Genomic DNA, 53,267 nt, shown 5'->3' on the forward strand with positions numbered 1-53,267 from the left:
TGGAGAGCTGTACATGATTTCTGCTTTCTGTGCATGTGGCGAGGCAGGACGGGCAGACTGACAGGTGCTTTCTGTCTGAAACCGCCCCAGTTTGGGTGGAGCAGGCTTGACATGGCTTCAGTTGGCAGATTCACTCTGTTTCAAAGCCAGTGGAAGCAAATTAAGCTGCCTGGAGTTTCTACAAATAGATATTAATCTCTGCCTCAATTATGATTAACTCCTTAATGCCATGCTGCCTTACCAAACAATTTGTTAATCAGCCATAAACATGGGTCTCTAACAGCTCACTGCCCCTCCTGCAAGCACGCAAGCAGTGACTCTTCTTCCCAAGTCCATGGCTTTTGTCACCACAGGGACTTGCCAGAAATGGTGCTGTCTCCTTGCCCCAGGACTAGCACAGAGCTCCAGTCAGAGGCAGTAGCTGAAGGAGACACCTGCTCCAGGAGAGATGATATATCCAGTAGAGATTGAGATCTCCATCACAGTTCTTCAAGTGCTTTTAGAATAAAGGCAGTACAGTTTTAGAATAAAGACAGTGTTTGCTCATGCTTCTTTCATGCCTTTGGGAGGTCTGAAGCTGATTCCCTGAGCAACAGATAATCAAAATAGAGTTATGACATGGTTAAGATTTTCAGTAACTGGACAGGAGCCAGAATGTGTCTATACAAGCTGAAATTGTATCATTAGACGTGATTAATGTTGTTCTTGCATTGGTTGGAAAGGAATTACTTAGGTAACTACTTTATCCTCAGTTTGGGCAGCACAACATGTTAAGTGATTTTCTTCTTTTATCTGTAATTTTGCAACCTTTCGGTTTGCTTATGCCGGCAGTTTACTCATAGTCTCTCTCTCTCTTCAGTCTTGGGCAGAAAGATGGATATAAAAAAGACATAGTTAATAAATGGTGCACTGTCAGAATGAAGCACACATGTCCAGATCAGCAAACTCCAGCTGCTCTCTGTTTCTGAAGATTTCTAAATACCATAAGTGCCTTGTTTTTTGGCATGCTCCAGCAGGTAGTGTTGTCACAATGCCCAGGGAGCCTGAGGTTCAGCTGTCTCCCACAAAATACATGGCCATAGCACTTTCTCTCGTGCTGAGTCTCATGACTTCACATCCCACTGGTCTGCAGAGGTGTGACGATTCTGCAGCAGTGATGAAGGTGCTTATGTGGCAGAGAAGGGAGAGAACCAGGAAGCTGAATTATCACCACCCTTGTCCAGGCACACAAATATATGCACATAATCATGTCATGTACCAGTCCTTAATTGTATAACCAGCACTTAGAGAAAAGACAGAATCTTAGACAGAATCCCTAAGACATGCAAGGCATGCTGATCTCTGAGACCAGGGCACATCCCTTCAATCTCTTGCTTTGCTGTTTTATTTGTGTTCATTCTTCCTCAGTGTCCCCACCTTGGGAGGGAGTGTAAATGCTACCTGGCAAGAGAGGTGCAGTGTTTAAAACCACCCCGCACCTTGTCCTAGCTTTACGTGCCCATGTAAAATGTTGTTCTCCCTCTCTTTTACAAGCTTCCTTTAGCTAGTGGAAAGCCCCAGTGAGGTGTTCCTGGAGCCTTCTCCAGGCTGAACAACCTGAGCTTTCTCAGCCTTTCCTCCAAGCAGAGGTGCTTCAGCATGCTGATCACCTTCATGGCCCTCCTCTAGACCTGCTCCAACAGATCTGTGTCAAACCACTCTATGATTCTATGATTTTTCCTTCTGTTATTTCACCTCAGCGGCACCAAACTGCATGAATCACGTTTGTTCCTCTGATAAATAGTGCAGACAGCACTCCTGTTAAGCATGACTCCCTTCCAGCACCTAGTGCAACCTGCTCATTTGTGGCACCAGTCTGACCACATCACTCTTTGTGTGTTTGTACAGGTCACTCTCCCTCACACACAAACACACAACACATTCTGCATCAGCAAGTTTGGAAAACTGAATCTTCCCTTCTCTAATCTGCTGAATAAAAGTGGATTGTAGAATGGCACTGTAACTTCCTTTACCTGCAAGAGCTTAATAGCTCTAAATGTGTTAACAGCGTCATTTTTATGTGACATGAAGGAGGGAAACAATGCTCTCACCTGTTACAAATGTGTGAATCTTGTAAACAATGTGGACACGTGCCCACCAAGTGGCACATGATGACAGGACTTGGCCAGTCCATTAAATGATTCACTGTCAACTGCTTGAAACCAGAACTGAGAAACTGAGCCTTGGTTTCAGCATGAGGGTCTAGCACTTTTGATCTACCCTGGAAAATGTGTCAGAGAATACAATAGATAAGGAGATTCTGTACCTCTGTCTGTCTAAACAATTGATTGATAATATCACAGCTCTGTGTTGGTCTGCTTCTGGCTCCAATCATCTGAGGTTTTGCTGTGTGTTTGAGTGTGGACAACATGAAACCAAATTTAGACATGTTACAACAGCTCTGTTTGCAGGTTTTAGGCCTCTGGCAACTTTCAACCTTCTTGATCACCATGGTCACGTTCAAAAAACACTCAGGTCATGGGACCTGCAACCTGGGCACTGGCAACAAAACCACCTGCTACCAAAGGAGGCAGAGAAGCCACTCTGTCTGTCACTACAACATTTCTGTCATCCTTTCCTCTATGGGAGAAGAAGTGATTTTGTTTACACAAAAAGAAGTAACTCCATTTTATAGAACAATGAAAGCTGATCTGTTTACCAAATTTACTCCTAAACGTCAAACTCACCATACCATTGAGTTTTCTACATTTCTTATTAAAAACTCAGTGTAAGCTGTTTCAGGCAAATGTCCATTGAAAAAGGCTAAAATTGTCTATAAGGGCAGGTGAATGGAATATTTAGAGCTTACAAGACAATTAAAATGCAGATGGCCCAAATATTATATAGGAATGGTCTAAAATAGTAGCAGTGGAGGCAGGCTTCTCAAAGGACCTGAAGGGAACTGGGAGCCCAGTTGTCTTAAAAATGAATAGGAATGGGGAAAATTTGCAAACCTCTGTTTAAAAATCCATGTTTTCTCTTTTATTTTCAAATATTTTTTTTTTCCTGTTGTCAGCTCATAAACTATGATCAGCTCCAAAATAAACAAATTAACAAGAGACATACAAATGTCTGTAAGACTGAATTTCAGCCTTATCCATGTGAAATGCTATGCCCTTATTTCAAATTATTGATCCAACATTGCTTCAGTTTAATGCCAAAAGGGACATAAGACAGTTCAATAATGAATGGCTACTGGAACCTTCTAGGAATTTTTCCAGATTTCCAGCTGAATTTTTAAATGTTGGGGCTGAGAATCTTAAAAGTCTCCCTAAGACCATTGGACCATCTGCACTAATGTTTACAGCCCCTCTTTCCAAAAAGCAGTGCACCTTTATAGCCACAAGGTCTAATTGGCCCTGTCCACCGGGGAAACAAGCTGAGAGCAGATGCTTATAGTTTGCCAGATAATCACTAGCAGGGATTACAGCCTCCTTACTAGAAAAACTACATCTCTAGAAATGAAATTAAAACAGGCCAGTGTAGCCACTAATAATAGAGAAAGCTAAGGTTGCTTTCCAAAAAACTGAGAAAAATATAAATTCAGCCAGCCACCTCATCAAAAACTAAGCTGTGATCCTCAACAGAATTTTACATGGGATGACCCACCAATCAATTTTAGAGTTGTTATAGCTTTACATAGCAAATTATTATTTTTCCTATACAATAACTAACCTCTTACTTGCAAAATGCTGTCTAAACTACTATTCTGGATGTTGTACTCAAACTAGAAATCAAACTGCCTCTTCCAGAGCAGTTTCAAAAGGGTAAGATCCGTGAGATTATTTTGAGATATTTTTAGGAGAGCCCTTGAAAGTCCTAGAACTTTTCTACCAGAAAGATAAAATTTCCTATTAATATTTAATAAATATTAATCTTTTGTACCTTCTGATTAGTCCCATACCCATGCACAGCTAGTTATTGTTTACCTGGATTTATTTAGGATAAATTTCAAAAAACTCCAGATCATGGTAAGCTGGAGCTGAACTTGTGAGTCTTTCTAGTGAAAGTCTTCCTGTCTTTTAACTATTTTGTGCCATAAAAGAAAAATCAACACAGAGTGGGATAGGTCTGTTGGTAGTCTGTTATAGCTGCAGAAGGCTGGCTTGTAGGCCTTTCTAATAACAAGTTTGCACCTAAGGTTGCTCGTACCTATACCAGGTGGTATCAGTGCCAGTAAGTGTTGGTAGCCTTTCTGAATGCTGCTGTTCATTCTTTCTCTTATGTGCTCTCCCCTACTAACTGTAATGTCTATGGCAGGGGGTCTCAGTGGGTTCTGGGGGATTTTTTTTTTTTTTTTTTTTTATGAATTAATGAATGAATGGGAAATTCCATCCATAAGATTGGTTAAGCTCATTGGAGTGGAAAGCATGGAACCAAAGTAAAGAGTTCCTGTGCTGTGTCCATGGCTGCAGGATTAATTTACAGTTACATTATGGAGCTCTGGCTGAAGAAAGCAGGGTCACATCATCTCTGGAGAAGGAGATTTTAATGAACCATTGAGCTGCTGTACATAAAATGTAGTCAGAGGGGATTTTGCAATTCACTTTCACTGGGAAGAGGCCTGCAAGAAGCTGCAGGGACCACAAATGCAGAATCACTTACATGCTAACCCACAGGAGTTAGCAGTGCTGTGCTTCCTGGCAGCCTGGTTGAAGTAGGCTTCCTCAGCTGCTGGGGAGCACTGTAGAGGTAGCTGTGCTAGAATCCAGCAATGTCACCAGCTCTCAGGGATACAAGCCTAAAAATTCAAGCAAGAAGTTTTCAGTTCTTTGCTTTATACCCCATTGATCTCAGCCTTTTCAGCTCTTAGAGAAAAAAATTATCCCAGTTTTACAGCTTATGACTTTAAACAGCAGAGGACAAGTGATTTGTTATAATTTTCCCAGTGAAGGCACTGAAACCAAATCTTTTCAGTTCTTCCTTTGTTTTACAGGCCTTCTGTGCCCAAGGTCTGCTGGAGGCTAATGACTGAGCCCCTTCCCTACAGAATAAATGGAGACTTATCCCTCCTTCCTGAGAATTCCTGATCCTCAGAGTGTCACCCCCAGCTTGTTCCAGGATAGGAAATCCCAATCCTCTGGGACAAGAGGTCTCAGCAAAGTGTTGGATCATGAGACCCAGATCGCTATGAGAACTCAGTCTCAAGCTGATCCCAACTCAGCAGTATGGAAAAAAAGCTGTGAAGTCTGAGCAGCATTTTCTTCCCACCTTAAGATGATACAGTATTTAGAACAAGCAAATAGGTTTTGCATAGTTTTGTTTCAGTTTATTTTCTCCTGTTAATTCTTCAAAAGAGTAAGCATTTAAGAAGTTGAAAGAGTGATATAAAGTCTCACTATAAAGGCTGAGTTTGGCAGTATTGACATTTCATTCATTAAAAAATAGCATTATTTGTTGTGTCATGCAAGAGGCAAGACTGTAGTGTTAAGTCTTACAGTCTTGAAGTCTGAGATCACTAACATTGATCCACGAATTAAGGGAAAATGAGTCAGACATATAGACTGCTTAACCTCTCTCAGGCAACCTGCATGTTTCCCAAATTGGTACTAAATTTCAAAGCTTCTAATTCTTGCAGAAGCCCTAAAATCCATTAAAGATACTGTTCTGCCAAAAGCTGTTGGCTGGATCCTGTTGGTCTCTCTATGTTCATCTCCACACACACACACACACACACACACACAAAATATAATTTCTGCACAGCACCTCTGGCTGTGAAGCCAGGGGATTTTTCCTGTGAGTAGACTGTAGTTTATTGCACAGGCTGGTCCCTGACCTTGACAATAACAACATTAGTGTTTTCTTGGATCTGTACAGGATTTATTAGGCTTCCTTGTTTAGTGCTTTCCCCAAGCCAAACCCTGCTAAGCCTGAACAACACCCTCATGATTCATCATCCCCCCATGCAGTAGCAATGTGTTGCTCAGTTACCAGAACAAACCAACATCTGCCACGCCGCAACTTCCAAGACAGCCCGAGTAATCACTGCTGTGCCATAAACTGGGAGGGGAGTGACAACACTTGCACTGCTAATGCCACAAGGATTGTTATTCTGGCATCCTTGGGCCACTGGACCACTGCTGCTGATCAAAGAGGGGTAGGCTTCAACCTCTCTAGCTTAAAGAGCTTGAACTTTTAACCAAGTCTGCAAAAACAAGTGATGCTGGTTTCTGCTAGAACATACACAACTCCCAAACAGTTCTCAGGCTGCTCCCTCCAGAAAAGTTGAAATATTGAAAATATTCTTGCTATTTTGAATATGCTCCTAATGAAATAATTTTCAGCTATCACAATTGCTCTCTCTAAAACATGGGAAAGGACATAAACGGCAGTATTGCTTCACCTGCTTCAATTGTTGTCTGATGTAAGTAAATTGGGATGAGAGGACAGAGAGGACTAAGAGGAAGGCAAGCAGCTTCTTCCTTTCTTTTCAAATCAGGGTGTTGGTTTTGTTGCCTTGGGTATTGCGTTTGAGGAGTGGCATCCTGAGGAACAACAGGCTGAGATTGTTTGCCAGCTTTAGAAATCAGTTAAATTGAAAAAACATCCACAGTTTCAGTGTACTTTTCAAATATGCATCCTTTTAACAACCCTGCAAAAGGTGGCTGTCCCTATTTTACATAGAAACACGTTTGGAGGAGGTAACAGTGGAAGATTCCAGCACTGTTCCTGCACTCACTGAGTTATTGGACATGCTTTTCTGTTCATCCTTCATATCCTTATGTAGGCAAAATTGAGGTTTCCACTCAAAATAGTAGCTAAGGTCAAGCCCCCATGGGTTCCCTTTCCTCCTAAACCCTCACCACAGCAAACTGCTGAAAGATGATGACTTTCCTGAAGCAAACTATAACACTGAAATCCCAGATTGCACATTTAGCTCACTAAAATCTTTCCCCACAGTACACCCACATGAATCACAAACTGCAGCAGTAACAAGATGCAACTGAAAAATAACATTAAGAGCAAATTTGGAATTTTGGCATTTCACATCAGGATTAGCTGCCATTTCATCCTCATCTTGAACTGCTCCCTCAATGTGACATTCTTCTTAGAAAAGACTCTCAGGATGGCCTCCTCATCAGCATCAGTCTCTTCTTCTGTAGCTCACTTACTGACCTGACCAATCACAGTCACTCTGCATTTTCTGGAGGAAAGTTAAAAAAAAAAAAAAATAACTCCCAATCCTTTTTATATTTTCTCTGTGGTTTCAAGGTTTTCTTCACTAAGACACCTAGGGTTATGAGTTTCTGGTCTCAGAGGACTTCAAGTGTAATGAGACAATAGCAGATAAAAATGTAGATTAATATTAACTAATTGAAACTGGAATGACTCTTGTCTAGAGCATGTGCCTTTGTCCTTTGGTCCCACATCTTTCTTGACTGATGGCTGAAAGATTTCCAATCAGAGCAGCTGATAATTACTCAGTCCACTTTTTAGTCTAGGGTAGCTTGAAAAAGCTTTAACATTAATAAAAAGGTGTAACATTAATAAGTCCTGAAGAGCTATGAGCAAGAACTTACGTGAGAAATGGCTCCTTGTTTGTGCTGCTATAAAAGCTGCTACTAAATTAGTAACATTTCAACATATATAATTTGCTAATTGTACAATTAATAGTCTTCCCTTTGCTTGTAATCCATCTTGTACTACACAGGGAGCAAAGGAAATGTCATGGATTCCACCCTGGACTGAAGAAGAAGCCAGTACTTCACAACACACTATCTTCAGCAGTAGCAGCCGCGTCGGTCAGAAATTGGTCATGTTGCAACACCTCCCACTCCAAAGAAAGAGGAAGACCTGGATTCAGCTTTGTCCCTGGATCCAGCTGTGTGTCCCCAACATCCTTGTCCCAAGACTTTTCCCCATGTAGACCTAAGGATGTGCCAGGTGCAAGCAGTGCAGATGGTGCTGAGCACGGCTTTGCTTTAAGGCAGTGTCTGAGCTACACAAAGAGGCTGCAGCCCCACTGACAGAGCTCGAGGTTTGGTCCTCACTCTTCAAATGGACAGGGCATTCACTGTCCCTCCAGGATGGACATTTCTTCTGCCTTTTCATTTCATTACATGTAACTGCAAGAATATTTATCTTTTCCACATTTACTCACTTTTTCCTCTACAGAAGCTTCTTAATGAAAACCAAGTCATGGTTATTCATCAGAATCAAAACTTCCATAAAACTGATCCCTAAAAATTCCATTTATTGACAGTAGTCAATGAAGAAATTTCTACTATTTATGTTTTAATGTTTTTATATGTCCATCTGTTATGAGATAAATCTAAAAAATCTATAGGAAAAGTTATTTAGAAACATAAACTAAGGATTTACTGAAGTGATTTTCATAAATCCTCTTTTTTATGAAATATTTCATCTCATTAAGCATTGCTTTTGTTGTTCCACAAGGATAAAAGGAATATTATAATTAAGTGCCTAAGTTTGCAAATGGAGTGTTACAGTCTTATTTTGTCCAGATCTGCTTTTTCCAGTGGAAAAGGTTTCTATATGATTTTTTTTCATTTTCTGTTTTAATGGCCATACAGGCTCTTATCAGCTGCAAAAGCAAACAAGAAAACTGCAATGCCTAGAAACAGAAGCAGGCTGGTAAAGGTTTAATACAAGCCCATAAATCTCTAATTATATAAATTATATTTGTTGATAAAAACACATTCTGTTAGTCACAGTTGATGGAATAAGGACTATTAAAGTTAAAAGGAAACTCTTTATTACACAGAGGTAGAGAGAAACATCCTTTTAACATCCTATAGGAAATACTAAATTATTATTATTATTACAATGGGCAAAGTTGTTGCTTTAAGTGGCACTCATGAGATTATGGTCTTTCCTTAATTTAAACCCACATGAAAAGAATGGGTGCTGCAGAGTTGTGAGCAAATGAGCATGCAAATGAGGAGGAGGAGGAGACAATGTCAGAGGAAGATCTGTGCATTGGGTAAGAGATGTTTCACAGCTGCAACCTACTGACCAAGTAACATAACCCACAAGGGGAGGAAGACCTGTTCAGATGTGATAAATCAGAGGGCTCTTAGCAGCTACATGCACCTTTCTTCCTCGTTAAAGCAGGTGCTGCCAGCCTCCATCACAAGTCTAACCACAAGTTTCTTCTGTGCTATTTGGCATTCAGAACAGTTTACTGGTCATTTAAAGCTACCAGGAAATTTCTATTGGCAAACTTTTGGAGATGAAAATGTAGCTCTTACACATTCTGAATCTGAATCAGAAGTTGTCAACACTTGAAAAAAAAATATATATAAACCTTCAGTTTATAAAAACTAGGTTTATAAAGGTTTATAAAAGTTTATAAAAACTAGGAGACTTCACAAAACTTAAGAAGTATATTAAAATATTATTAGTTGTAGAGTTTTGATGTTCTGTCTTTCAAAAGATCAAATTACTGAATAGCATTGGTTTCTAGGTGCAGTATCTGGGTCACCTAAGATGAGGTAAGGGTAAAGAGAGGAGTCCTACAGAGAAGACACTGTCTAACACCTAGGTATGATTAGGAAAACAAACTTGTAAAAGAATATCTCTTGCTGATACATCCAGCCTAGCACTTCACTCTAGACAGTCACAGCTGGCTAACAATAAGAATAGCATCCAGACTGAAGCATTGCAGTTTTTCCACTGCTTTGCTGCCTTGTCTGTTTCCCCTCACCTTTTGTTCCCACTACATTTCCATTCCACCCACTGTCCATTTTTCCTTTTGGCTTTAAATACACCGTCAGTAAGTCTAGAAGAGAAAATTAATTAGGTGACGTTGCTGAGTAGCTGCTGGTTGTGGCATAAAAGTAATTTCTCCAGGTTGCTGCCTACTACTGATCTACACAGAATAGTCCTTCCTGGCCTCCTCCCCCTGTTTGTAGGATGTTTGCAATCTCTCCTGGGAAGGGTACAACTTTAATTGGAAATTAGGGCAAGAGGGCGGAGGCTCCTAAAACATAATTATAAAGCACCCTGCTATGTCCCAGCACAGCCATGGGAAAGCAGCCTGTAAATTTAATTTCGGTGCCGTGATGGCTTCTCTGCCAACTGTCTCAATGCCCTCAAGCGATTGCAGAGGAGCTGCTCCCAGCACCAAGCACACTGTGCCTCCTGTCTCCTTGCCAAGGAGGTTTGGAGGAGCCCAGCCCTAGCCCGAGGGGCATTTTCTACCCAAGAACTGATACTGAATGTCTCATCACCAGCGTCTCAGCCCAGGGTTTTCTGCCGATTCAGCTCCTTAGGACAGCACAGTGTATTTCTTAATCTCTTGCGACAGTAGAAATACACTGGCTGCCCTAAAGCTGGAAGAGAGGCTTTCTGTTGCCCAGACTAACTGCTTCATGCTGAGCTTAATTTCATGTGAGTAGATGTTCTAGATGCCTACTATTTGCATCTATATAGTATTTTGTCAGTCCCAAAGCCTGATGGGAATTGTCCTTTGAGGGATATTAATTCATGTAATTTTTGTTTGCAAGAGGTAGATAATACTCCTACTTCCCATAGCCATGGGGGAAGAAGGAAGCACGATGATAAAACTCTGTGAGACTGACAACACAAGCACTTCATTTTTGAACATCCCTTGCATGTTAGTTCATTCATTTTTTTATTGCTAGGCCAGCCTACATTTTCATTATATTAATACAGATAAAATGAAGCACCCTTACATTAGAAAACTAAAACACCTGTAGATCTGTAGCAAGGCACAGGTCACATTTTCAGTGGCAGGAGCATAAGGCGGAGGCAATGTGTTATTTTACGTTTTTCTGCCTTCAAAATGTTTTTCACAGGCTGTCAAAAAGTCTTTGTGTTTGTGTTTGACTTGGCAGGGACTCTCAAAACCAGGAGAGTAAATGCGGAGGAGCCCTGGTACAAGCCCAGTCATCTGTAACTTGGCTTAGTCCTCTGTGATCTCTCATCTGATAACCTTCAAAGCCTCTGTTTGGATGGTGACTTGAAAGAATCTCTTTGGATTACATTAGCTTTACATTAGCTGTACTACTGTTTTTAATAGCAAAGCAGCTACTGTATTTACAATAGAACTGGGGCAGTTCTGGGGCAAATAGTTTACTCACTACAAATCAAATCAGATCTCAGCTTCTCAGATCTCTTTAAACCTTCAAATTTGTGATTTATTACTATTTTCATGCACTAGAAAATAAAAATTAAATGTCCAAAATGTCATGCCTACATGCTTTGGAAAAAAGTCCAAATTTTTCATTTCAAAATTTTATTATTCTAAAATTTGGGGAAAAATACAGCAGGAAAAGGAAGCTGAAATATGTATTTTGTTTTGGGATGATGTTCATGAAAATAAGCTAAATTTTAAAAAAATTCCCTGAAGAATCAATCATTCAAGGCAAACAATATCATACTTCTGAGGGTTTTTTATGCAGTAAGCTACAAACACAGCTCAGACTGAAGCTGCTTTGATGATACAAGGTTGATGAATATCAAGCCAAATTTCCAATATTAATCCAAGCTGGTACACCAGCTGTAGCAATGTTTACTACCTTAGTACAAAGCGTTCTTTTCCAAAACACACACTGTATATGATCTGTGTAATCTTCTGTGTAAACAAATATTATATATAGGAGGTGATAGTCCACTACGATGCCTGAAGCCACCTTTCCTCCTCAGAACTATTCTGGTTTGATTCTTTGTGTTAGTTACACTCCTGTTGCTGATTCCAGAGCAAGCTTTGAGTTGCTTCAGCAGGAGGAGGTGGAAATGTATGTGAAGAAGAATTCTTTCCACTTTCTTTTAACCTTTAAAGGTCTCATTCCTGCAAGCACCATGGCTCCTAAGTGCCCTCAGGAGCTTGGGAGGTGAAGGCAGAACATGTCATTTCAAGTTCAGCACTGCAAAAAAGAGGTTTAGCAAAGAGTTCTTGTGTCCTTACTTGTGTTTACTGTGAAGATGGAGAACCAAAAAAGTTTGTTTTAACCTTTTTTTTTTTTTTTTTTTTTTTTGCAATGCTCCATGCTCCCCCATGCTAGCTTTAATGCTCTTTAGGCATGCATTGTCACAAAAATGAGCAAGGCTCCCCTCCAGCCTGCTCACACAGCCAGGGTGAGGAGTGCTCCAAATCTGGCTGCTGCATGGCCAGCTGAGAATAGTTGTGCTCTAGGCTGGGCAAGAGAAAGGAGAGACTTAAAGGATGCCCAAGACACTTCTGGGGATGACAGTAATTACCCTTTGTGGCAGTCATGGGAAATGAGGCAGCAGCTGAGACAGGAGCACAGATTCGGAACGCAGTCTGCTGCTTGGGGAAGGATGGTTTTAAAGGAACGGAGCAGACAAAATGAAAGTTTTTGCGGTTGAAACAAGAAGTTGTGCTGGAGGAAGCTCAGCATTGTCACTCAGAGGTGACAGTGCTGCCCCTAGATATTGCCATAGGCAGTGCCAAAAGTTTAGGTGCTCTTGTTGTCTGGCTAGCGATACGTGTTGGATGGAAATCAGAGGCTGACCCTCAGACAGTTTTCCAGAGCAGCCCCCTATGACAGATGGATGGCAAAGCAGAGCTGGAATAAGACAATGAACAAGATGATAAGTAATTTTCTCTGCTAGCCAGAGACAGCACTTGGTGACTCAGGAGATCCTCACCTGTGCTGTGACTCAGGGCAAAGGGTAAAGTTTCACCTCTTTGTACTCATCATCCTGTTACTAACACAGAGTATTTCTTGGTGTCAAAGTATCAGGCCTAACAATAATGTACATAAATAGGTGTGTCTATTCCCTCCCTTTTTCTGTGTATTATACATGGGAGTATTTTAAGGAAGGTTGTAAATCTTGACACAGTAAATCCTTGTTTGCAAAATTCTTGGGCTAACCACTATGAGTCTCCAAATTTCTAACCTTCCTCTGCTCCCACACAAAAAACAATGAAAAAGATGGCAGTTTCAACTTGCTAGGAACTTGTTTGGGACTGTAGGATAAAGCAGAAGGAAACTTTCCACTTGGGTGGGCAACCATCCCATCCTGCCATGAAGACACCAGCCATGTCACACAAGGGCCAAATGAGTCCTTTGGGCTTCTGCTTTCAATGTCCTTTCCCTGGGTACTGTAGGAGGCAGACACAATGGGCAGCTCCTCCTTCTGCATACTGGTGCATTCCAAAACCAGTGCCCAGAAAATTTGTAGATGCTACTGAAAAACTGCAAGGCAACAGAAACTACACACTCACATGAAGGAGGGGCTGCAAAGATAATTTGGATGCTAATCACCCCAAGCCATTTTGCTGTCAGGACTGCAAGTAGATTTTGGGATACTGTTTTTGTACTGGACTGAGTTTTTCTCTTGAACCTCAGTTCTTGCTTCTCTCTTGTTTTGAGGGTTAATTCTAAAACAGCCCTAGAAAATCTCCGTTCTTCTAATTTTCCTAATGTCAGCAGGATTTTATTACTTCAAGTCTTTTTATTTAAGAAGAAAAGAAGGAGGGTTAAGGGATAAAAGCCTAGTTGCACTAATATTTTGTATAAGCTTCAGATATGAGACTGGCAAGCACGTGTGTGCTTGTCAAGACAGGGTGTGATAGAATCAGGACAGCTTATGAAAAAAGCAGTAAGGCTTTACAGAAGTGAAGTGAGAATTCCATATGGGAAAATATAAGAATGAAAAACTGGAAATAACAGCGCAGCCTCAACTGTGATTTACACAACTTTGGTCTATCCTCATTTGCACTGAGGTCAACTATGGACTAAATTGTGATACTATGTAATTATATATACTATATATATACATATATACACACACACATATATATATACATATATATATATATATATATAAATACATAAAACTATGTACTATTGTGATACTATGTTCATGTAAATACTTCATGAAATATTTTTCCTTCATTTTTCATGTTTGCATTTTACTTGTTTGATGTTCTCCTGAGGGCAAGGTTCTAGGGCACCAGTTACTTTGTAAGAAATGGGGACCTGGGCATGTAAGCCAGGTCTACAGCCAATAATGGAATCTTCTGGGTTTACACTATCTGTGGAAAAATCCTACAGACAACATCTGCCTCTCTGTTTGATCTGCATTTGAACAATCAAGGGCAATTTAAAGTGCTTTTTGATGGATTCTCTATGGATACCTAATATAATTTCCTTTCATTATGATAGTAGAGTAGGTTTTCACAAAACTGTTTTTACAAAAAAACAGATGGCTTGGGCAAACTAGGGCACAAGTAAAAGGATGTATTATAAAAGCTACCCAAGAGAGGACAGTTTGATCTAATCTCACCACATTCATCTTAAACAGGAAAACTGTGCAAGTTTGAAGTTTTGCAGGTTCCTGTAAATTTTCCTCACTCCCTGCAGTCACATGCAAAATCCTATGATACATCCACATTTTCACTTTGATAATGAAAAATGAAAAGCAAAATTGAAAAAAAATAATTAATTTGCGCATCACTTCACATGCAGGAAATCTGTGGAACTAACCACTGTGTGCAGATGAGCATATGAGCTCTAATATGTCAAGTCATTTAAGGAACCATCTATGAAAACAGCTCTGATGGCCCCATCGGAATAATCTGCAGCCTTAAGGTTATTCAGGTGCTTGTTTGCATTTTGGCACTTAGCGCTGAAGAATTTTGCAGATAAAACTGAGGCCCAGACATTCCTATGGAGCTGTACCAAAGCAACAATTCTTTTCTTGAAAACAAAATTTCTGGCAAAAGCAGTATTTTGACAGTGTAGAAAAAGATAAAGGAAGACCACACTGATTTAATCTCTCTTTCCCCATTATTATCAGTCTTTTAAATCTCAGGATGGAATTTCGAATAAGATTCAGAAGGAACTCTTTGTTCATTCAGATCACTATCCTAACAAGAGGGTTCGAATCCCACTTTCTGACAGAGTATGCAAATGGGCCAATCCCTTTTTCCCTTATCACAAGCTTGATTGTTTCATTCTTTTCCTAAACCTGCTTATCTTCAGAACACAGAGAAATCCACTGGATATAGAAATGTTCCAAGAGATTGAATTATAAGGAGTAATAACTGTCACACAGCTGAGATGTGCCAAAAGGAAAAATGAACCTTTTCATGTGACCATGTTGTGCATCTAGCAAATGTGATTTAATTATACCCAAATTCTGCTAATCTTACACACATTGACTTACCCTTTATTTTGGAAATGATATGTCAGCTGTAACTCTTGTTTCTTACCTCATACATACCAGCATCCTATTTCAGAAGTAAACAGAGCTGCTGAATGGAGGATGCATTAGAGATATTATTAATTCCGAAAACATCTAAAATAAAGGGTATGCACTTCAATAATGAAATGTCACATTGACAAAAACAAATTAATGTTTTGCAAGTGATGTCAACGTGGTCAAAACTTCAGTCTTCTCAGTAGTTTCTACAGCAAAATACGCACAACAAATACAATTGCAAACTAGATTGCATTTGAATTATTGATCAAGAAGGATGGATTTTAAGACCAAGTGGCAGGTGCCTGAGAAATGTAAAGTGAATATGGACATATTTGCAGAGAAAATTGAAAAGACTAAGATGTTCAAGCTCTGGCAGAAACACCAGAAATTAAATTGAACATATTAACTTACCAGCAGGAAGTTCTCATTATTTCTTTTGTTTCAGTTTGTACCTGTAGGGCTGACATTCCACTTGTTTTCAACACAATTTCTTCATTGCTTTTCAGCAGTGAAGTTGAATTAGATAAAACAAGTTTGTTGAAGGATGTTTCCCTAATTCTTAATTTGACAGGAATAGTACAAATGCCTTTGGCAGTCATCTTTATTTCTGTTGTTGTAGCAGACTTAATGTTCCCAAAAGCTTCAGACATCTGTTCTTCCTGCACTTTCTTTAGCATTGCCATTGGGCACAATGAAACTTTAAGTCCTTTATTGTGCTGCCCTTAGTGTTTCAGTGTCCTTTTCTCTTACAGACGAGACTTGGATCGAGAACCCTGGCTAAAGGAGATGTCTCCTCTTTCTCTAACTTCTCCTTCACTTGAAAACCCAAGCTTTCTGACTGTGACTTAGCTCAAATCAATCTAACAATTTGCTTAGTTAACACTGTAATTGATCTTAAATTAACTAATTTAACAATTTTGTTCAAAATCTAGCAGTTGATAGTTAATAATCTAATAAATTGAGGCACATCCTTGGCTCCTGGATTCAGCTTCCTTTTCTGTCAGAACCGATTGTATTTTGCACGCTGTTTTTGCCACGCACCCCTGCTGCAGAATTCACAGGAAACTGGCATCTGTAAAACGATTTTATCCTTCTTCACACTGTTTTTCTGCTGCAGAGTTCCAGATGTGTTTTTCTAGCAATCTGTGTTGAACTGGCCTGGCATGACTGGAAGCAAACTATCCCAAAGACAGGATTTTACTTGAGTACTAGTACCTGTGCTAATTCTGCTTTTTGGGTACCCAGCCACCCACCCACCTTGTTCTTTAAGGGAAAGCCTTTCCAGTGAGGGCCTGGGGCAGGGAGCCAGGCTACAGTGCCTGATGCTGTGCTGGGGTCAGCAAGTTGCTTCATTCATCCCCTGTCCCAGGAATAAAAGGTGGCAGTGGGAAACGGGAACTGGAGCTGTGTCCTGCAGTCACCTGCCCAGTCACTGCACAAACACCTTTAGGGGGGAGGAGGAGGAGGAGGAAAAGAGAAGAGAGGAGATGGTGAAATTGCCAAGATCAGCAAGGAAGAAGAGAGGAAGGGGGATGATCACTATTGATTTTCCTTGTGTTTTAATTATGCTCTGCTGTCTCATCAAGTTTGGAGTCACACTCCTAAACCTTGTTTTGTGCACCTTTCCCCACCTCCAGGTGTTTTGTCAGTGTCCAGCTAATGCAAAAGAAATTGTAAGTGCAAATGGTGGTTGCTTAAGTTCTCTTCAACTTCCTCAGGGGATTGCCACATCTGTTGGAGCAAAAGCACTGAGCAGGACCATGCTGGTTTCCCATTCGGTGAACACAAGTGCATTACTGTCTGTGCCAAAATGAGCTGTAGCACATAATGGCACAGAATCATGTGTGTAGGCACTCAGCACCAAAAGCCCATAAGCAAACAGAGCAGTGTCCACTATTCTCATGTGCTTGTGAACAAGGCCTTGGGAGACAGGCAGCAACAGGACTGAAGAATAACTCAAGCTGTAGTTGTCATGCTGCATGTCAAATTTCAGCCAGCATACTCAGGTACTCTGAGGTGGTGCCTGAAAAGAGGAGGCTTTGGGGGCTTCCACAATTCCCCACTCTCAGTAGAGAACAAAAGTTAAGAGTCATTTTTGAAACAATAACATAGATACCATCTTTTATTAGTTGTAATAAGCATAACGAAAATATTTATGATAAGTTTTTCTCCTGAATGGGTAATATTACACAAAGAATTGCAAGTCATTTTATACAAACTGTGTTCTCTATATTTCACTTTGCTTTTCTTCCAGCTAGGAAACATTTTTAAAGAGTATTTACATGTTCTTGTCTAATTATTCCTTACTATCCCTATACTCTCCCCATTGTTTATATTCTCCCCATCTCTCACTCTTGATCAAAGTTAGGAGATACTCCATAGAAGTGAATGGAGTTAACTGCTTAAAAAAACCCAACCAATCAACCAACCAAGCAAGCAAAAAACTCCAAACAACCCAGGTGAAGCTCTGTGTCTTTATTAATTTTAGCTACCAAAATGTTTTAATTAAAAAAATTTTCCACCTCTAATTCATTGAAACAAAGAACACTTGGCAGGGCGTTTCATAGTACACATAGTTACAAAATTGCAGATGTAAACCTCAGTATGAAGGATTTAGATGAGACTCCTTTTCCACATTACATATTACCTATATTTTTTTTCACTTAAGAGAATAAATGGAATGTTATAAAGTTAGATTTAACAAGGCAGAAACCAGCAGTCTTGATTGCTTCATTGCTCACAGTATATTGAGGCTTGAGGCACCATGGAGTATAGGATGCTGGAAGATACTTTATGATGTGATTTTCTCTATGAGAGCTTTAGTTTGAGATGGTAAGGGGTATTTATGCACTTTACAGTTGCATATGACAGTATACACTTTCCACTTTAAAAACACTTAAGAACACCACATGAACAAAAAAGGGGCCTTTTAGCAGCTGTACAATACTTACTCACACTGCTCCAGCCCAATTCCTGAGGTGCAGGGAAATCATATCTGACCTTTCTATACTGGATAAAAAAGCTGGACAGTATAACAGAGCATTTTAAAGTCATACATTTTGATACAGGAGAAAAAAAGTGTCAAGATACCCAAGAAGAAGGCCACACCAGGAGCTTTATCAAACCAGGTCTGCAGGTTGCAGGGGTGGCTTGAAATCCCTTCTGCCTCTGCCCACTCTGTACTTGCACTAGCAGTGGCACACCAGGATTCTTAAGGCTTTACTGGTGTTCCTTTCTTACTCTTGCAAATATTTAGAAATAAATACATTCCAAATGAATGAGGAAAAGTCAAGATGCTGGCTCTGGTAGGGAGCTTTAATCCCTTCTTTACTCTGTCCTTGTGGCTTAAGTGAAAGAATAAAAAACAGAAGCAAAATTGTGAAGTGCTGGCTGACTAATTTACTACTTTGGCAGTCAGTGGGTAAATGTATTTGACTTTTTGAAAATTGTGCAAAATCTTCAGGTTAAAGATGATACATACAAAATGGGATATTTTTGAGTAGCTTTCCTTCAGAAAGATGATATGTGGTTTTTGTTTGTTGCCAGTTTAATAAGCTTTTCTGAATTTAATTAAAATTGTGAATGTTTTTAAAATGCAATGGAATACACATAAACCCCACTCATGGGAATGAATGAGGAAAACCAAGGAGTTTTAATATTTGTGCTTTAGCTAACCAACCCACATCAGATATGAAGGTCCAAAATACAGTAGATAACTTTATTTCAGATGCCAGTGCCATATTTCTACACACATTAGAAAAGTTTCCAGCCTTTTCTACTAACATCCGATGACAATATTCTGAAAAACGTAGCTAGTCTGTCAGGTATCTCTGGAATATGAACACATTTTTCCTGGTGCTTATGGGGAAGAGTAAAAATATGTGGGCTTGACATTACCCAAGATCTGATCTTCATAGTTAGGAAGGCAGCAGAAGAAGAATCCCAAGCATATTTCCATAATGGCGGTGGTCCAGCCAAAGCCATAGGCCCAGCTGAACATATTGATTCCTGTCATTTCAATTTCAGATGAGAACTTTACTGGATAAATGACCAGGCCCATGACGGAGAACACAGCTGAAGAAACAGGAGAAAACAAAAGAATGTTTAACACCCAGCACCACTGCGTTCCTCCATAATCCCTGTAGCTAAACCCATCCATGTTGTGGAGGATCTGAGAATCGATCCAGTGCCATGACAGACTTTGATTTTTCATAGAGAGCTCAACTACACTCAGGAGAGAGTTTGGTACAGAATCAGCTGAGGAAAATATCAGTTCTAGTATAGATGCATCTGCACAAGCTAAACTTGACTCCACATGCTGCCTTACCAGCCACAAAAAGCAAGCCTCCAATCCCACGAATGAAGTTGAACCGAAGTGTGTCAATGGCAAATGCGATGATGGCCAGTGCAAAACAGATGACTAGAAGTAGAAAGCCAACCAGGTATGTGGCAGCAGCAGCTCTTCCCCAGGCTGAAATCAGAAGGAAGATACTTTAGAAAGGAACAAAAGCAAAAACAAAGGATGGTTTTCTCTGGTTAGTAATTAAAGGTTCATTTTAAAACTTGTGAAAGGAGGATCATCTCCCAAGAAAGAAAGCGTGGGAGCTTTCTCTCCTCTTATACGTGAACATTTCAGTTCCACAAGAAGTCGTGCACTAAGTGCAGAATGCATGAAAACTCCAGCTTTTCTTCTCATGCAGAATGAAATGAGGGCTTGGGTGTGAGCTTACTGTTTAGTTTTAACGATTACAAATTAAGATAGAAATGGCTTTAAAGATGTAAAAATGGATGTTGTCCTTCAATAACAAATATTACCTCAGCAGATGCCATAAAACCAACCTCCTTTTGCACAGACAAGGAGAATTAAACTGTCCCTGGAATTAATAAAAATCTTCCTTTGAAACAAAGTGTTTATAAAACCAGTCTGACAAACTTAAAGGTATGGAAATAGTCCATAAATGTTAAAATTCAGTGAGTTCTGTCTTTCAGCCTTAGTTTAGCTCCGTGTCCTAAATGGAGCTAAATATTTGGAATCTTTTTTGTAGGAATCTCTGATTTTGGTCCAAATTTAGAACCAATTCTAAAAGCTTGCTCAGGTATTAATTGTTTCATTTTCAAATTATAAAATTTTATAACATGTTAATGCAAAGCATATTGCATTGGCATAACAACTGGGAAAATAATATTTATTTAATATTTCAAGATTAAGGAGCAACTACTGCTCAAAGAGATCAAAGTGTCTCTTCTTCTGGATGTAAAAAAGCCACTTCGACACATTTTAAATTGTGTATTAAATTGAGTAAGCAGTTAAAGTCTGCTAGGCTTCTACAAACTTCATTCCCTCATCTAGCCACTATGCCTTTGTCAGGTGCTGGCTTCTAACCAAACATATGCAACAGCAGTGCCAAAAAATTATCACAGCCCAAACAGCTCTGACAATTACAATTCAACTTAAATGCAGTGCATGCTGTTCAGTAAAAGTTCCATCTGAAATTGAGCAAACCTATCGATGGGTTTGCTTTAAGCATGGAAGTAATAAAATGCAAAGTGTCCTGCCTTTCCCTTGACCAGAGTCAGGTAAGCACAAAAGCAACCATCCTGTCCCCAGTGAGTGGCAGCTTGGTGTTCGATCTCTCTTTCCCCAGGGCCCACACCACCACTACTATTAAGCAAGAAAAATGGATCAGGATTCTCTACCTATCCTTTTCTATCCCTCAGCCCATCAAAACTAATTTCCCTTTCCCTTGCTTTTCAGCATTCTCCCTGCTTTATGATCCCTGCTTCTTTCTAGCTTCAGTTTTATGCCACGTCTATTCTCTTTCTTATTCCACAGAGTTTCTGTCTGCTTATAGTGTTTTCACAGTAAACAGGCAGCTGCCTGGGAAGAGTGAAAGGGACAGCAAAAGTGTTCTTGCATTACATTTCCTAGCCCAGTGTTTTATCTCAAACTCTTCTCTCTAGGAGTTTACAGGGGTAGATTTCAGAGGCAGAGTATGCAGTGTGGAGGCACAGGAGGGAGAACAGCACATCAGGCAGAAGAAACAGACAAGAAGAGGAATTTCTTATACTGCTCAATATACCCCATTGTCTCTCTGTTACCCCTGTAAAACAGAAAAAAAAAGGGCACCTGGCCGTAAAAGAAGTTTCTCAGCAATGGTGACCTCACTGTTCTTGGATAAAAGAATTGTGGATACTTCTGGCAAAAGAGTGAAAAGACAGGAACACCTAGAGGTGATGTTCTTTCTTAGGTGCACAACTGCTTGTGGTTAGATACAAAACTCCCAGGCAAAGGAGCAGACTCAGAGCACAGCTGCCTGCCCAGCAAGTTCTGAGACACCAGGAGTCCTGGGGGTTCCCCCTGCCCCGCTGCCCAAGCTCAGCCTTGCTTCTCAAGAGCAGCTGACGGTAGAGCACCAAGTCCTGGGGTGAGAGCAGCGCCTGGGCTGGGGCTCAGGGGGCTGTGCCTGGTGACTGCAGACATGTGCGGTGGCACCTTGCCCGTGCCAGCACCTCCCTCCTCCGCCAGGCTCACCCAGGTGTTTTCCTGAAGTAGTGTTCCAAATGCTCTGACTGTATGGAAGCAGATTGAGCGCACGCCCAGCCTTCTGGGCACTGGCTATGTGGCAAGAAGAGACATGCTTGTTGCAGGATGCTTACAGCTTTTGAAGGCATTGCGTAATCGCCTAACAGCCAATTTTGTGGCTCTCAGTTCTACAAAAGAGAAAAAAATAACCCTCAATGTTGGAAGAAAAGCAATACACACCTCCAAGGCAGTAGAGCAAGATGGAAGAGTGAGTCTCTACAGGGTTTTCTTGAAGAAAAGTACTGAGTTCATCTGTCCTTTAAAAAAGCATCAGCTGTCAGTAGTCTAAGACGACAGTGTGTAAACATCTTACCTTTCTAGAGTAAAAGGTAACAAAGGCTTTGTGCAGCAATAATTGCAACTGTTTCTATATTTGAGATTCTTATTTTATCTTGTGCCAGCCAGGAGTACTAGAGTAACTTAGTTCTTTAAGAATAGAACTAAAACTTAAAATTACTTTAAAATGTCAGAATTAGAAGAATTAAATTGCTCAAAAAACACTGACAAGCAAGTGGCTTATTTGGTCTCAAATATTTTCTTATCTTCCAATGTTGTGCTAGTTTTTGTCTTTAACATGGAGTAAAAATAATAATAAATTGTTCTATCTGCAAAGCTTTTTCTTAAAAATGTGAACTCCAGCCCAAAGACTCCTCACAGGAGCAACACCAATTCAATGTATTCTTGTCTGTAAAGTGAGGGTAGTTAAAAGCTGAAAGGGCTCAGTCCACCTGTCACCAAATCAAAAATTGAAACAGAGGGAGCAGCAGGTTACAGGATAGCAAACTGAGTTTGTAAAAATATTCAGCAGTTTTTGAGATCTGTTTTTCAGCCCCAAAAATGGTGGTGAGCTTTTGGCTGTTTAAGAGTTAAAATGTGCTTGTGAGGAAAGAAACTTTATATTTCAAGTGTCCTTGAATACCAGAAGCATCCTGTAATGCTTTGGTGCCAGTCCCATTTCTCCCTTTTTCAGTTCCTGCATCAGCTGAATGAACATCAGTGAACACTCTGAAAGTGTTTATGGGCATCTACACACCAAAACTCATTCTGACTGGCAATTTTCTGAGCAATTTGGTCTTGAACAAGACATTGCTATCCCAAACAGGCAAGAGGAACCCATGTTTTCACATCTGTCTCAAGTAGAGCAAGGACAATGTTTCTGATAACAGCGTTTTGTATGTCAATAGCAATGATTTGTGAGATCTGGGCTATCCAAAGTGAATACAGTAATACGTTACCACTGGAAAATGAAAATAAGTGCCTGACTTCTATAACTCCCTACTGTGTGGGAAAACCTCCAAGCAAATTTACAGACCAGAAAGAGCCCTTCATGCCAGGACAGTGCTCATGATATCTTATGAGCTACATAATTCACTAAGACAGAATTAAATAATAACACTTATTTATTCCTCTGCTATTAAAGCTAACTCAGTTTGAAGGCAGCATGACTACCTCTTGTATTGCACCATATAAACACCTTCTGATTATCCTATATCTGGCTGCAGCCATAGGGAAGCTGATGTACTTAATCAGACATCCAGGTCTAAGAATACCTCCAGTTTCCTGCCTTCCTGATTTTAGTCCCTCACACATCTTAGAGTTTAAGAAAGTGTAAACACTATCTGTGCTTCACACAAAAGAAACAAACTTTCTTGCTCAGCAGTAAGTTGAGCCAAAACTTTGAACCACCAAACCTAGTATTTCCTTAGCCTGCCATCTTTCATGCTCCAAATGGTGCCTTCAAAAAAAAGAATTGTTGTGTCTTAAAAATAGCATATGACTTCTGCTTCCTCCATGACAAATACAAATGCCCATGTTCCTGGTGTATATGTTTCAAAACATGGGAAAACATTCACAATAACATTCTCGTGTTTTTCTTGATCTGGTACTCCCACTCCACATAAACTGCTAAGTCTCTCCTTGGGTGACATTTTCTGAAAGCAACCCCAGAGAGTTCAGAAGTACTGCTCCTTGTATAATCAATAAGAACATATTTCTCCAAATTTTTCTCTTGGCTTGAAGCTAAACACAACTAGCATTGGAAAGAAAAACAAATATTTATTGCCAGCTCAAAGACACCAGCAATTATCTAGAGATTCTTGCTGACTGATCATTGTCACACTGCAGTGAATTGTGCAGCAATTTGAGAAAGGGTAGCTTTAATTCACAAGAACCAGGGAGGGGTGAAAGAAAATGTAACAGACTAATATTTTTCTCTGTGGTCCTTCATACCACTGAGGGAAAGAAACATAAACCCTGCAGTTCTAGCTACAGTCTTGCAAAGCGATTCTTAGGAGAGCTAAAATCTGCAGCAGTAGCGATTCATCTCTGTGTTGTACGTAATGAGAATGTTTCTAGGCTGAGTTTGCAGAGCCCAACCTGTTTAACATCTCTCTGATTAAAGGGAAAGAGCATTATTTTGGAAACAAAGCTGAACTCACTTGAGTTTCTCAACCTGGCGTTCTTTGTCAGGGTGTGGCAAACACTGCAGAGCACATGGTTCACTTTGAAAAGGAACTGCTTTGGCCAGGTTTTACCCATTTCCCTTTAGTTTGTTCTCCTCAAGAAAGTTTCCATGTGAAAATGCACATGTTTGCAGCAGAACTCGTGTTCCCTTAGCATGACTCTTAAGGTGGTCCATCAAACCCATTAACCCACGTCTCTACCAGCCGAAGGGTTACTAGCTGCTGGTGTACATGCATGCCACTGTCATCACGACTCTGGATTTCCTGTGCTACCTGTGCAACACTACACAGTGCAAAATCCTGTCTTCTGGAAATACTGACTCTGTAACATGCCAGCTATGGGGAATTTCTGCGCTCTTTCTGGAAACAAATGCACGCTATAATCTCTGTAATTGTTTGCTGAACACCTGAGCTGGCATTGAAATACTAGCGTGCATGTGTTTGTATACAGCCAAGATAAATCAGAAATTATCAAAAGCAGCTTCTTATGAATAAACTGCACGTGCAGACTGAAAGCCATTGACTGAAAATTATTTCAAAAGAAGTTGTACCAATGAGAAAAAAAATCACATATTAGTCATGGATAATTTATGAACAGAATAAAACAAGGAAAATAGCATCAAAGGTGTGGTTGGATATGTACTATTTCTGAGTTTCTGTCTTCATTGCCTCTGGATCATTCTTAAAAGGACTTCATTCTATGTATATCTTTCACGTGGGTAGTCAGTACTGGAGGTTTTTCTTTGGATTCTTTTTTTTGTGTGAACTTCTATCTTTTGCAGTGGAATGCAGATTTTTTAGTCTTTCTATATGGCATCCTCTTTGGCAACTCTGTTCTTTTCCTCCTAGCATTAGTTTTTTAGAATTCATTGGCTGTTAATATGGATTTCTCATTTAATAACAGAGTATTATCTTATAAAAATCATTTTTGTGTGAGCCAGAACCAGCTTTTAGCTTGCCATTATTTAAAAGACAACCATGGAAACAGAGAATGACCTATTTAGGTTCACACTAGGATAATGCCATTGCCAAAGTTTCTCAATGATTAGTAAACAGGTCCCATATAAATGAGAAAGGATTAGGACTTTAGGACAATTACCCCATAAAAATGATTTAAACGACAACATTAAGGAAAAGAACCTTTATGAGTACGAGTTATTCTATCAATAAGTACAGTATATATTAGCAGAAAGCAGTTTTTTCCATAAGTTGCATGCTAAAGTGATAGTTCAGTGTGGCTTGGTGGGCTTTAACTCCTTTAAAGGAAAAACCTATTAATTCCTCACCTGACTTCACCCAAAAACAAACACAGGCAAAACCTTTATGTAATCTGCAACCCTCCTTTCTTACTCAGGAAAGCAATTAAACTTAGAAGCTATTCTGACTTGAATTTGAGGGGAGGAGCAGTTACGTCTTGAGGGAGTGGTTCAAATTCATCTCATCATAAACTCGGGCATGTACAAGCTTGAGTTAGAAGCTGGTTTCTGCAAATCTTGTATTAATGAGGGCTGCTCCCTGATGCTTACTTAGTGCTGGGAAGGCAGAAGGGGCAGAGAGGGTGTAGAGCCATCATCAAAGGGAGTACATCATCAAGGGAGTAAGTTAGCTATTAAATATAATGCACACACAGTGCCTCAAAATTAAAGGTTTGCTCATGAGAGAGTCAGGGAGTACCCCTATCTCACATTATCTTCAGAAGCAGTTGCACATACTGAGAAAATCTCAGGATTAAAGCTCAGCCTCATACATTCTAATGCTATAACATTTTTCTTCCTATTTTTTCCTATTTATTTTAAATTAAGGCAGGATTACTTATACTTGGATGTGTACATGGGGTTTGGGAGTGTCAGATAAATAAAACAGGTAAGGTATTGATTAATCAGTTCATTTACATAAGCTAAGTTAATGAGAATAGCAAGATGTACCTGCTCCCTAATTACCCCAGAGTGGGTTGAAATATTTAATGTGAATTAAACAGAATCAATTTCCATGATAACACAGGCTATGAACTAGGACTTTTAATCAAAACAGTAGAGTGGAACCTTTCCAAAAAAAAAGCTCTTTTAAAGTTTTATATTCCCAGAGTCATTTGGGACTAATGAACACTGAATTTACATCTTATTTCCATGTGGACTGAGAATTGTTGTCATTCCTGATCTACAGTTTTCATGCTGTGAGCAAACTTTGTTCTGAAATCTTGCTGAAAATCACCTTTTGCACTAGGGAATTTCCCACTAACAGATAGCAGCTGTGAACCTGGATCTGATTTTCTGGTAGAGGCAAAATTTTATTATTTGCAAAAGAAAACCCCCAGCATATAAGCAGAAGTCGTGCTTTGTTCTCATAAAAAGATATTGAATTTATTTACTCTTCTTATTAATGAAACAGCTTTTACAATGCATCCTGAAAATCTTTGTCCCTTGCTGCTTACTGCTGACGAGGTTGTTAAATGAACTGCGCAGACTTCCTACTTTTTGGGGGCCTGATTGGGGCACAGCATGCATATATCAGCACAGTAGGTGACATTAGATGTATTCAGTTTCAGATTAGTAATTCAGCAGGACTGAAGGCAAGTGTTATTTAGTACTAGTAGAAGGAAGCCAGATACCTCTGGAACATAGGCTAGTGTCAGCACTCCACAGGCTACTTTGAGTTCCTGGGAATTTTTGAGCAATGACTTATTTTGTAATGGTACTTGACAAAGAAGAAACATGTTACAATACTCACTGAGTCAGTGTGTTTGAGGTGTCTCAGAACAGCACAGGCTGCCAGTGAAAAGCGATACAGAAACGTGAAAGAATGTTCTGAGAGCTCTATTTCTTTTGCTGTGTAACATCTTCCCACTTAAGTAATCTGTTTGAACCCACGGTGGAATTTGCATCTTGCAGCCCTTATCACTGTTCAGACTATGGAGATGTTATTATAGCCATGCTGTATCAGATTACCTCAATAAACTAGAGGAACAGAGGAGGTGAAGAGGGTTGAGAGTTTGGCCATGCTGTCAAGTCTCCACATGCTGTCAGCAGAGATGCCTCCTGTGTAAGTGAATGGAATCCTCTCTCCAGGACTCCAGGGCCTGAAAATGCAAAGTGTTGAGGATCTCCTCAAAATCCTCAGCACCAGCAGTTCATATCTCCTGATGGGCAGATGAGAATGCTCCACATGACTGCTATTTTTCCACATAATCTAACTGTAATTATTAGGGGAAGGCTGGATAATAAACTTGGGATTACATGTCCAATTGCTCTCTGGAGAGTTAACTGCTCAAGAGCATTACTATTATTTAGAAAATAATCTGATTAAAAGAATCTGCCGCTGAAATTATAAAAGTACAAACTCTATAAGGGAAAGTACACAAGCAATTGCAGATAACGAATAAAAATTGCCACAGTAATTAAATGATCTGGCCTTGATTCTCTTCTCTTATACCTGTTTTAGAAACAATGGCATGTCTCCTACAAGCTGGGGAAAAATCAAACCCTTTCTTCCTTTCTTTCTTCCTTTCTTTCTTCCTTTCTTTCTTCCTTTCTTTCTTCCTTCCTTTCTTCCTTCCTTTCTTTCTTTCATCATTCCTTACAAAATTCATCAATCCAATCCTGTTGTGGCTTTTTCATTAACTATATGTTTGAGACCCTATTTTTTCTCATTCTCAGTTTTGAATAATTATTGAATATTCTACATTATTCAGTAACTAATCTTGTAATCTCATTTCTCACTGATTAGTCCCAGGTAACATTACACTTTAAGGAGAATGATGTTTTAAGAAATTATATGCTTCTCTACATACTGTTATTAAAAACACAGACAATGGCTTTATATTAATATAAGCATTTTATGCTACAATACAGCAGGAACAGCAGCAGCCTTTGACAAAGGAGTAGAGGTTTGCCCTTTAATCCAGGCCATGCACAGAGCAGAGCTGGGCTCCATCTTGGGCTTTCCCACAGGCTTCCTTGAACTGGTCAGAAACCTCCCCAGCCTCTTTCCCAGCTGCAAAGACACTTTTACAAATGTCCTTGGATTTTACCAAAATGTGAAAGCTGTTAAGTGCAGAACCTTGACTTCAAGGAAAATCTGCATTAAAGGCCCAGTGACTTGAGCTGATCCCTACTTCAAAAGCACAGTTACTTGTTTACTTCATTTCTATTTTGATGTACAGACATCCTCAGATGCCAGAGGGCCACTGGGACATCTTGTTTGTCCTCCATCTGCTGTATCCCATCCTGTCCCTCTGGAAATGTCCCCGTGTCACCCTGCTCAGGGTGCTTGCTTTATCTTGGGGAACATAAGAGTTTCCCATGCTGGGATTAGGTGCTGGCTATCAGATGTGATGGGAATATGGGGGAAGGAAAAACAGTTTTATGTAGGTAGTGTGGCAGCAGCAAAGCTTGGTGCCTGGTGTGTGTCCTGTGCCCTGGGTGTGATGAGTCACTGCTCTGATGGAGAAGGCAATTTTCCAGAGGGAGGACAGTGTGGCCAGCAGTGCAAGGCCAGTGGGAGCTGTAGTACCAGGAGAGAAACTTTGGAAACTGATCCAAACCACGCCACGTAACCTTGCTGTTGTATCATTACTTGGGGATTTTTAGTAAGTGATTTCCATTTTGTTCCTCCTTCAGGATAATGAATGGTGCTGCACTGTAGCAAAAGATTCCCTGGAAGCAAGAGCCTGGTATAGGCAAAAAGGGGGAAAATCTACTCATCAATGGGGATGCAGAATATTTCTTTTCTCAAAAGGATATTACTTTCACAACATTTCCTTCTTTCACTTATCCTGTGACCATACTTATCTGCTGCCATATTTGAAGTAATTTTTGTTCATCATAATCATACTATACTAACCTTATCTTCTAGTATTGCATTCATATTCATAGACCAAAATAAAACTGGATACCTAGAACATAGTTGCCCATTATTTGCCTGGAAGACAAGCCCTACAAAAGTGTCCTTTCCAGATGGCAAAATCGTTCATGCCTCCACTAATCTCCACAGCCATAAACCCCTCCACACATCTCAAGAAAAGCTATAATAGAATATTATGATGTAAAAATAACTGAAGATGTGGATTCCACTTGCCATATGGAAATGGCTTTTCCTGAATATTTTCCCCAAGATCTCTGTTTGCACTATGCAAATAAGATTATCTCATCAACATACGCTTAGAGTTTTAAAATTTCAGTTGTTTTGATGCCAGCACCTGCAAATGGAAGAACTGCAAGGCTGGGTGGAAGATAAGAGGGGACAAGTGTAGTCACAAGCTTTTCATCCTTTGTGCATCGCATTCAGACTAATAAAATCAGTTATTTCCCCCCACATCATTTATGTTTATTATGTATTTACCTAAACATATTTAAACATCTTCAAAGCCTGCAGTGGAATAAATTACATACTGAAGAAATGTCTCATGTCTGCAAGACACACCTTGTTCAGGACAGGTAATATAGCCAAAGAACAAGAAAAACAAAGGAGTGCTGTGCCAGTGTCATGATGGCATTTAACCTGTGCATTTTCTGTGTAAGCTCAGCCATGTCCCACAGAGATACATTCCATATTGCTCATTATCTATCCAAAAAGTCTTAATCTCTCTTTGCATATGTTCAAGCGTGTCATCAGATTGAGCCCTTTGTTTTCCCAAGTGCAAGAACAATGAAGAGCAAGAGCAATGAATCTCTCAGTCCTTCATCCTAAATTCCATGCATTTTGACTAAGTATCCTAATGCACTGGATATTTTTTCCTAGAAAGTTCTATTTATTTGAACTAAATATGCTTGAAAAGCAACAGTCTTTGATAATGTCTACATGAGTGCCATATGTTTAAAGCAGATGATCTGAAGACTTGGAGAAGATAACAGAGTGTATAAACTCTTCATATTCTCACTTCCCACAGAGCTGACAACCTTTGCAAAAGACCATGGGTGAGCAGATGCTTTCACAGAAGACAAGTGTACCAGTGGAGCTACTCTATTGCCTTTCCAAAAAAAAAAAAAAAAATCAAACCCTCCAAACTCTGATGATGCAGCCAATGAAATATCCAACCTTCCTCCCTTCCAACATAATCAACCTCAATGACGTTGGGTTTTTGCCTTCCAACTGTATAAACATATCTTAAGCCAAACAGCCGAGATTCAAGGGGAATTATAAACACTGCACGTGCAGAATTTGATTTGAATTTGCACATTATAATTAACAACTTGCAAGGATGTTGCAATTATATCTAATTATGATAGGACGAAGATGACTGCAGTGGATTAAGATAACTACACTGTCCAAGTCATGTTGACAATATTTGCTGGCAGCTGCTGGGGTACACATACATATCACGTTTATCAGTGAAACCACCCCTGCAGGAGGGCCAAATTTCAAAACCTACCTAGCCAGTGGCAGATTAGGCAGGGAAGCTGAGAGTAAAGGTCAGAAGAAACAAGATGGAAACTGTGGAACAGAGGGGGGAAAAGAGATCGCATCTCAGGAAGGCTGTAAAACACTTCTGTCCTTTACATTTACATCACATCTTTGTCTCTGTGCTCAGGAAGGCGCGTAATTACACTTTGTTTAACCAGCACTGTGTTTAGCTTGGCACAAAGTTAAACATCCCACAGAACATGATGCTAAATACTTGTTTTCCATGACCTTTATGGAGCACAGCAGACAAATGTAATCCCAAAATTACTAAAACCCTCTATTTCATCACTAAGGCAGGTACAATCAGGCTCAACACAAGACCTGGATGCTCACAAGTGACATGCTCTCATGGCTTGGTCTTTTGGGTGGAGTACAAGACCAGCATCTGCCACCTCTGCCCTGAATGAGAAAAGGTGGGAGTCACAAAAGAAAAATCCCAACCCTGCATCAACTGAGCAAGGAAAAATGGAGAACAGGATTGGATCTGAGCACATCCCACCTCTGGAGAGAAGGGGTCTGAGGGAAAGGTCTGGAAAGGATCGGGACAGTGACATGAGTTTGTGGTCTTAACAGTCAGGCCTACAGTCCTCTCCTGGGTCAGGGATAACTCGCCCCCATGAAAGGCAAGATCTGCATTTTAATGGCATAATCTGGCAAAGGCAGAAGCCTGGCAGCATAACCTTTGCATACCTTGTTTACATACAGCTTTCACATATTCTCCCACTGGCTAGGTGACTCCATTGTACCAGACATATTCAGGATTTTTTTTTTGAGGAGGATTTTGAGGATTTGCTTAGGCTTCCTGGATATTGAATCACTTTGAAGAGTTCAGGTAATAGATGCATGTCTATTGGGGGCATAATGCAGTCATGCAGCTCATGAACAGCATTTCCAATGCTTTCAGAAGTGTCAGTGGACTCTCCAATGCTGGATAATGTTCTGCATGTGTGTACCAAGTCCACAATGTTTGTGTTAAAAGTGCTGGATTTGATGTGGATGTGATTCATGGTAACCCCAGACATTGCAGGACAGTCTACACAGAGGATGACCTCCCTGGTTTGTCTGTAGATGCTGTCCAGTTTCCAGGGAAACTGTGCATACAGCTGTGGAATTTAAAGCTATCAGAGTGAGGCAGGATAAGGAAGGAAATTAAATGTCAAACACCTATCTAGGTCCCAGAAGCAAGGAGAAATTTCTCATGTATTATCAAGGGAAGCAAGGTGAAACATCTCAGTGTTTTCTGTCCAGTTAAAGCTGGCATTCAGGGCATTCTCCAGGGCCTAGCCTGGAGTTCAAGAGGAGGGCTCACTTTTCAGGAAACTTGGGAGGAAACTTGGGTCTGAGAAGCCCTCTACTAAGCATCATGTTCTTTCTCCTTCTCTCAAGTTCCATGTAGCAGAGGCCAATTTGCTGGCTTGACTTATGGCCAGCCACAGAGCTGGTGCTAGAGCCCTGAGAGCAAGAGTGGATGGTGATGCTTGGTGGAGCTGGTTGTGCCTGGAGCCCTACACTCACAGAGGCCTGCTGCAATTAACTCATTACAGATGAATTTTGTGCATAGAAGGTAGAGTTTCATGACATACAATAAACCTTCAGGAACAATTCTGAAACACTGTAATAAATGATCCCTGAGATTGCTTCAGCAAGTGCTTTTATTCTTATTTTTAACACGAACAGCCGAGATTCTGAGCCCTAGAGAAAAGGTTCTTCCTTGTAATTTGAATGAGCATAAATTGTAAGAACCCTTTAACTTCCTTTCCAGCTCAAGCTAACAGACCTTCATCCAGAATTTCTTGTTTCAAACCATGGCCAATAGCAAATAAGCAGAAAGAAAAAAAAAAGAAAAGAAAGAAACAGAGCACATCCAGAGTGACCCTTCTCTTGGGTTATTCTCCTACACTTGTGGTTCACATCTTTTCAAGCTGAAGATTGCACCTGGGTCAACACGTTTAATAGCCACCAAAACTTAGTACAAACAAGAAATCCTTTCATCTTTTAAAGCTTTCTTTCATAATCACGAGAAGACTCTTTCACACAACCCACCTACCAGAGCAGTTTCAGGACAGCATTCTGTAGCCTGACACTCCCTGGGAATATCTTGCTACCATCTTACATTTTTACCTCCCTTTTTCTGGCACTCGGAGCAGCTTGTCACACTAACACCAGGCTTACCCACACAACCTGTTTGGATGTTTGATCACCTGTAGCCGTTAAGTTTCCAAAAGCAATGATTAGTGAGAAGAGGTTACCAGCTTCTTCTGAGAGAGGAAGAAAATCCTGTATTATTTTCTGTACCGGTACAATACCATGTGTGGGGTTTTTATGTGTTATGCAATCCTCTAGGTTCTCTTCTGCACAGAGGTGTGAGGGCATTTTATTTCTTCACCCGGTTAGTCAAAACTCTTGGTGCATTTAGTGGCAGTCCCTATTGCCCGTGGCTTCATACGTAAATGCCAGGGAGATACTGTTAGGAGACCTGCGGGATGTGACCCTTTGCCTCAGAGCCTGCTCCCCGCCACCCCTGCAGGCGCTTACCGTAGCCCATGAGGGACTCGCAGTTCCATTCCCCGCCCTGGTCAGCCCTCCTGCAGTTCTGCCACAGCGACGCTTGCTGCACATAGGGCAAGGTCTGCGACTCCAGCCAGCCCCTGCCCGCCAGCGCGATGATCCCGAAGATGACTCCTATGCCCAGGAGCAGGGGCAGGATCCACCTGCAGCGCGTGTAGTCGAGGCCGTACTTCACCATGGCTCAGGGCGGGCGGGACAGGGCCCTCAGCCGCGGGCTCGGCGGGCACAGCGGCGGGGCCTGCGCGCAGCTCCGGGAAGGCCCAGCAGTAGCTACGGACGCGTGTGCAGATGCTGGAGAAAAGCCTTCCAGCCAGGACACACAGCAGAGAGAGAGAGGGAGGGATGGAGGGAGGGATGGAGCTCCACCTAGATTCAGATGAGTAAGAGCTGCTGCTGAGCAATAACCAGTTGAGCTAGGGAGAAGCTTCGAGGCTGGGTTTATCTGTGAGATCTTCTCTGCCCTGCTGAGTAGGTAACAAATCGGGAGGTGTTTACCCTCAGCATTTAACACTTTCCTTCCTGACATCCCCACCAGCAGCTGTGCTTACACCTTTCTGTCTTCTAAGGGATTTGCATTATGGCAGGAGAAAGAAGAGACGAGAGGAAACTATTTGCATGACACGGTGGATGCTTCTGAAACTGGCCACCTGGAGGCTGTAAGCTGCCTTTCTAGGACTCCATTTAAAAATAAAACCATACCTTATTTTTTACAATTTTTACAGTTAAAGAAATTCCCATAGCTGTTACAAAGCTAAGGCAATAGGGAATGTCACTGTCTGCTCCTCCCCTTCTGGAGCGTAGGTACCGAGGAAAAGAAAAATATAGTATGATCTGGATATAGCCCCACTGGGAGAACAAAAGCCAAGTTCTGGTTTGACTGAGCCTCACAAACACTCCCTGAGTGTGGATCTGGCGGTACACACACTGGCTGGGGCCTGTCAGAGCCTGTCTGCGGCTGCCAAGAGTGCAAGGCAGAGATGAGCCATCACCTCTCTATGCCCTGGGAGGACACCCAGCCGAGTGCGGGCTGAGTTTTCTGTCTGTGGGCTCAGAAGCGATATTTCTGTGTTCCCTGCACATCCTTTGAACTAACACGTGCTACAACTGGTGTTTTGGTAGGGCCCAATTGCATTTACATCTGAAAGCAGCTGCGGCCCTTGATCAAAGCTGGTTTGTGTAAAACACTGTTAAGTCCAGAGGATGCAAAGTATCCTTTGCTCCCGGTGGATTTTGTCAGGTGGAGCTGCAACCAAGCACTGCTGTCATGAACTTAAATTTGTTATCATATTGCAGCTTTCATGGTGCATTTGACTGCTATGAACTGTTTGTGAACCACAAACTCCACAACATGTTTGTGAATTAATATTCAAAAATCAATAATGGCCCAAATAAAATAAATTAATAATTTACATTGTACTGACACACTGTGCCTGAAGAGGCATTGAGCTTGCAGAGCACTGACCTGGAACATCCACAGCAATGAGCTGCAGCACAGTGAAGAAGTAGTAACTCCATGAAGAATTCAGTGTGAAGAAATTAAATTGACACCATGCCTTACCTCTCATTAGATACCTTATTTGCCTGCTGGTAGATTAGCAGTGGTGTGGCTGCATTATCTCTCATTCTGGCCAGCTGAAGCACCCTGCCAGCAGCTGCCCTGTGGCACAGACCATCCAATATCCCTGTAGCTGTGAGAGGTCCATTAGGAGTATCCAACAGGCCTCTGTGAGAGCACTGAATTTGAAAGCTACAGCCAACAATGAAGACACCTCAGCTGCTGTTTTGAGTTGGAAATAAGGGACAATCTCACATTTTTTTTGTAAACTTTATGGAACAACAATTTCCTTAGAATAGAACGTATCTTCCATTGTAGTCCACATTTCTGCCATCCACAAATTCAGTTATCATTAACCTAATGTTTAAAATATAATTTACTTGTTCTATAACACTGCAGTATATATATTTTTATGCATGATTTAAAGAAATGCATGATTTTTATGCATGATTTGAAGAAATGTTTACATCAAAGCCAATATCATTTGAAGCCCAGCCTTAGTATGCTATGCTGTTACCTGCAAGTTGTCCGAATCTGAATATGCATGTTCCTTCTGTTGCCACAGCTGGGGAAGAAGTGGACACAATAGAATTCTAAAGTCTGAGAGAACACGGAAATGTTTTTTTAGAAATGGCTTCAGAAATACTCGTGAATGTGGCATAGAGGGTAGACAAGCCTTCACTCAGCTGTCTGAATCTAGTCTCACTCCAAGTTTCAACCTTTCACAAAATTACAGCTTTATAAGAATATAGGCAAATCAAATTAAAGCAACTTTGTACCTGAAATCTCGTATGAAGGCAGGTACTGTCATGCATTTGAAAGCCAATGTCTGTTGAGGACTAAAATGGTCCCCTCTGAATTTGGAATGCTCATCAATGTTTCAGGTAGGCACTTACTGAAGGATTTGTCATCAGTTTCTGTTACAGCATACCTGTGGATGAATGCATACTGTCACAAATGTTAGCATTTGCAAGGTGATACCACAGAGAACATGATCATGTTGAGAAAGAAAGGTGAGTAATATTCAGTCACCATGAATGTTTCTGTGTCTTGCCCACCTTTGTCATCCTTAAGGAATTTAGAATTACAAGCTGTCTTCACATTCAGTAAAAGGGTAATTTGAGATATCTTAAACAGTAGAGAGGGAGATACATTCAAAGGTAACAAAACAATGTATCTATCTCATGTAATTCTGGTACTCATACGGCAAACAGGGAAAAATTATTGGAAACTAAGTGAAGTGATGACTTACCTTCACCATGCCTTGTCTTTTACAATGTGTAAACTGGCTGTTCACATGAAAGCAAATGCTTGTTCTCCTTCTCCAGTATAGACCCTTCTGGCTAACACCAGCATCATCTGTCAGAAATGAAAGATATATTATCAATGTTAAAACAGATTGTAGTGTACTTTCTGCACCTAAAAATATTGCTAATGAATCTTCTTTATTACTTGAGGTTATCAAGTAAGCAAGAGGACATTAATAAAACAAACAACTCTATAGCATTAGAGTTAGAAATAAAAATATGCCATTTTCAGCCAAGACACAAATGGTTTTCTTAGTGGAAGAAGAAGCTAACAAATCACTGGCAGTGTATTTTTATTCACCTTTAGTCTCTGACTGGTCAGCTAAGCTGTATACATGACTGGATTGGCTTAAGCTGACTGGCTATGGTGCATGTTCATGACTTCTGCAGCAAGCACATTTTCATTCTCTGATAATCACACTGCCTATAAACAAAAAGTCCCCAGAGTTTGAATTTTAAAAGCTTTGCTAAGATTGTTTTGTGATCTGTTCTCTTGTGTGCTACCTAACGTCTGACAAGTAAATTTGAGCATAAATGTCGTTACTACTATTTTTATTAATCTATTTACAACCATAGGTTCTTTTCTTTTGCTGGTAATGCCAATCTACTGTTTCTCTTTGGAAAGGGCTGCACTGCAGTTACAGTTACAACCACAGCCCAAAGAGTTATGCAACTCAGTCAGCCAAATTGTACCTTGTGGTCACTCCCTGTACCCTGCATCCCCTGGGCACTAAGGCAATAGTATTCTCCATGTGATAAATATTTCATCCATAGCAAGCACGTGTAGAAAAAGACCTTTAGATATCATTGTAGAAATCATCATGCAGAAATCGTCATGTAGAAATACATTCTGAACAAGATTGGACTTTGCTTCTATGCAAAATAAAAACACCTTCCTACAAAAATTCATGCAGTTGAGATCCTGTAGTTTTGCCCACACCAACCCTTTCTGAGGAGCTCTCCTGTGGTGGCCAGGCACTGTGACTGCTCCATGACACATATGATGACCTGGGGAATGGTGGGTGCTCAGCCCTGGCTCTGTGCATTTGGGAAAGCTTTCACCTATCTGTCCCACACAGCACAGGAAAGCTCTGCAGATGTTGGATACTTCCTCTCTTCACTGACTGCTGAGCTCAGAGGAAAATTCCCACAGGAGTTTGTTAAGATTTTTAGCAAGAGTCATCCAGGACCAACTTGCTGCAGGGCCTCCCAAGCCTGCCCCACATGCAAGCTCTTGTCATTAAAGCAGGCTTGCCTTGACAGGACAAAGGCTTACGCTTAAAAGGGCTTTCTTCCTCTCCTTAGCAAGGCTATATGTGCAAACCAGTAAGTTTTAACACCTGAGTTGCTAACATGGGGTGGTATCCAGGACTGTCATTTATGTGAGCAATTCAAGACTATTGGGAAAATACAAATAAGGAAAACACAAGATTAGGAAGGTACAAAGACTCTGTGTGCCTGAACATGGATTTAATTGTCAGCTATTTTTTCTTAAGGATATGATAAGCTCTATATTGGAACAAGGTTAAATCCCCAGGTATTTCCTACAGAGGCTCTGTAGAAGTTTAATCAGTTCAGTCAACTCCCCGTTCTCCAGGCAAAAGGCTGAAATCAAGGGTGTCCTGTAATCCAACTATACTGCTAGGAATTGAGATGGCCTCTGGACACTTGTAACCATTGTGAGTGTCTGTATTTTCCTTGAGTGACTGTCAGGAGCAAAAGCTCTCTGGTGAGCAAGCAGAATCATAGAATGAAAGAATCACAGCATGTTGCGTACAGGGATTTTATGAACCCATGGGTAAGCAGTTAGAGTGGTACAGTGCAGTCCTGTACTACATATGGGATAATTTTATTTAAGCTACTTGCTTTGGGCTTCAGAACTTCTCTGTGGCATAGGTAAGCTAACTAAATACTTGTCATGTTGTAGTGCATCATAACAATAACTCTTGGTAAAGCATAAAGCTCAGTTGCCTTAGGAGAGGAATAAAATCAGCTTCACTTAGGTAATTCCCAGGTGCCACAGCCTTGTTACTTACAGTTCTCTTTCAAAAAAATGGCTTTTATCTGCTCTGCCTTATGGGTCAGTTGGGAATAGCTACTTGTTTAAACACTCTGAGATTTACAGATATGACATGCACACTAAGCATGTCTTAAGGGATTTCAGCGAGGAATTTTCATTTTGAGATTCTCCAGCCAAAAGAGGGATTTTGCTGAAACTCACGTGTTACATGGAAATGATGTCTTCAGTTTTAAATATTTGATGTGAAACTGAGTTGACAAGAGGGCTAAAATTAAAATTAGCAACATTTACAACTTATTGTCTTACTACTAAATGCCAATTATGATTTTCCCAAGTTTTGTTTTGCAAGTTGTTTTGTCTTTCTATTTCAAGTCAGAATTTTCATGTATAACAATTCACCTATTTTATTTTTTTTTCATTCTTATTTACTGTTGTAAAGGATTGCTAACACAAAAAGAGCTTAAAAATAGGTTATTTCCTGAAAAGGGACTGTAATGGCCACAGGTCAGCTCCTTCCCCTATCACATACCTCCGTGCACATTCAAGATTGCGACCATCAAAGCAGCCTACTTCTATTCATGATCATTTCCCAGGGCAGCACACTGTAGGGCAGGACTTGCCTCACTTTAACGTTCAGTTTCATCCGAGTGCTCACTCCAAACCTTTCTGGGCTCTCTCAAACTCAGTGAACATTGATTTCCAATGTATCACCTTGAGTCTTAGCAAACTCTGATGCTTATAAAATATTTTATGTTCACAAAAGACTGTGAAAATTACCATGTGTTGTTCCCGTTACTTTATTTTTACTTTTTTTCCGTTTATTATGAATAAATAAAAAGCAGCAGCCATACCAACTCTTCTTGTATTATTCAATCCTGCAAAGATGAACTCTTTCAGAGGAATATAATTAATTTCTCTTTATTAATTATATTATATAATGCATAGTTCTTATCACACTTATTTATCTTGTTTATTGCTATAGTAACTATTACTGTATTACTATTGTTTATAGTTGTAATATTTATATTATAAAGCTCCAGGCATGTCTTTATGTGTTCTTCTACAGTCTTTATTATAAATACAGCCTTATTAAATTTCTGCATTCAAAAATCCTTTGGATTATTCTAACAATTCTCAAGTAATTTAAGTGTAATTTTACGTAAGGGAAATTTGAGGGCACTGGATTTTTGCCTGGAGTTTGTAGATGTCGAGCTTCATAGCTGGTGCAGCTTTGCCCACACCTTAGGACACCAGGAAATCCCAGACAAAAGGCTGCTTACTGTACCAGTGCAGACCTGCATCATGGAGTCATTGGAATTATCTCATAAATACACAGCACATGTGCATGAAATGGGATCTACACATAAAAACTGCTGCACCTGTGCAGTAACACTGCCATTTACCAGGTTCTGTGAACCCCCTGCATAAGGATTTCACTATTCCTGTTCTGACACCTGTTACAGGAATCAAATTTAGAAACTCAGCATCCTTATTTTTGAAAAATGCATCCTCCAGATTTAATTAAACTTTATTCTGGTTGTATCATCTCCCAAGTCCATTTAAAAACCTGTGCTACTTCACCTATTGGCACAGATTAACCTGTTTTTTCAGGGTTCTGCTCCATATTGCCAGTAACCCCCACTGCTCTGAGTTGTAGGACCAGTACCTCAGCTCTCAAATGCTGTGCAACCCCTGAAGCATTTTGATTTCCATAGATATGTGTGCTTGGTTTATCACTACTTTGTAAGTGCCCAATGATCTCAGCAACTTTCTTTGTGTGTGTATGTGTGCAACATTTTCTCTTAGCATGCAGTTGTTTTTGTTTCTGGATCGCTTATCACCATAACAATCCTCCCCCCTCCCAAATGAGCTGTTACTACACTCCCTTGATTTATGTATGCATTCTATGTCCTAAAGCCCTTCTATGCAGGATGGAAAGGTCAGGTGAATAATCTTAGAATTCTATCTTGTCAATGAATTGTCTGAAAAATTAGTCACTTGTTGTGTCAACTAAAAATACCAAATCCCAGTGGGGTGTGGCAGCTGTTTCCCATAGCCGTGAGATTTAAGCATTAATCATCCCATTCAGGTCAATTAGTCTTTCCTGGCACTCAGTCATGCACGTTTTTAATTGCTCATAACTTCTCCTGAGACAAGGGCCAACTTCTCAGATTCCTCTGAACTGCTCTCTCTTCTCACGAGCTGGATTAGAAGGAACAACCCTACAGCCTGAAGCTCACTGGAGATATTCAGGTGATTTCAATGCGCACAGATTTAGGTTGCAGCTTAATACAGACTGGTAGGTAAACAGGAGTACAGATTTTCTTCCTGATGAAAGAAGGGCATTATAGAAACCCAGCAATTATCTTGAGAGAATTTAGGAAAATCTAAAAGAAACCAAAATATTTTTCCTATTTGTTTATTTAAAATTAGAAGTAATTAAAAAGGGGGAGGCATGGAACCAAAACCCAAGAAACACATGCAAGACACCAAAATTCAGGGTACTAAATGAATTTCAAAATTAAGACATTTAGGGAAGAGGACAGATTTTAAAAAAAAATAAAATTAACAGCTGAATGATGAACCTGTCTTTCCAGAAATCAGAAGCCACAGGTTGGTGTAGGACAGCAGTGACTGACTGATTTGCCCTCTTTAAAAATGCCACTAGGACAGGATTATAATATGGGTCATGCATAAACTGAGGTTAGAAGTGGGAAGGTTTCTAATCATGGGAAAAGTGCAGCCTTCACTGAAAATAGCAGGCAAGTACACCATCTTTTTTCACTATTTGAATTTCTTGATCATTGTAGGAAAGGCACTTGGAACAGTTTTGTTAAAGAAGAGACTTCCTACACAAGACCTCCTGTAGACTGTTGTGTATTTAAAATGTTTAGAGTTCCCCCTTAAGCTGTGATGCACTTAAAAGGTTTTGGCTTAGGAAAGAACATTCTATGCCTGGGACTTCAATGAAACTGCACAGACATGTTTTGTAGTGTATACTGAAGCTTATTTGACTGGAAAATGAAATTGCTGCCTCCTGGACATAAGGTATTTAACTTCATTTTATTAATCCAACATTTTATGGATACTGATATTCAAGTTAAGAGAATAAAATAATGGCTTATTTGTTTGATTTTACAAACTTAATATACAAACCACAAACACCACCAAGTTTCTACAACCATCAGTTAAAACATTTTTAATTAAGCCACCACATTTGAAACGAGTGTCACATACATTAGTATCACTTGAAAGTAATTAATAACTATTTGCAATAGCTTTCTCTGGAACATCTTAGTTGTGTAACATGCTGGTTATGCTTTTACCCCTCCCAGTACATTCAGAGCCAAGTTTATTTTACATTAGTGCTCTTTTAGCACAACTTATGCCAGTGCTTATAAAAGAGCTTACAAAAGACTTAAATTATGCTAAACATGATTACCATATTACCATGCCATCCTCCCTGTCATTAGGAAAGGTGTCCATTTTCTTACATTTTTTTCTCCTTTTCAGCTTTAGTTGTGCAAGGATTTTCCTGATTTGAGATTCTCTGCTGTGCATAGAATTCACTAGAAGTAGGTACTATCATTACTTATGATAAAGTAAGCCCACACAGTATTCCCCACTAGCCATTACTGTACAGAAAAGGGAAAAAAAATGTTAAAAGGATACATTTGTCACAGAACTGTCTTATTCAGCAGGAATCACAAATACAGTTGATTGTATATGCTGCAACTGAGCTCGTAACACAATTCTGAAGTCTGCAGACATTTATGCTCTGTAAAGTTATAAAATACAGGCCTAGAAGGGACCTTCAGGAATCACCTGGCCTCTCTAAAACAGGATCACATGCAATATATAGCATTATCAAATTTAAAAAGGTGTTACAAAATGGAAAGCTATACAATATATGATACAAGAAATACAGGGCATTGCAAAAGATCAGTTGTAAATTACTTTAGCTTTACAGTCTGTTGGTTAATGTGTGGATGCTAGCTCTGGAGCAGGCAGTAGGAAGCCTGCAGAAATTGCAGGCCGCATAGCTTTCTCAAGTCCAGCCTGAGAAAATAGCCTAGGAAGTTTTAAGGAGGATTCAAAACAATTCTCAGAGACAGAAAACAGCCTTACCAGGTGCTGTTTGTCTGTCCCTTGTTTTCTTTGCAGGAGAAAGTCAGGGGGTGGTGTGTACCACTGACCAATGATGGTAATGTAGTGATTTGCTGACCAATGAGAGTTTCCTTTCTGTACTTTCCATGTATCAGTCTATAAAACAAAGCTAAAGTAATAAACTACGAGATATTCTCCTAATCAACTCCATGAGAGTCTGTGTTGCTCGATCCCAGCCGTTCCTAATAGAGCGACAGTTAATGCTTTCTAAATTCTATTTTGCACATGTGCATGAATACACATACCCACACACTTACCCTCTCCTAAGTACCAGGTTCTGAGAGTAAGAAATAACACAGAGCAACATGCAGCATTTGCTTTCTACCCCACCTATATCCTCCTCAGTCTGTCTTTGCTAAAGCTGCTTCTCCCGTAGCTGGAAGAGTTCAAAAAATGAACTTCCTTCTTTCCCAGCTGAACAAAGCCCTGACAAAGATTATAGACCATAATTAAATCTGCTGTAAGATGCTGCAGGTCCATGACCAACACAGACATGGCTATGCCTCTCTGGAATACTTATTTGGATGCAGAAACACAAATGAGGAGCCAGACAGATTACTCTGATGTCTGTATGAAGTTTACATATGTAAATTGCTCACAGAACTTTCTTTCTATTTCTACCTGTTACCCCTACTCACTCACAAGGCAGTCCCAAGTTTACTAAACTCTGAGGTACCTCCAGTGTTAGAAATTTGGGAGGTTTTTAAACACCTAATGCTAAGATTTCCATGAAAAGCACACTTAAACTTTACAAAGGTAGACAAATATAATAGTTCATGTTTCTGCCCAAAGATACATTCTAAGTCAGCATCCCTCATATTCCATGTAAAAATGTATGTAGTTTAATGTCTGAATCCATGACAACATATACATGTGATTCCATCACAAGTTCTGCTGTGGCCACAAACTCACCAATATTACATTAGCTGTTATGTCATACACACCAGCTCCATGCTTTGGAAGAGGCCTTGTCCAATAGCACCAATTGGTGGAAAATAAATTTTAATTTTATTTTCCTCTTAATTCAAATAGTTAATAGTCAACAACAGTCCAGTAACAGGAATAAGAACAGATTTTTATGCAGCAGGTGACTGTGATAGTATCACAGAAATTTCTTCCTTGGGACTGGCTTTTACAGAAGAAAAAACATTCCTTGGAAGGCTGTGTTTTCTCCTAGCTCCATTTAAAGCAATTTTGTCAGATATGAAATAAAAGCAACCTATCTCACAGTACCCACTAATGGGTTGTTTAAAATCTATCCTTTTCCTTTCTCCACTTGAAACACTATCATCTATATTCATAAGAAAATATTTGAATAAAATAAGGATGACTCAACTAATTGGGAGGGGAAGGAGCAAGTAAACCACCTAAACTGAATTGACATGAGAATATGTAAATAATACTTTGGGTAAAAGCTATTTGGCTTAAGATGCCAATATTTTTCCTAATTTGTTGCCAGGCACAGTAAGATATATGCTGGCAAAAGTAGGTGAGTTTTTTCAGTCTCCTACAATCACACCAAATGTACATCAGAGGTGCTCCTCTGTTTTGACAGTTGTCTGTACTTGGACTTAATCTTTCAATTTAAGTATGGTGCTCTCTCTGGGGAGGAGTAGTAATAGGTAGGCTTGATGTTTCCCAGGACTTCATCTTCCCAGTTGGGGAGGCAGCAGAAGAAGAAAGCACAACCTATTACAACAACAGTGCTGGCCCAGCCAAAGCCATAGGCCCAGCTGAACATGTTATCTCCTGTCAGTGGAATTTCTTCTGTGAATTTCACTGGGTAAATGACCAAGCCAATGATCTGGAATGCAGCTAGAGAGAGAAAAGAAAGAAAACCAGGAGTAAGTTAGAATGAACATATTACGGTTCCCATTAAGAAAAGGTACCTGGAGATAAGTGCATACTTCAGATATGTAAGGATTATCTTCAGACCTGCAATCAAATCTGCATTGTTACAGAGGTACGTGACTTCTGTCCCAGGCAGATCCCCACGCCTATGTGGCTGCAGCATTTCAGCTGCCACTGCCAGGTTGCTAAGGCACATACCTGCACGCCGTGACCAGTCCTGTCCCACAGCCAGCACCGGGAGCCCTGCCGAGCCAGTTACCTCCCAGAGCCCTGTTCCTCCTCCTCCCATCAGAAAGCTGGGAAGCACCCAGGCCTCTCAGCTCTTAAGTCTTAGCATATGACATGCAGGGTCATGTTGGGTGTCCCCATATAGTGCTTTTGGGAAAGTGAGAGCTGACAAAGGACACTTGAGCTTCCCTACCCATTATACTTTCAGAGCACAACTCAACCTTCCCTTGTTCCCCATGAAAATGAGTCATAAACCAAAGACAGCTAATTTTGTAAGGGAGGCTCCATCTAGCATGTTTTTCTGCTGATGCCTGTTTCACATCTGAAATAACCTTGTCTTTGTGCCCAGCCTTACCAACAACAAAGAGCAGGCCTCCAATTCCTCGCACAAAGTTGAAGCGCAGGATCTCGATCGAGAACGCGATGACTGCAAGGGCGAAACAGATGACCAGGATCACAAAGCCAACGAGATATGTGGCAGCTGCTGCTCTCCCCCACCCTTGAAGATAAAACAAGAAAGGTATTACACACAGCAGTACCCTCCTATACTGGAGCTCTTTGGTTTCCTTTAATAATTTTTTTTTTATTGAAACCCTTTACTGTAAGAAGCATGTCCTTATGTCAAAGCAATACTGAATGCCTGCAAAGCACAGCTGGAGAGCAGGGGGCCACCATCACTGCTGGAGCAGCACAGGACTCCCTATCTGCTAACTTGTCTTGCTGAAGAGGGGTATAGAATGCAGCACAGAATAGAGATAATACCTTCAAACTCTGTATCTGTAGGACACCCACAGACATCTGAGCAGATAGGGCACACAACTGCTGACAATGCCCTTTATCATTACAGCTCCTGTTCGATATGCAAGTTTACAAAACCACTTTCATGCACAGGGAAGTGTGAAAGCAGACAAGAGGGTACCACCACAGGAGATAACTGCTGGGAAATAACAGTGCTGTCTGCATAAAACTTCTGTTTGTTTATGGCAAGAATAGAGTATGTGGAGCGAAATAAGAATGACCAAAAAGAAATAAACCCACAATAACAGAAAAGATGACAAAAAGAAAGTTCTTGAAAATAAGTATCTATTCACAGCTAAAATGTAGCAGGTGGAGGAGAAACAACAAAATCTGAGGCAAAAGTTGATGAGTCCTCTTTGAATCATTACTTTAACATTTGCTGGAACAGAGTGTATGAAGCTACTTAGTACCAAGCTACAGCATGCTGGAGAGGCTCGGGCACAAAGCAAGTGGCTGTACTCTGACAGAGCGGCACCAGCATCCAGAAATCACCCACCATGGGCCAGGGGCATGGCAACAATAGCAGGAAAACCTAGAAAAACAGCCAGCAATTCTACTTTGGCAGTAACACAGTCTTGTGAAAAGGCCCTCACACACCTTGTCCTCTTCAGAAACCAAGTAATTTAGGTGAGCCCAGTGCAAATAGCTACAAGCAAAGGTGTTCCTGCCCTGGAGGCAGGATACCTGCCCACAAGGGCTAAACCATACTGGTTAGTGCTTTGTTTTCCAGTCAGCTGTCATCACAGTTCAATTCCCACATCTACATATTGTGGGTTTCTACTTTGACACATACAGACAGAGGTAGGGCCAGATCCTGAGCTCCCTCTAATGTAGGAATAAAGAGGCCAGTGAGATCTAGGTCAGAACATTAAAAAAAAAACAAAAAACTGTTTCATCAGAGCTGTCCATTCCAACACAGTTGAAGTAACCTTGGAGATACACTGCTTTTAACGTAGTCTCCATTCTTCCTCTGCAATTTGCTATCTGAAAGTGAAATTTTGTTTTACAGTTATTTTAATTAGATTTGTTTGAACTAGTTTATTTCTCCTCTAATCCAACAGCAAAAGTAAAATACAGCAGGTATCCATCAGCCATATCTCTGCCAAAACTCCCAACCACCACTGCCACCTGAAGACAATAAAACTGACACAGAAAAGATAAGAAAAAGGTTCTTCTTTACCCTCTCCCTTCCTGGAGCTACTCAAGATAGCAAAAACTTCTCAAATTTCTTCTTCAGCTAGTTGTGCATGTCTCATACCCCTTCCCCGAGGGAATGCTATGGGGAAGAAGCAGGGAGGAGACTAATGAGTGTCTGGAGATTAGAGCTACGTCAATAGTTTGATAAAATCTTTTCATACAAAATATTCTCTGTCATACCTAAGGCAGGTATTGAATATTGTCTCCATAATAGGATTTCTTTAGTGATAACTAATACAAAGGGATATGTAACCATTACTCACAGCCAGCCCATGAAAACCCACTCAGACTAGATGATCTAGGCAAGCTTTATATCAATATTTTCCCTATTAAGAAAAAAAAGCACAACACGAAGGAATGCTTAGTTACCATAGCATATTCCCTTTCAGATGTGTTATTTATGCTGACAAGGTGTAAGAAGACAAATCTGGCATCTTTGTTAAAATTTAGGTTGTAAACTCAAATACACCTGCACATTAGACAACTTGAGGTCTAGTGCAACACAAACACAACTGGAGGAGTACAAGGCAGAATGCCCACAGCGCTCTCTCTGCCATTTTAATATCTCTGTACTCTCTTTATTATCTGTACTCTCTTTAGAAGTGTAATAAGCTTTTGAATACAGGTTAGCCCTGGCTCTGCTCACAGTGATTTATTTTCTTGTCTCTGGCAATAAGAAAATGACAACACATATAGCAGGAGATATCTTGTCAGGAAGATTAATATCAAGCTCAGCTTTGCTTCAGGTCTTCAGAAACAAGGCAGCAGTGGGTACCATCATTATGAAACTCAGTGAGTTTTGTGCTCACGTGTGACAGAGCTCAGTGCTGGTGATCCAGTACCTTCCACTCTTTCTTCTGCTGGATTATTCTTTCCAACAGCAGTTAGCAGCAGGTTGATGCTGACAAGACCTGATAAGACTGAGTCATAGGTGCTGGCCAAAGCACTAGATGGGTGTGCTCTGGGCTGGATGAGTGTAGTCAGCCACAGAACTATCAGCCCAGACACTTGATCCCCTGTGGGAATCACAGGAAGAGCAGCAAAAATGTCTGGACTTACGGTTAATTTTTGAGATTTCTCTTACATTGTGTGTATATATAAGACTTTTAATAAGTGACTGATGGGAGAGATTGGGGTGGGAGGGTGTACTTTTCCTGAGCATAGGATGCAGCCCTGGGATGTTCCTTATCCACATGACCTGTTGCCACCCCTGCTGACAGGGAGAGTTTTCAGCAGAGGGGCTGCTGCAGAGCTAAAACTGAAATTGCTGTTCCTCTGTGAAGGATCTCCCTCATCCCCACACTGATCAAGTCAAGCTCTCCCTGCTCCTTTTCCTCCTAAAGGCTTCGGAGAGCTGATCAAGCCCCCACAGGCACTCAGCTCTCCTGTCTTTCTAAAAGATCCTCTCACTGCATCTCCCAGCTGCCAGGAGGGGAGAGGTGCAGGTTTGCCCTCTCACTGCTGCTGTAAGAGCTGGAGAGACCTGCTCACAGTCAGAGAATGACAGATTACCTGGTTTATGCTCAAAAGTATCTTGTAATCATAAGACATTTAGCCAGAATCTTTTTCCATAAAAATAGAAAATTCTTAGATGCATTCATTTGGCAGAGAGTATTTCTTGTACAAAATAAACGTTAAGTATGATGTCTGTTTATGCAATCAATCAAGAACACCAGAGCCATTTGGAGCTGCATAAATAAGAAGGCAGAAGAATAGGAGAGCAGAAAAGCAGAGAAATAGTTGGGGCTATTAGTGTTTCCAGGTCAGCTTGGCCTCAAAGAATAGTCAAGTTCTTTTCATCTAATCAGCAGAAAAGTATTTATCAATTATGTTGGTGTTGAAAGAACATTTAAAAAACAACTGTACAGAAGCCGAAGGTCTGTAATTATTAGGAAGGATTAAGAGTTTTATTACATAGCATTACATTACACTAATGATTACTATGGGAAGGAACTAAGCTGCAAATGTTATCATGCAAATAACTAGGAGGGGTCATGATTACTAAATGTTAATGATGAGCACCAGTGATATGATGAAATTAAAAGAAAGCAAGCAACAGTGCCTTAGTGTTAGTACATTTCCTGATTTCATTTAGCCATGCCTCAGCATCACCAGAGAGGAGGTGGAATCTCTATAGGCTTAGATATTTAAATCTAGATTTCCCTTTAGAAATCAATAAAAGGGCTGTGAAAATAGTCTAGCAGGAAGATGAACTGCTACAGGATTTGAAGTAACAAGACTCATCTTTGTTCATTCACTTCCAGAAGCCAAAGATAGTTTTGTTAGCTCGTGAATAAATGTAAGTTTTTATTACGACCTCCAGAGACTGGGCACGTTTCTGCAATGTAGCTGTAATATTCTTGTGTATACAAGTGGCAGTAGCAATCTTTGTTTGGCCTCAAGAGCCCATTACACAGAATGTCCAAAAATACCTCCCTCTTTTGATGTAATAAAGGAGTAGTGGACTGTGAGCAAAAGAGCAGTATCAGCAATACTTTCTTGCTCAGAAAATGTTCAAACTTCCATGGTAGCATGACTGGTGAGAGGAAGCTATGTGCATACCCACCATGAGCATAAAGGAGCCCAGAATCAAAGGTTTGCTGGGAGGGCAGGTTGGAATTGATACTGTGAATCACAATCTGTTTTGGCTTTAGGAGTGTGGGAAAAGCAATTGCTAAACTACCAAAATATTAAATACAAGCCTTCTAGTACAAACTTGACTTCTGTTGAGAGCTGAGGAGAGGCACAATCCTACACATTTCCAACTTTTAGTATCTGGATCGTTAGCAGCAGAAGTGTGCCTGCACAGAAGCCAGCAAAGTGCACTGGCAGAGACACCAGCCTCACATTTCACTGGGATCTTTTACCAGGAAGTTGCAGTAAGTGTTTTCTGGGTGTAGGCAGGGACACCAACTGCTACACCTTTCCCATTAGCATTTCCCGAGTGCCTGCGCTTGCCTGACACTATAAACGATGTTAGTTCGTCTTGAATGCATCGTGGCATTTGCAAATCAGACAACAGCATGCCTAAAAGGAGGTGTATTGAGAAGGTAAGCATACACTTAGCATTCCTCCTTTATTTACCTGGCCCCTCAGCAAAGTCTCCACATGCACTCAGTTTTGCCTATAATCTGTGGTATCAAAGTCCATGCCTCTAGGGACATAGGTACAGTGACACAGATGCAGTGAAACATGATTCACAAAGGCTGGGCTCCTACTTCCAGGTTCCACCTTTTCTCTTTCCTATTTTTTTTTTTTATTTTTTAATTTTTTCTTTTCTTTTTTAATTTTTATTTATTTAATACTAAGGACCCAGAAGAATGCTTCCCTTTTTCTTTGTTGGCTGGTATGTATTTAATGTATACTTGTGTATGATGTATACGTAATGAATACCAACTGGCTGTTAGGAATATAGGAAAGAGTTAACCTAATGGGATTACCTTTACTGCACATGTACACGCCCATCTTTTACAGAGTTAATTCAAAGCAAAGTCACTGGGATCAGTCACTCAGAACCAGGAGGGCACAGCCACCCATAAATATTGCTCCTAAATTTACAATCTCATCACTTTAAAGACAATCATCCTTTCCAAATTACACAGTGCAAATAATCTTTGTCATAGCTGATGGCTTGCTGATATGTTTTAAACACAGTCAACAGCTAGATCCTCCAATGGTCTAGACCAACTCATCTTGAGTCATATTGTAGTGCACTGCAGCACTTCTGCATTGCAACATTTTGATAATACACAGACGCTGCCAGCCAGGGCACTTCCCAGACACAAACCAGTAAAGAACTCTAAACAAAATCCCTTCCCTGCCTCCCTACCACATGACAACCCTCTTGTCTTTTTCCCTTTCACTTCTTCCCTCTCATGTGGTATTTGAAAATGTTCATTAAGGAGCTATGCAGTTTAGGAGACATTCCTATTTGCAAATCTTTGTTTGTGTTTTCCCCTCATTTAAAATAAGTGACTCGTCTGCTTTTATTCTTCCTCTTCCTCGTACACATGCCACAGCTCAATTAAGAATTTGTCTAATGGAACATTCTGTTAATGGAGATCCACTCTGAAGTCTTCATTTCATCAGGAGAGGTGCAGGATGGTTAGAGCACAGTAATTATTGTATGCAAAACACAAGTTATGCATCTCAATTAGTTAACCTCTATTTTCTTGCAGCAGTGCTATAAATGCCTGCTAGGCATTTTTTCCTTTGTAAATGACCTCACCTATTTTGACAGTAATTGCATTAGCATAGAAGAAAAGAAAACAAAACAAATCAAACCTGAACTCATGTGTTACATCCTGTCTCTAGATGTAAATAATATTTGAGTAGACAGTGGCATTGATGTTACGAAAGTTTGAGAGCAGGCAAATTCATATAAATAAGCCAAGGATTTAAATAAGTTTTGGTTTAAATAAGCCAAGGTTTAAACAAGTGAAGTCAAGGATATTGTTCTTCTGTGTCAGCCTGTTAACTAGGAAAAAAAAACTGCAGAAAATTACTTTTGTCCCACAATGCTGAGGGCTGACGCAAAGCACACACCCATCAGTACTCAGGGACGTGTGAAGCAGTGTCACTACAGGAGAAAACAAATTCCAGCAGCTGTACTGTATTAGCACTTTTTCCCTGTGCAACGCAAATTTCAGCAACTCTGCACCAGCTTTTCTTCTGTTTCATGGGGAAGATGGGTATTTTTCACTAGCCAGATTTCTTCCACCTGCAGGAAAGCCCAAAACCATCACCCAGCTGAGAAATGAAGACACTTCTCTTAGAGCATATTGAGGATTTAGCTTGTGCATGAGTGTTGCAACAAAAAGTTTCTGGAAGTGAGTCTGCCGTGCTCAGGCAGCAAGGGATCTGCACAGGGAAACAGTCCCAGCTCTCCCGGCTGAAACACGCCCTTCCAGCCCCCCAGTCCCTAAAGAACCCTCATCCAGGATCTTAAGGCGGGTCTGCTTATTTGTCCAGAAATATTTTGTCTGAGGGAAAAGTAGATTTAATCAGACCCACGTGTTCTAGCAATAAAACAAAAAGTCCCTCAAAAGACCTAGAAACTGAGAGTGTGCAGTAAGAATGTTAGTGGCGATGCCAGATACAGAAGCAGCTAAGCAAGTTAAAACAGAGACACACTTATCCCTGATTTAGGCCCCAATGCCACAGAGAGGTACAAAGGAAGGAACTTTTTTTTTTCTGCCTGAGAACCCCCATAAGACCATTTTAAGCTGTAGATCAGGAGGCATTTTAATAGCTGCACTCCCCTGGCCAGGAGGGTTAAATTGAGGTGCTCTCTTCCCCCGAAGGGTCAGGGAAATAACGTTTTACTACTGTCCAGGCATGGTTCTTCATGGGACACCCTGCATGAAGGTTTCCACACTCGCCATCCCACCGGGGAAGCCAGCGGCACAGGGAGGGAGCTGCCTGGTGCCAGGTAAGGCTGCGGCACCGCAGCCCGATGAGAGTTCAGGGGAAGCAGACAGACTTGGAGCCAGTTGCTATCTTACTTTGGTTGTAATATAATTTCAGGAAAACCGAAAACATCAACACCCCGGCTTCTCAGTGTTGTACTGATAAAAAAAAAAAAAAAGATCGCTCTGGAGCAGTCTAGTCCTGTGTTTCGGTGCTAGTTTAAGCCCCAAAACAGCATGGATACTGGTTCTGGAGGGAAGCTCCATTCCAGAAAGCAGCTGCTCCGCAACAGAGTTAGGAGAGGTCAACAGCCCCGATGCCACTGCCCGGGGTCCCTCGGAGGGTTTCTCACTCACCGTAATCCATGAGGGACTCGCAGCTCCAGTTGAGGTCCTCCTCACCCCGCGTGCAACTCTCCCACAGCGACGCTTGCTGCACGTAGGGCTCCGACTCGGACTCCAGCCAGCCCCGGCCCGCCAGGGCGATGATGCCCATGATGATTGCCAGGCCCAGCAGCAGGGGCAGGAGCCACCTGCACCTCCAGCAGGCGAGGCCGCACACCACCATCGTGCCCGGCCGGCGGCGCGCCCAGCGAGTCCGGGCGTCGCGGGTGAGGTGCGGCGGGGACGCTCCGCCGGGACGGGAGACTGCGAGCGTGCCGGTCCGAGCGGGGTTTTAAGGCGCCGGGGAGGAGGGAGTCCCACCCACATTCCTCTGACTAAGCCTGCCGCCGGCGGCAGCCCCGGCCTCTGGGGCTGGCGGAGAGCGGCGGAGGGAGCGCGGCCTGGCCCGGCCCGGCCCGCTCGGCCCGGCCCGGCCCGGCTCGGCTGGACTCACCCTCGCGCTTCTCCTCTCGCCGTCCGCCACCCTCCCGCACCCGCTGCCGCTCTGCCGTCGTGGCCCAGAAGCCGCCAAGATGCAACCACGGCGAAAAAAACTTGCTGTTCTCGGGGTTCCACGAGCCCTGCCTTCCTCATGGGGGTGGAGATCATCATCATCCTCTCTGATCGCTGGATAGACCGACCAGCATTGCCCAACACTGATGGTGTTAGCCACTTCAAGTACCAAAAGCTTGCAAAAAGTTGCTTTTGCAGTTGACAAAAAAAGAGACACCTTTAAGAAAGGTATCATATGAGGATGGTAATATGACCTTATTAACAAGGAAGCCATTATTTGTTTCTCATCACTCTCAACATTAAACAAATGCATGTTTCCTAATGGCCATCTAATGAGTGCTTCATTGCAATTGTGCTCTGGCTTCCAAGCAGGCTGTTCTGGGCATTGGACTAACAGTGGTACTCAGGACCCATCCATCTTGATCCTTTCCTATTCCATGACTCAAAATGCACCCCAAGATGCCAGATAACCAAAATGAATGCTTCCCCATCACATGGAATGAATGGACACCCAAAATTTTGGTCACGGGAGAAGCACTTCTCCACAAAAAGATCTCTTACATATCCCATCATATCACCCCATTGGCCATCCCCAAAGCAAATTCATTGTCTAAGCAGACACGAGCCCA

At 41.0% G+C, this 53,267-nt stretch overlaps 2 protein-coding genes across 2 annotated transcripts; both read right to left on the reverse strand.

Annotated features, from left to right (window-relative positions):
* Positions 1 to 17,290: 17,290 nt before the first annotated feature.
* Positions 17,291 to 33,614, reverse strand: LOC102102608 (p53 apoptosis effector related to PMP-22-like). Its single transcript, XM_014263640.2, has 3 exons — positions 33,178 to 33,614; positions 19,526 to 19,669; positions 17,291 to 19,272 (listed from the first exon to the last, which is right to left on the reverse strand). The coding sequence occupies exons 1-3, from the start codon at positions 33,386 to 33,388 to the stop codon at positions 19,058 to 19,060; spliced, it is 570 nt and encodes a 189-aa protein (XP_014119115.1). The 5' UTR covers positions 33,389 to 33,614; the 3' UTR covers positions 17,291 to 19,057.
* Positions 33,615 to 41,136: 7,522 nt separating this feature from the next.
* LOC102102798 (p53 apoptosis effector related to PMP22) lies at positions 41,137 to 52,397 on the reverse strand. Its single transcript, XM_005518463.3, has 3 exons — positions 52,099 to 52,397; positions 44,694 to 44,837; positions 41,137 to 44,074 (listed from the first exon to the last, which is right to left on the reverse strand). Exons 1-3 carry the CDS (start codon positions 52,307 to 52,309, stop codon positions 43,839 to 43,841), a joined length of 591 nt encoding a protein of 196 aa, XP_005518520.1. The 5' UTR covers positions 52,310 to 52,397; the 3' UTR covers positions 41,137 to 43,838.
* Positions 52,398 to 53,267: the final 870 nt, after the last annotated feature.

This window comes from Pseudopodoces humilis, chromosome 3 (assembly GCF_049639895.1).
Source record: "Pseudopodoces humilis isolate 2021_Gansu_Grassland_sample_001 chromosome 3, ASM4963989v1, whole genome shotgun sequence".
Taxonomy (NCBI): domain Eukaryota; kingdom Metazoa; phylum Chordata; class Aves; order Passeriformes; family Paridae; genus Pseudopodoces; species Pseudopodoces humilis.

Coding starts and splice junctions, on each gene's coding strand:
- LOC102102608 (XM_014263640.2), bottom strand. CDS start 33,388: ATGGTGAAGTACGGCCTCGACTACACGCGCTGCAGGTGGATCCTGCCC. Junction 19,670..33,177: donor CGAGTCCCTCATGGGCTACG/GTAAGCGCCTGC, acceptor TTCTGATTTCAG/CCTGGGGAAGAGCTGCTGCT. Junction 19,273..19,525: donor AGGCTTGCTTTTTGTGGCTG/GTAAGGCAGCAT, acceptor CTGTTTCTTCAG/CTGTGTTCTCCGTCATGGGC.
- LOC102102798 (XM_005518463.3), bottom strand. CDS start 52,309: ATGGTGGTGTGCGGCCTCGCCTGCTGGAGGTGCAGGTGGCTCCTGCCC. Junction 44,838..52,098: donor CGAGTCCCTCATGGATTACG/GTGAGTGAGAAA, acceptor TTTATCTTCAAG/GGTGGGGGAGAGCAGCAGCT. Junction 44,075..44,693: donor AGGCCTGCTCTTTGTTGTTG/GTAAGGCTGGGC, acceptor TTCTCTCTCTAG/CTGCATTCCAGATCATTGGC.